This window comes from Quercus robur, chromosome 9 (assembly GCF_932294415.1).
Source record: "Quercus robur chromosome 9, dhQueRobu3.1, whole genome shotgun sequence".
Taxonomy (NCBI): domain Eukaryota; kingdom Viridiplantae; phylum Streptophyta; class Magnoliopsida; order Fagales; family Fagaceae; genus Quercus; species Quercus robur.
Genome location: NC_065542.1, coordinates 44,159,703 through 44,215,768, shown reverse-complemented (window position 1 = coordinate 44,215,768; position 56,066 = coordinate 44,159,703). Strand labels below are relative to the sequence as shown.

The following is a 56,066-nucleotide window of genomic DNA, read 5'->3' as shown; positions in this document are numbered from 1 at the left end:
TTTAGCTAATTTGCTAGTGCATCGTATTCAGATTGTGTTTAAAATAAACTTATATTAAACCGCTTCTTTTACTATTTACTTTACTTTTACTATCATTTATAGATTTTATTACACTTTTTGGTACTATTCATGAGTTTCACTATACTATTTTAACTAACTTTTAGTTTTATTTGGTTATTTGCAATACTTTAAAAAAGAAAAAAACAATTTCAACCAAATAATCTATTTTCAAATAACCCTTAATATTATATTCCTATTTCATTTGACCAGTATATCATATTTAATATTATGTTACTATTTCATTTAATTAATTTTTTTATATTTAAATATTAACTATACTATTTCAGCTCACTTTTAGTTTTATTTGACTATTTGCAATACTTTAGAAAAAAAAATCAATTTCAAATAAATAATCTGTTTCTAAACAACCCTTAATATTATATTTCTATTTCATTTGACCACTACATCATATTTAATATTATGTTACTATTTCATTTAATTATTGTTTTTTTATATATTCAAATATCAATTTTTCTTCCCCCTATCTGTCTTCTGTCCCCGACTCAACATTTTCTCAAACTTTCTAGATCAGACAAACACAACCACATCAAACCTAAATAGATCCTTGTCGACAACGCACCGCCAGATTACTACCCAATGGGGAGAGCTCAAGCTTTGCGAGTCCTTTTTGTGGAGAGAGAATATAAAATGGTAAAATAAATTGGATTGTTGAGCTACAAATAGTTTCTCAATACATGTATTAAGACACTATTCAAAGAATTATTTTAGCTTACAGTTTGTTGAAGCTAATGCAGGAATGTTCTGGGGTGAGTTTAGTTATAATCTTTTTGAAATGTTATTTTGGTGAAGCTAATGTTAGTGCTCGTAATGTAACTAATAGTTATATACTTCTTTCTCAAAAAAAAAAAAAAAAAAAGTTATATACTTTTTTCTAATTTCTCCGTTTTTAGGCAGGGGAGAAGTTATAATCTAAGGTGTCTAATAATTCATAAAATAACTTATGAGATTTATGAGGTTTTTGGTTAAAAATTCTTAATCAATACTAAGAATTTTATAGTTCAATTGGCATTTATTGAAGTTTTTAAAAGAGATATGCAGTGTTTGAATTCAACTCTCCCCAACTATTAAATTATCATCAAAATAAAAATATCAGATCCATTAAAAACATTAAGAAATGTCAGTTATGTTGCAAGACTTTTAACAGATGAATTCTCTTTTTACTAAATTCATGTGTTGGGAAAATGATCAAACCCGTCACCCCATTTTTTTCAATTCAATTAAAAATCAAAATATAAGAAGACCACAAAAACGAAATATAAGTTCACTAGCTTCGTGCCTAGTAGGACCACACCACACCAGGAGGATTATGCCAAATTTTGCTTACGGTAGTTGAGTTAACTAAAATTGAGCCTAATTTGCCGAATATTGCCCAACATAAGAGCATCCACAACAGTGTAGCTAAAAATTTAGCTTTTTAGCTCCACCAAAAGTTACTTTATTTATTTTACCTATACACATGCTACAGCAGTGGATCTATTTTAGCTTTCAACACAATAAAATAATATTTCCTCTACACTAAAATAATATATCTTACAATCAAAAAAAATCCACAGCACCATCCACAACCACCTATATCATCAGCCACAACCACAACCACAACCACCACCACCACCACCACCACCATCATCGGCTACAACCACCACTCTACTTTGGCAACCACAACACAACATAGAAAAAAAAAAACAAAACAAAACCACAATCACGGCGGCTGGGACGGCGTGGGGTGAGGTGATCAACGGCTGGGAAGGCGTAGGGTGAGGCGATCGACGGCTGGGACAACGTGGGCTGAGGCGGCGGTAAACTGAGAGATGAGAGATGAGAGCTTGAGAAATTCATATGGGAGCTTGAGAGTGACTGAGAGAGAGGACGATGAGATAAAAGAAATGAAAAAAAATAACCAAAGCAGTATTATTTTAATCTCGTGGGTGAATAAAAAATTAAAATTTTTTTTTTAGATGTCTGGTATAGTGCACATCTATAGATAAATGTGCACTGTAGCAGTTCAGCTAAAATTTATACCTATGCCTCCACTGCTGCTTGGCCGTTTTTGGTATAATGGTGTGAGAGCTTCGGATGGGAGCTTGAGAGTGACTAAGAGAGAGGACAGTGAGATAAAAGAAATGAAAAAAATAACCAAAGCAGTATTATTTTAATCCCGGGGGTGAATAAAAAATTAAAATTTTTTTTTTAGATGTCTGCTACAGTGCACATCTATCTATAGATGTTCACTGTAGCAGTTTAGTTAAAATTTATACCTATGCCTCCACTGTTGCTTGGCCGTTTTTGGTATAATGGTAGAGCTAAAATAGCATTATAGCTAAAATAGCATTATAGCTATTTAGAGCATTAGCATTGAAGAATGCTAATGCCAAATCTAAGGACAATTTGGCATTTTAAGCCTTAAAACTGGTTACATCAAAGAATGGTAAAGCCCACTATTGCAAATTTTTTTGCAATAGTGCTACAGTACAATTCTAACTTCAGAATTGTATTGTAGCAGTATTCTAAAACATATATACATATTTTATTCACTCTGAGTCCCACTCTCTCAAGCCTCAACTGTCCTCCTCGTCTCTCTCTCTCTCTTTCTCCCTCTCCCTTTCCTCTCTCTGATTGTTGTTTGCTCCGATAGGTTCGATGGGTTTGTTTCGATGTGGGTGTGGTTTTTTCCGATCGGTGTATCATGGGTCAAGTGGTGGATCAGCATGGTGGGCCATGGGTTATGGTTTTTGGGTTTTGGATTTGGGTTAATCTGGGCGTTTTTCTGGGTATTTTCTGGGTTGATCATGTGGCGTCGACGTTTTCTGGGTTGATCGGTGTATCATGGGTCAAATCGACGTTTTTCTGGGTATTTTCGATGTATCATGGGTTTTTCTGGGTGTTTTTCTGGGTTGATCGGTGTATTTTCTGGGTATTTTCGATGGCTTGGGTTTCAAATCGGCGGCATGGGTTTCTGATCGGCGGCGTGGGTAGTGGGTCTGGTGGCCATTGTTGGCTCCAACTAGTTTGTGTGTGGCTCGGTGTGTGTGGCCGTTGCTGATCGGTGTGTGTGGCTCTATTGATGGTTTGGTGGTTTGTGTTTATGTGTGTGGCTTTGTTGATGGTTTGTGTTTGTTTGTGTGTGTGGCTCCGTGTGTGTGGTGATGGGTTTGGATAGGTTGATCGGTGCATCATGGGTCTGTGTGTGTGTGTGGCTTTGTGTGTTGAACCAATGCTAGAGGTTAAGGGAGAAAGAGAGGAAAAAAAATGACTGTTGGGAAAGCCGAGGAAAATGTGATTCAATCACGCCTAGTCTGAAAAAAAACGGTTAGAAATAAATAATAAAGAAAGATTAAAAAATAATATTTTAATAAAAATAGAGTTTTTGGATGCAGGAGATATTATAATATGGTATGGTATATGCAATAAAGTGACTTTTTGAGATAGTAAAATAAAATAAGATAGCATTCTTTGTCCATAGTACAATCTCAAACGTCAGTCTCCAATTATAATATTTTATTTTGCAAAACAAAAATTCTGACATGGAAACAACTTTTGTCCATAGTTTACTCAACCAAGACCGTGGGCTAATCATAGTTTTTTTGTAAAAATCTAATCATCTTGCCTAACTGCAACATCACATTTCAACTACATCAATCATAATAGACAGTTATTTTGATTTTTTTTTTTTTTTTTACTCAACAGTTATTTTGAGTTTTGACAACTTGAATTGATCAACAAATTAGTTTGATATAAATTCTTACATGTGAAAGTAACATTATAACCATTATTTTTTTTCTAAAAGAAAGTAAACAAATATTATAAAGAAATTCTTATAATATTTTTTTTTTCTGAATAATTCTTATAATATTATATATATATATATATATACACACACCCCCACAAGAAATAAGAGCTAAAATTAATTGTAAGTTTTTATTTTTAATTTGTTTGGATGGACAGTCGTAACATGTGACCTAGCCTCTGAAAAACATCAAATCAAATTAAATAGAGCAAAAAATAGTAGTAATAAATTCGAAAATTCAAAAAAGGTCTATCTGAAGTAGGACCCACAAAACGATGTGCTCTCAAGTTTCAACGACAAGCCGACAAGGCAAGGTCCCACGTAGTAGAGTGAGAGAGAGAGAGAGAGAGAGTATAGGACATATGTATATCACACGGCTCGACGACACCACGTAGGAGATAGGACTATTATAGTATAAATTGAAGAGTGGGGTCCCACATAGTAATCACGAAAATGTGTGACACGTGGGGGACCACACAGCATCGGATTCATCAATGTAGACAGCTCAACAAACAAGCTGTGCATATATATCATATGTGAAACCAACAAACAAACGTACGATTTAGCGCACAAACACGTTTTCAAGAAGTCCCGTGAAAATTATCAATTTCCATTTAACATAAAAAGTAAAACGCTTCAAAGTTTGGGAAATTTGATGTGTGTGTGCCACGTGGATTGCCTGAGCTCGACGGCAATACGGTAATGTCATGAACATAGGGGACAGATTTCACCACTGCCTCACACATTTTTGTGCACGTGTGGGCCCACTTGAAGGGGATGTGAAACCTTTTCTTCTTCTTCTTTTTTTTTTTTCTTTTTTATCTTTATTTTATTTATTTTTAATGAGAACCACTTGAGGATGTGAACCTGCATAGCAATAATCACATAGATCCTGTTATCCGTTACTTACACTATCTGTTTTAATTAACCATCATTTCAATAAAGTTTGAAGGGAAGAGTTAAGGGATACTATTGGTTTAGTAAATATTTTTTAAAAAATTTAAGAAAAAAGAGAAAAGTAACTAAAATTTTTAGGGGTAATTATAATAAACTCATCTGTAGTATGGCTTAAAATCACTTTATCTATCCATGATTTGAAAATGTCGTTTTACCTACTTGAAGCAAGTTTCGTTAGTCTTCCATAACCCACCTCCATTAAAAATAAGGAGAAATGTGTATTTTTGCTCCCTTTTCATGTCTCTTTATTCCCAAAAAAAAAAAAAAAAAAAAAAAAACCAAAAAAATACATAAAAATACTTGAGAAACAAGATCAAAAACTGCCCCGAGAGGGGTGGCCTGGTGGTTGGGATCCGTGAATCAGATTTTTAATCCCTAGTTCGAGCCCGGACGAGTATCTGAGGAGGAATTTGGGTATCCCTACTGAGGAGCCCTTGATTACCAGCTTTCTCGAGGTGTTAGGGTGAGGTCTGTGGTCACCCTAGACCATAGTAACTATGGCTCAATCTAACATTTCTTAACAGGGGTGCCCCTATGGTCACATCCAGGAGGGTGAGTTACAATGGTCGCCCTGCCCCCCTTGAAAAGAAAATGAAAAGTCAAAAGAAAGAAATAGGAGTGAAAAAGAAGAAGAAAACATAACCGACGGTGTTGAAGCATAAAGATTAATTGAAGAGGAAAGAGAGATAAGATCGACCACAACCAAGACCCAAATCGCAAAACGGTGTGCTCCTCCTTAAACCCCAAACCCAACTAAATGCAGCCATGCCTCTTCTCAAAACCTAGACCCAACCTAACACAAGCTCCTCCTCAAAAACCAGACCCAACCCAATGTCGTGCTCCTCCTAAAAACCCATACCCAACCCAACACAACCACCTCGTGCTCCTCCATAGTTATCACTAAAGCCATCGTGACCCAAAGCTACCATTGATTTGAGAGAGAGAGAGAGAGAGAGAGAGAGAGAGAGAGAGAGAGAGAGAGAGAGAGAGAGAGAGAGAGAGAGAGAGACTAACGAAACTTACCTCAAGTAAGTAAAGTGACACTTTTCAAACCATGGGTAGACAAAGTGATTTTGGGTCAAGCCACAGGTGAGTTTATTATAATTATCCCAACATTTTTATAGATTTTTATGAAAATTAAAATTTGGGTCTTATAATTGGTGCTCTTGGGAAATCCGTTAACTTTTGTTTCATTTTTATTTAGGAGTATGCATATGGCATAGGCTAGGTTGAAGGATTTTTTTAGACTTGGCAAAATTGGACTTAGCCCAGTAACTTGACCCAAATCCCAAAGAAAATATCCAATTCGAACACGAGAATTTTTTTATATCCAGAATAAAAATGGGTTGACCCATGATTCTACCTGATTTTCCCATATTAAGTCAACCCATATGACTTGTTGAACCTTTTTAAAATAATTTTATTTATTTATTTATTTTTGGGATGATGGGATATGTAGGGCTAAGTGTAAATAGGGTGAGAAAATATATGGCAAATAACAATTCTAAAGTATGAAGATTTCTAGTATTGAATATGCTACTAACATTGAGTAGATTGGGGGGCAATTCATATTAAATATTTACTTATTTTTCTTTATCTAATATGTATTTTTTTTTTGTAAAGATGTTTTTTTTTAATTATCGTTTTAGGAAATATAACTTTTTTATTATTTTACATGCAACAAGAAAAATTGTACATGAGAAGGCTCATAATTTGACATGGTTCGTGACATTTAGTTTTTTTTTTTTTTTTTTTTGGTTCTTTTATGGCAATGAGAATTTTTTTGTTTCTTTTATTTTAATTGAGAATTTTTTATTTTTTAAATCTAGTTTTTTTATTTATTTTTTATGTGATAAAATACAATGGACCTATAACCCAATTGACCTATTCCGCCTGCAATCCAGTTAGGATTACTCTTTTTTTTTGGGGGCTGCCAAATCTAAGTTTTTTCAACCTAACTCAAGATTGTCGAGTTGAGGAATTTTCAATCCACATGGTGGAGTCAAGTCAGATTAGGTTGGTGGGTTGTGCTTACATGTTTCATTTCATGTAACAATTTGGATTTTCATTAATTATTTAATTACCTTTTTTTAATAAATTATTAAAATTCACATAATATGTTAAATTATATTCCAAATTTTCAAAACTAAGTATTTAATGCCAAAATAAATAAAACTAGAAAAAAAATTAAAATAAGGGTAGTAATATTAATAATAAATATGTGTGTGCGTGTATGTGGTGGGTCAGGTTAGGTCAAATGGGTTGAAAAACTATTAGGTTGAACCCAACCTAATCTAAGACTTTTTTTTTTTTTTTTTTTTTTTTTTGAGAAAACCCAACCTGAGACTTGAAATAAAATTCCAACCTAACCCCACATACCAGTCCAAGGAACAAAACTCAAGGTGTTAGATTGGGTTATATTTAGTCAATTTCTTTAGGTCAATGGGTTGGATGCGCACCCTTATTACCTACTAGCAATTTTTTAAAATCTACTAGCACTTTATCTTTTTAGGTTTTGCCATTTGGTTTATATTAAATTCAATATTGAGGTTCCCTTTGTCATAACTTATAGCACAAGAAATATTTTTGCATTTACTATAACTCTGTGATTCACTTAAGATAGTAATGATGTGTGATTTTTTGTTGTTATTTTGTTGGGAGATTTTTTTTTTTTTTTTTTTTTTTTTTTTGAGAATTCAATTGTTGGGAGATTAATTACAAATTGTAAGTGCAACATTTGATTTGATATTCAATTTAGTATTTTTAGAGCTAATCAGTTTGGAGTTATCTACGCTAACTCACTATGTGACAATTTATTAGACTATACCCGTGTATCATTTAAACAAGCCAAATAACTCATTAAAAAGGGTATATAACTAAAATTATACATGAATGGTTTGTTTAATAACCATATAATGGGTTGGAGGAAGATAGCTCCAAACTAGTTTAGAGCTAAACCTTTTTCCAATTAAATTTAAGAATATGTTTATGTTTTTTGCTTCCATCGTTAAGTAAACTTACTAATATTAATTTTAATACTTCCTCAGAAAATGATTTATGATATGATTCTTCACATTTTAAAAATTCATTGCTATCCATTCATGTATCTTGCTATATTTTTCAAAAGTATTTGAATTAGGTAAAACTTTATGCGATGCTTATGTCTTCTCCATTTAGCTATAGTAAATTTGTGAGTCTTTAGAAATTTTTTGATTATGTGCAATAATAGATGATTGTATTATTATTTTCTCTTTAAAAAAAATGATTGTATTATTTTTTTCAAGAATCCATTGCATCTCATGGGTTTATGAAAAGAAAAAATTTAGCAACAAAATTTGTTATAACTTTAGGCTACAAAATTGGTTGTAGCCTTAGGTTACAACCCTACTCAATATCATTAATATTATTACATATTTTGAAAATCTAACTATCAGATTGCATGTTCTTGACGCTCTTAATACATATGTCAAATTTTGTGTCAATCAAATATTATTTACTATATAATCTGTAAGGGTAAAATTCCCAAGTCAAACAATGGGCCTTGGGCCCTATACAGAGTCCCACTACGACCAAAGGGAGAAATGGGCCGCCAAAACAAATGCTAGCCCAACCCTAATAAGTCCAAACTTCTTTAAAGGAGACGTCCAAGGAGGAGTGTCTCATCGGACGCGCCAAATACAAGCCCAACGTGCACCTTATCCATAATAAGGAGTCATTCTAAACAAATATTGGTAATAAGGATAAGTCCCAGAAAGCAGGAAGGAGGAAGAAAAGATTAGACGTCCAGGGGGCAGCCACAACTGCCGCATTAAATGCAGGGAAGCTACTTTTCCAGTCGCATTAATGTGGAGAAGACAGTCGAACAGTATTACATTGGCCAATGCAACTCACAAAAAGATAAGATGGATGTCCGATGGGACAGGCACTCAAGTGAGGGTTCAGATGGTTAACAAGTGTAAGGTTCTTATCAATTTAAGGAGGCTATATAAGAGAAGGAAATCCCCATGAAAAAGGGATCGGAAAATTTAGAGGGAAAAAAGAGAGAGAGAGATTAAAGAATTCTGTAGTCTTTAATCAGAGCAAGAGGTGCACTCATATGTCTCCTCGGACCGGTATCTTGTGGACATAAATGAAATATTCTCACGTTCAGACTGTTGCATGGCATACAACTAATTAACGTTCACTTCGTCCAGCCCTAGTTCTGTAACCCACTTTCTACAAATTCATTGTTTAGGGTCTTTTGGGCCAGAACCACTTACTTGCTAGGCCTAGGCCCCAAAAACCGCCCCTACATAATCTATAAGATTATATGTTATGCATAATTTTAAACTACAAAAATTTTCAATATAAACAATTTATTGATGACATAACTATTGATCTTTAATTTACTAGAAATTTTGCAATCACGAAGGATATAAGAAAAAAATATAATCTAATGGTGGATTTGTCAAAATTTACCCTCAATAAAAAGATATTGAGTAAAGTTGTTGCCTTAAGTTACAACCAATTTTGTAAACAAACTTTGTTTGAATGAATATTTAGCTTATAATATATGATGCACTATAGTGTAAAAGACATGTAGGGGAAAACTATTAATAACATTTTTATATTAATAATTTAGATATTTTTTATTTAACGCTCATTTAGATTATTCAAAAAGATTTTCCTACGGTTAAAACTTAAAATTATGCCAATACCATACAAAGATCCGTCAGAATATAGTGTAAAGGAAAAAAAAATTAGAAAATATTGAAGGTACTACAAATTTACTACATAAATCTTCTAAATTGATGTGACAACAAATGTGATTGTTGGGTTTCAATCATCTAATAGTTGGATTTTAAATTGCCTCTTTTTAATTTGTGACACGTAGTTCATAAGACCAATGTAATAAAAGTTGTAATATATGTAACATTACAATAAATAAATAATGGAACTGCTTAAGAAAAAGTAGATAATGAATAAAACTAACATGAGCCACGTAATGAAAGGATAAAATGGAATTTTAATAATTACCTACGTACATAATGAAAGTTAAAATGTAATCATACTTTAAAAACAAAAAAACACAACAAATACTAAAACAAAACAAACAATTAGTTTGGAGCTTGACCCAATGTAAGCTTTAGGTCATGAATCACCCGTTCAATCAATGAGCCATTGGTCGAAGCGCTCAAACACGTAGGAGGCACTAGACTATAAAAGGGAAAAACTTGTGAAAATTTTGTATGACGAGTGATTCTCTCGTGATATTGAACTTGAGAAGAAACAATTTTTGTATGGCACTATTCTTTTTTTTTTCTCTCTTTTTTTTAGATTGAGTATGGCACTATTCCTAATAGATGGACAAGTGGGAGCAAATTAATTAAGGAGGATTGATTTGGGTTAAAACAAGTTGAGTGGATAGTTGCCAAAATCAATTTTAAGGCTAGAGATTCTTGGTATTGGGAACAATCAGATCAATGATACTTCCCCCTTTTCATTAGGAAATTTCCGTGAGTTGAAGATTCTCATTTTGCACTCCAATGAATTTTGTGGTGCAATAGTGGGATCTAATTTCAATTTTACGTTTTATGAGTTGCGCATCTTTGACATTACTTGCAATAATCTTACTGGTTTCCTTCAAACTTCTTCCAAAATTTGACTGACATGAAACTTTTTTTTTTTTTTTTTTTTTTTTGAGAAATAATTACAACATATTGCTAACCCCACAACTCGAACATTTTCTCCCCTAGACCCCCAAGCATTTTGTACATGAGGAGGTGCCAATTTAGCTACAAGGCCTTTGACAACTGACATGAAACTTGTTGATATAGATTACTTATGTTACATCCAAGTGTAGGTGCGTACTTTCATTAGGGAATTTCTTGATTGTTATGATTATTCGATGACAATGACAAACAAGGGCTTAAGAATAAAATATGATAAAATAATATGATTCCTGACGATCATTGATTTCTTAAGCAATATATTTGAAGGAGTGATTCCAGAATTTTTGGAACTCTCAATAGGTTTAACACGCTTAACTTATCCAACAACATGTTCATTGGTCATATACCATCATCAATGGGAAAACTACCATAACTTGAATTATTGGACCTTTCTCGAAACAAGTTTTCAGGAGAGATCCCTCAACAACTAACACAACTCACTTTCATCGAATCTTTTAATATGTCTTACAACAACCTTATGGGATCTATACCACAAGAAAGCTAATTTGATACATTTCTAAATATTTCATTTGAAGAGAATCTAGAATTGTGTGGTAACGTATTCTTAAGAAAAGGTGAAGGATCACCACCTTTAACCTCCAAAAAAAATCAAGAGTGCCCTAGATCTTCAATTGAAAGTGATTGGAAATTTGTTGTGATTGGGCATGGAAGTGGTTTTGTTATTGGACACGTAATGAACAGTCGAAAACATGATTGGTTTGTGATTTTTTTGGAATAAGGCAGCAGAATGGCGAAGACAAAAGAGGAGGGGACATTGCAAGTCAATTTGTTTAGTCAAAATATCCTCCACATGCATGCAAATTTGTTTATGCATCTCTCATTAATATATTTTAATTTCTTTATTTTATTTTATTTCATTTATAGCGAGTGGGTTGAGGCATAGTCTATCATCAAGAACTATTTTAAAAGACCAAAGAGTTATTCCATATAATTATATATGAACAAGATCCCTTAGAGCTGCTTAACATAATGTGAGGTGGTAATGCCTTGGTTGTTGATCAAACCATTGTGCCTAAGAACCATGATCTCACTTACCACTCGCATACTAAATTGGGGATAAGAGCTACTATTTCCGTTGAAAAGATGTATACTCACAAGATTGAACTGTGATCTTAACAAACAATCGAACACATTGCCTATAAATTCAATCCTACTAGTTGAAATTCAATTATCAATAAAAAAAAAAAAAAAAAAAAAAAAAAAAAAAAAAGTGAAAGGTAAAAAAACTAACGAATGTTTGAAATAAGTGATTTTTTTTTTTTTTTTTTTTTTGCTTAGTTTGTTTTGATGAAAATATTTTCTAGAAAATGATTGATTTTCTAGAAACATAATATGGAAAATTGACTCATTTTTTTTTATGTTTGGTTGCAACCCTAAAAATGAGTTGAAAAACGTCTTTTGATATTTGGTATATGCATAAAATTAGTAATATTTCTTATAATTCAAAACAATTATACGAAAAAAAAACTTTTATGCATTACATATATTTAGTAAATAAACTACCCAATCCATCTAAAATAATTCACAAACATTTAAGGAAAAAAAAAACCAAAAAAAAAAAAAAAAGACCCTACAAAATTTGCATTGAGAAATGCATGGGGAATTCAATCAATTCTTAGAAGCTTAGTGAGTTAGCTCAAAAACTATGGCTAGGGCTGTCCAGCCACTCATTGGACCCAACCCACTCGTTGTTGCAGATTGAACCGACTTCTCTAGCGGTTGATGACAGTTTTCTTCCTCCAAAACTTGACTTTGACGGGTTAAATGTCGGTTCTCATCCTCCAAAGCTCAAGCAACCAAAACCGACTGACCTACACATATTCCTGCGATATTTGGTAGATCTAGTGAGTTTTGGGATGTTTTTGGCTAGATTCGATGAAATCTTGCTGTGTCTAGTCGAGATCTTGCCAAAAATGGCTTAGATCTCACTAAATCTAGCAAGATCTCAAAGGATTTTGGTTGATTTTTCATCGTTTTCTTGTTGGAATCTCACCGTTTTCTAGATCCCGACTCAACCAACCTATCCGCCACCCTTTGAAGTTCCAACCCACCTGACCTGATCATCCTCTCGGTTGGCGGCAAGTTGAGAATTTGTCCACCCGATCTAGTCGGGTTGGATGTAGGTTGAGCTTAAACCTGATTCGACCCAACCTGTGAACAACCCTAACCATGGCTAAAGAGACAGGCCTGAAGTCTCCTAATAAATAATAAATAAAAATGAAATTAAGGAGTCTATACTCTAAATAACAAAATGGGCATCTCCTAAAAAATGTTTATCAACAAAGCACAAAATACCAGACATGCACAATAGTCTAGTAGCCATTGCAGTTCAAGTGCTAAACATTTGGCCAATGAAAAAAAATACAAACTTTACCCAAAAATTAAAAAAAGAACCACATAAGCTTGAAGCCCCAACAGACAAAATCTCATGGAGATTAATTAATTTTGCTGCTGAAATTCATTAGTTGGTCAGCCCTTTTTATTCTATTTTATTTAGTTGGGTAACCAAGCAACAAACAAGCCTGCCTATGAATTAGCATAAATCATTCAGCAATACTGTTTTTGGGTATTTTGATCTAGCTCTTGGTCCTCACAGTTTTGTTGATGTAATTTCAATGGAGGCTGAGGCTTAATCGTATTATGGATTCTCATGTGTTGTTACTTAAAGTTCAATGCTTTCATTTAAAGACAAAAAAAAAACCCTTATAAGCAATAATTTGGATGACTAGGCCATGTTTGGTTGTGTGGTTCAAACACACATTTTCACATTTTAAATAACTTTACAAATATTTCAACACACTTTTTCACCCACGCGTATATCAAAAACACTCAAAAAACATTACTCAAACTCCTCTACCAAACGGGCCCTTAATGTCCGTTCCAAATCAAACGAGTGAGATAAGGTTGATGATGAGAGTGGAGGAAAGAGGGGAGAGAAAGAAGCAAGATAATAAGAGACTTGAGACAGAGAGAGAGGGGGTTTGCTTAATTGCTATTGGCGTTAGAGTTTCTTTTCAGTGGCTTCTTTTCCCCCAAGAGAAAAAGAAAAAAAATAGGAAAACAAGTGTATACAAAATAAGGTTGTTCCTGTTGACTAAATGTTGACCTTGTTTCGCAAAACATAGGAAAATGAAAAAAAAAAAAAAACATTATATACAAAATGTTTTCCGCCCAAACAAACACATTAAAATTACTATGACTTTTTTCTTTAAAAAAAATTACTATAGTTATTAGTGAAATTTGTGGTATTTTTGTGTATAAATCTCATTTCAACTCCTTTATATGTTTAACACATCTTAAAGGATCTCTTTCAATCTTGTGATCTCTTCTTAGAGCATCCACAGCAGATGTTGCAAAAAAAATGCCATTTTGCCACACCAAAGACCTACTTTATTATTTTACCACATTATTTTACAACATCCCATTTATCAGATATTTTATCATTCAATTCTATACATTAAAATAATATTTACTACACATTAAAATAATATATTATCCCCTCCCCCATTATCATCAACAACATCGACAGCCACCACCGGCCATCACCCCTACAGCCCACCACCATTGCCACTGTCACCGCCCATAGCCCACAGTCCACCACCACCTAGATCAACTGAACCACCACCTGCCACCACAGGCCACAACCCAAATTGTAGCAAAAAAAAAAAAAAAAAAACCCACAACCAGAGAGAGGCAGAGTGAAAGGCGGACAAAGAGGAGAGGGAAGAAGGTGAGATTGACGGCGGCCTCGGGGTGAGATCGAGCGTGGCTGAGCGTGGGTGAGATCAAAAGTGGGTGAGATTGAGCGTGGCTGATTGAGTGTGGCGGAGCGTGCTGTTGTCGTTGAAGCTATGTCGTCATCGCTGCCGGTGAACATCCCGAACTGGTCAAAGAGAGAGGGAACCGGTACAGGGAGAAGAGAGAGGGAACCAGTGAGTGAGAGAGAAGAGAAAAGAAAAAATGAAGAGAGAGGAGAGAGAAAAGAGAATATAAAACAATAAAAATTTTTGCAACATCTGTCCGTACCGTCTCATATTTGAGACGGTACTGTAGCGGTGTTGTATAATTTTTGGAATTTGAAACATCTGATAAAGCTTCATTTTTGTGTTTTGTGTGGCAAATGTGCCAAATATTTGACATTTGGCACAACTGATGTGGATGCTCTTATAAGTGAATAAATAAAGCATCAAACGCTCTGTGGATTGTTGCCGAGGTTATAAGAAGATCTCTACTTAAAAATAAAAAAAAAGTTACTTCCTTGATATTATTGCAGAAAGTACATTCGGTGAAGTTGTGGATCTTTTCGATTCTGATAAAGTTTGCACGGTTGAAGCTGCATGCATACTTGAAGACATTAATTTAATTAGTGAAAGTTTTCCTTCTATTTCTTTTCTTAGTGTGCCTTTCAAATGTAATAGAGCTGCTCTAGCTCTTACTAGTTATGCCAAAGAAAAAGAGGAAGTATTTTCTTAGTTTGAAAAATATTATTATTTTCTCCTCCTAATTATAGACCATGATATTTTCTTAGTTTGAAAAATATTATTATTTTCTCCTCCTAATTATAGACCATGATATTTAGGCTTTGTTTGGTATGTAAGTTTAAACATATATTTTTTGTTTTTAAACAATATTACACATATTTTTTATATTTTTTCACCCACACGTATTTTTAAAAAAATTGAAAACTGTTATTTAAATACACGTACTAAACAGCCTTAGTCACTAAAGTTTACCATTCTATTCCCCTACAAAGCATGTTAAAATTAAAAAAATAAGAATTTAAAAAAAAAAAATCAAATAATATAACAAATTCCCAAACCCATAGACCACAAGGTGATGCAGTCAAACTCTCAAGTCTGAAATTTTTGACCCTCTCCACCTGGTGGCTACTCCATCTCCCCCAAAAATTCCCAAACCCACAAAACACAAGAGAGGAGACCCATCACTTCTTAATGGCGATAACACTCAATAGAAGAAGAAATACAATCAGTACTTCTCTTAGTTCTTGCTTGTTCGAAATTCCCTGTATCCTAATTCCCCTTCACCACTTTCGTTTTCATTACATCAGGTACTGTAATTCCATATCTCTCTCTTTCTGCATGTTTAAATGTTTAATGTGTATGTTTTGTCAGATTAGAATTGTAATAATGTTGCAAAACCCTTACTGTATGTATACTAACCGTTTTTAATTAAAACCAAAAACCCATCACCGACCCTACTCACATAGTCGGTGATGGGTTAACATTCTTCTACTAATCCGACTGTTACTAGGAATCCAAAATCCTTATCTATATATATAAAACCGTCTCACTATGTAATAGATACATTGTAATAAGAGTCTGAAAGAGAGTTGCAGTAGTTATTAAGGGGTTGGGTTGTTCTTTGCGAAAGAGAACAATGGTGAGGGAGAGAAAGTGCTCCCAATGTGGCCTTACTGGCCACAACTTTAGGAATTGCACCAGCTCTGTTATTAGCAATACTGCTAATAATAACACTAATGCTAATGCGGCTGCGTGCATCAAAATTTTTGGTGTTTATTTACAGAATAATGTTAATGGCAACGTCGAGAACAACAGGAGTCAAGTTGTTAGAGAGCCAAGCATTGCTATTGATCAGAAACCGAAAGGTATATATTATGTCAAAAAACTGATTTTAGTTTTAGTTTATAGAATGTAAAAAAATCTTGTGTTTTCTTTCTTATGGAAGTAAAAACATTGTGTCAATATGTTGTTTGCTGGAAAGAAGTTAGCATTGGACATACGAATTATTAATTAGCAGTTTGTAATGTAGTTAATTTTCTGTTTGTTTCAGGGAAGCGATGGACTGAGGAAGAGCACAAATTATTTTTAATTGGTCTAAATCAGATTGGGAAACATGATTGGAAAGAAATTTCACAGAAGTTTGTGACCACCAAAACCCCAGCCCAGGTTGCTAGTCATGCACAGAAATATTTCTTGAGACAGGCAGAAACTAATAAGATGAAACGTAGACCGAGTGTGTTTGACTTGACTCTGCAGAATGAAGCGGAAATCTCTCCGTCTGCTCCTAAGGATTGCCAAGTTTCACAAACTAACAAAAGTGATGCTGAAAAGTCATTAGAGGTAAGTCCATCCATGCTCTAGTTTATCCAAATACAATGTAAAAATAGTATATTAAATATAGTTGTTAACTTGTTGTGGCTTGCACTCCTATAGGCTGGCTGCTCTGAATCTTTGGCCTTGGATATTCCACCACTTGCTCAAATTCCAGCCTCTGTATGTGGTGCTCCAAATTATTGTCAGATTCCTTCCATGGTAATTAAAAATTTGATTTTTGCCACTTTTTTTTAATTGTTGAATTCTATTTCATATGGTAGTAAAATAAAAATTATGTAAACTGATTTTAGGTCACAACATAGTATGTATTTTATCTTTACTATTAGATAACTGGATAAGAACTATATCAACTATTAAACTAAAAGCCATTGTTAGTGATCTTTAAAGCAATTTGTCAATGCAATGAACCTTGTGAGTAATTAGACCATCATTTGCACACTGTTTACAAATTTAATATCTTGCATTGCTTTAAAAAAAAAAAAAGTTCTTCATGCAATTTTTGGTGAGGGATTAATAGAAAGGGCTCTCCCAGAAATATGCTTGCTTAAATTGTGGTGAGTGGTAGCTGGCAAGATTATGGGGGAAACTTTTTACTTCATAGTTCTTTAAAACAGTGCTGTAATAGTAGGATCTTCTATGCTGTGCTTCATTAGGACTAATGTCAGTTGATTGGAAATTTGCAACTTTACTTTATGCTCCATAGGCTGGTGGTGTCTGCGTTTTTAATAAATCGCTGCAAAATTGATTAAAATTGGATTACTATTCTCTGAAATTCCACAAATAGCATGTTGAATTATATGTTTTTAATATCCTTGATTCGAATCAAGATTGCAGCCTCAGATTTTTTTAATAGCTAGCCACATATGGCTTGTTACAAAATAGATTTCTTTAAACATGGAATTTTAATTTATTTATTTTCATTCACCACTTCATCTCCTAGGATATACATAGTGTCAATTTCCTTCTATTTCTTTGATCTCTTAAGTTCTCTTTTTTATATGAATCTTTCTTCTAGCCAAAGCATCAAACCAGTTTCTTTTTATAATGATTTTGCTTGTCTTAACAGGTGGGAATGCCTGGCAGTGCACTGTTCATCCCAAACCCAATGGTGAATTTTGCCAGCCAAAGTTGTTCGTGCTGGTTGCCTGGAACCCAGCAGACTTTTTGTACTGGTGCTTCTGGTGTTATAGATCCATCCGACATTCCTTCACCACCATCTTTCTGTCGCAGTCTATCTGATTTAGGCAATAGGCTTTTATCAATTGCTAGAGATGTTGAAGAGCTTACAACAGGACAGCCTCAGACCTCCCGAGGAATAAATGTATCCACTCAAACATCTGGAGCTATTGGAGTGACATGAAAAGTTTTGATGAGTTGAAGCTTGATTTTTGCATTTTGATTTGTCAGCTGAAGGCTATAAATTTTTCCCCCCATGCGTATAAAATATAGTTAGAACAAAGAGGGAATTTATTCTTTAATATTTGAGTACTTAGAGATATTTTACACTATCTGGCTTCTTATCTTTTTCCTTTCAAGTAATTAACCTGTGTCAAAACCACCAATTTTGATCTATTTTTTATTATATCAGATTGCAAGGCCATTGCTAAATGTTCCACAATATTTTCTTTAAGTAGACGTCAATCTTAGTGATTGCATTCTCTATCTAGTCCACCACCCTTGTTCACCTTAGAGGCAGGAAAAAGAATAAAATGTTTGAAATATATTTCATAAACTACATTCATTTTAGATTTTCATGTTGACATCCATGTGAAAACGAAGCCCCTTTTGCAGAAAATGTTCCTCTAATTTTTTGGATGCAAGGTGGGAACTGGGAAGCATAGGGGCTGAATGGCATATGTAAAAGTCAATTTTACGGTTCATAGGGCTAGCTCGATTAATAGGAGGCCTAAAGCAACAATTTTAAGTAGGGCATTCTTTATTTAATTTTTTATATAATAATTTTTTATTTAAAATTCATTATTCTTGATATTTGAAATACAAAATTAATAATTAAGTTTTTATATTTAGGTTTTGCTAACATCTACTTTTCATTTATAATATCACTATTCCACTTAATCTCCTTGTGATACAATCGATTTTTATTAGAATTAAAAAAAATTATAAAATTCTTTTTTAGCAAAAACAATTGTAATAAATATTATCAGTAACATTATATAAGTGACACATACCTTTGAAATATAATTTAATCTCTTTTATGTAGTTAAGAATTGTTATATTACAAGTTTGAACATCATTATGGTTATTTTCATTGTTATTTTTGCGATGTATTATTTCCTTATCTTCTAATTCAAGGACCAAGGTCAATCTTAAAATTGAAAGACATTGTCACAACTTCACTTAATTATATAATCATTTAAGAGTCTCAACTTGTCAAAAGTCAAAACAAAGAGAAATTAAATACATAACTTGATCAATTAATACTAACCAATTCAAAACCATGGATATTATATAAAATTTTACAAAAAATAAAATTTTATTTTATTTTAAATGAGTATCAATTTACCTTGAGTAAAGTGATAAATGGTGAATGATATTTGAAATCTAATTTTCAGATTTGATTTTGGTGTTGAGAGAGAAACAAAGATCGTTTGGTGTGTTATCATATGAGATATTGAATGATTAATGTTGACAATAGGAGACTTACAAAAATTGAAATGTCAAGTTATGAGAAATATCAATGATGGTTCGGTACACTCACATTGTTTTTTGGCTAAAATGCAAATTGCATTATTTAAGTTTGACTAAAATTTATTTTAAACTTTTAACTTTACTTTTGTTCAATTGAAACCACTAAATTTCAAATTAATTCTATTAAGACATTTCTTCTAATTCTGTTAAAAATTTGCAGTTAAGTATGCAATTGACTAATAAATTTTTTTTTTTTTTTTTAAAACAATTCTCACAAAGCTGGGTAGGAATGTAAAATTACATTATGGACTCATATGGGATAGTAAAATTAATTAATGAAAGTAAAATTACATTTCGGTAGGAAAGTTACAGATCTTTGATCCTATGTGCAATCTAATTGTAATTTTTTTGGGTCAAAATTCTACTGAAATCTTGTTTTTTCATTTTCAACTTAAAAATCTTATTAAATTTCAAAAACGTTTTCAAATGCAGAAATTTTGAAAAAATTATGCTAAAATTCTTGTCATTTGATTTTCGACTAAAAAACATTTTCAAAAGATTGGCTTTCTAGTTTCCCTCATCTAACTGTCTTAAATATCAAAACATTTTCAAATGCTGAAACCATGGTTTTAAAAACCAAATGGTCAAAGAACCGAAAATGTGTCCAATTCACCTCCTTTTTTTTTTTTTTCGGGGGTTGAACAAGGGTTTTCATGGTTGAACTGTTGGTTTTACTGGTTTTTACCAGACCAGTTCCATGTTCGGTTCCTGGTTGACATGTGACATGTATATAGTCAGAAATAGCGCCTTTATTTGTAAAGATAAGATGAAAATTAAGGGTTAAAAGGCCTAATCCAGTAATCTTACTTGTATGCTGACTTGGACCTTATTCAGCAAAAAAAAAGACTTGGACCTAAAAGCCTATTGTGCAATAGACCTGGGCTTTTGCGCCAACTTGGACTCACTTTGTGTCCCCAAGAGCGGCACCCACTGTCAATCTCGAAGAAGCATCAGTTCAAGCAAGTCAGGTATCTTTGGGTGTTGGTCAGAATGTTGATTGGTGTCAGTTATTGCAGGGGATAGCCGATCTTGCAACATCTGGCTAAAATCTCATTGGATTTAGTCGAAATCCTGCCAAATCTAACGAGATCTTGCCAGATTTGTTGAGATCTCGACAATATCTTGCTTGATCTTGATGAGATTTTATCAAATTTGGACCAAATTTGACTAGAGAAAGGCTTATTTACACTGGCAAAAAATGGAGACAAACAATCAAAATTTATTTTCAAAGTAAATAATAAAATTTTATCAAATGTATAACGAACTACTATGTTGTTGACGTGTCTATTGAAAAAGAAAAGATTTGTGACCCTTCTTCAATGAATCATGTTTAATAAACCAAATCTGATAATCACATCAGCAAAAGACTTCTAATTGAAATTTGCTTCTATTTGATGGGCATCCACAACATTTAAGATCCTGTGTATAAGAAATTAAGCATGACAACCATGTTTTTAGCCGGACTTTCATTTTGATGGAATTGTTTCGACCAAAAGGATACTAAGATGAAACAACTAATGAATGAAACTGTGTCCATAAGCAAGCCTTTTCTTAAGGGGGCCAAATCCTATAAGAACCCTTCCGCTTTAAGTTCTCAAATTCTTTCTAACTTTATCTAGATATAAGGTACATGTTACATAAATTTTTTTTAATGATTACGGATTTTTTTTAAATAGATGCTTATATTTGACTAAGAATGAGAGGAAATTAGATATTATTAAATAGCAGGAATATTTTCTAGCCAAATCAATTCCTTAATACTATCAAGCTCATTGTTAAAGGTTCCGTGACATGCTTTTTTTTTTTTTTTAAGGTTACATGACATCATGTTTCTATTTGTTTTTTTATTAACAACCACCCAAAAAAAAAAAAAAAATTGTCTTAAGTCTTGACTTGACTTGCAAGGTATGAAAGCAATTATAGCATAATAAAAACAGTTCTTTTATGACTTCACAATTTGATGACATATGCAACTATGAGTGATAAATCAATAATCACATAACCTACGATTTTTTATTTATTTTTTATTTTTTCACCACTCACAATTGCACATTCATAGAGAGAGAGAGATCAGAGGATAGAAGCACAATATTTTCTATATTGTTTTTTCCGCTAAGATTGCCAACAAAGCCAACTTTACTTTGCAACCCTGCCTGTTTTAGACCAAAAAGAAAAGGTGAAGCGGGCCAATCCAAACAACCTATATCTTGAGGTGGTGAGACTCAACTAGAAAAAAACCATTTAAAAAAGCAAACACCACTCAACGGTAGACCTTCCCAGAACTTGGCACAGGCTAGTCAAGAAGCACACTGACCGAGGTCCAAGAAATAAAAGTGTAAAGGTAACACCATTATGGTGCATCCATCATTTCGTGTCAACCATGTAAAAGCCGTTGTCATCCTAAAACCTTTTTGTGTATTTGCCACTAACTTTTCAAATATATATATTTTTAATTTAAAAAAACAAAAAAAAAAAAACTAATAAAATTATATTTTCATCAATTTTTACTAATTTTAAAAATAAATGTTCAACAAAAAGATCTATTCAAACAAACACACACTTAGGCTTTGAGCCTTAAAATAGTGTGTTTGAAAGCTTGGAAAGAATGAGATTTGAGCCTTAAAATAGTGTGTTTGAAAGCTTGGAAAGAATGAGAGTAAAGGGGAAGGAGAGGAGAGAGAGAGAAGATGAGGGGAGGGGTAGTATGGTTGCCTATTTATCTTATTTTGATGTTTTAAAAGTTAAATAGTATAAAGGGAGATAAATTAAATATCGCTTCTTCTTATTTGGATGTTATAAAAATTAAGTAGAGGAGAAGAGGTATTTAGTCATACAAATTGATAGTTATGACCCTCTTTTACAAGTTTTAAAAATGTAGATATAAAAATTGACATCATGAGGGGAAATTTGATAATTTATTTTTTATAATATAAGTGGAACTCTTCCCCTCACAAATTTGGGAAATTAAAAATACCCCTCCATATTTACTCAATCCTTCTTCCTCGAGCTTAAAAAAAAATTATTCAAACAAGATTCATTAAACTCTCAACATTCCCTCCCCTCTACTCTCTGTCCAAAATATATGGTCTTGATTCAGGTGGGAAATAACATGAAAAAATTTCTAAAGTAAATTACATTTTAGGAAGATTGCTTGAGTGGGTTCCACGGATGACCATCTGTTTGGCTTAGTTTTGGATCATTGTTTTCATGACTCAAATACTCAAAATTTTGGATGTGGCTAATGGAAAATGAAAACAGGATTTTGGTGCTTTCAGTTTTTGAGAATTGAGTTTCAGTGGTCTTTTTGTAAAATTAAACAAAGAATGGGACCCACCCGTATGACTTGTCCCATCACATAACGTCTCTCTCCAAAAATCAGTTTGGCATTCTCACTCCAACCCGTTCTTCTCTCTCTCTCTTTTCCTTCTTCTTTTTATTTTATTTTATTTTATTTTATAATTTTTTACCTAAAGCTCTCTCTTCTCACTAACCCTTCATTGCTCCTCCACAAGCCACCACCACCACACTAGTTGTCACCATCACAAGTAATCACTATGAGCAACTACTAGATCGGGCCTTCGTTTTTTCTCTCTCTTATCCCTTTTGCTAGATCGTCACCATCATAAGCAACCACCATGAGCCACCGTGAGATCAGTTCAAGCTCAGCCCAGATTGGGCCTTCGTTTTTTTTCTCTCTCCTCCCTTTGCAAATCAGTTTCTCTCTCTCATCCCTTTTGCCAGATCGGTTCATCTCTGTGTCTAATTTCATGATTTGGGTCTCCGATCTAAGGATTCTAAGTTTGGGTTTGCTATGTTTGTGGTTTGGGTTTGCTATGCATTTGTGTGTTAGTGGATTTGGATTTTTGGTTGTGGTTGGTGAGGTTTGAGCAGTGGTGGAGGTAGTTTGTATATTTGTTTGGATTTTTTGTGGAAGGTTGTGATTGTGGTTGAGGGCTGTTGGTGGGTTTGGATTTTTGGTTGTGGTTGTGGGTTTCTTGTGCATTGTTTTGGATTTTTTGTGTGACTGTTGGTGGTGTTGATGGTAGTGGAATCTAGGTTTGTCGTTGGTGGTGGTGATGAAATTGGGTTTGGGTGTGGATTTCATGTTCTTCGTGTAGAGTCATGCGGGTAAGGGAAGAAGTCAGTTGAAAAAGAGTGATTGGTGGGCTCCACAATTTTGGCAAAAGGTGGACTCAAAAGTTGAGATATATGACTAGGTTTTGTTAACTAACAAACAAAAATCTGGAAGTTTTTGAGTGATAATGGGTTTTGAGTTTGAGTTATGAATATTGAATTATGAAAATTGAGTTATGTCTAAACCAAATAGGCCCTACATTTCCATATTTTGAAAAACTAAAATCCAAATTTTCAACTTCGGGAGACCAAAATCAAACAAATCTTATATTTTAGAGATAAAAATGCAATTTACCCAAAAGTATCATATATCTTCGGTTACATAAAATGCCAAATGAGTTTTTTTTTTTTTTTATTATTAAGTGGAGCACATATTAGACTACGCCAAAATATGTGCATACTATAGGCTATATTGTAAAAGAGCATCCACCCAATAAAAAAAAAAAAAAAAACAAGAATCAAGAAAGAAGGTACAAAAGGGTGAAAAACAAAATATAAAGCTAACTTATAAAATTCAAGAATTCAATAAACCCAATAAACTTAGGAAAAGAGAAGGACCAGATCAATGATCAATCTAATCATTTTTTTTTTTTTTTAAAGAATACAAAATTTTTATGACTTATTTTGTGGGCGTGTCATAGATGATGGGGCTCCATTCTGGTTTAATTTACAAATCTCGGATGGCAAGAACTTGTAAAAGCAGAGAATTCAAATCAGGAAACATCTTTCCAACTAAACTAGTAAATATGAATTTCATTTCTTCTCTGGATTCTCTGGTTCTTGAGGCTTGCAGTCAGAGGTAGTGCATGCCTCACAAGCTGGAGAAGAAAGAAAGTCGGAGAGACTGATGCGCAATGTTTGATGTTTTTCATCATTTGCGGGAACATGGAGGAGAGCTTCCATAATTAGAATCTCCCAATCACGAGGACGGAGAAATGAAAACCAGGAGTCATCTGTTTAAGGACAATCTGGCTTTGTTAATAAAGGAAAAGTTTGATTTAAATTCATGCGATATATGTTGCTGAACTAACAAAAATGATCAAACTATAAAATGTTTTTTCCCCCCAACATAGACATTGATGGTGTTCAATCACAAGAATTCCCCAAAAAGCTTTTACGATACCAATTTTCCGTACAAACCAAAATGGAAAATGTAACAAGGGAAATAGTAACATATTGACAACAGTTGCTTATGAAGGTTACGAATTGGTTGTAAAATCATCAGACACACATGAAAGAGCTTGAAGAATATCAAACACCAAAACTGTAACTGTAACAGTAAATATCGAACAATACAAACCTCCATTGCGAACTGCCTTCAGCTGGAAGACTCCGGAGCCTTGTGGTCCAGACACAGGAAATGTGCAAGACACGGACTTTCTCTTATGAGCTACTGCAAGTGATGCGTTGTACCATGGACCCTTCAAAATTGGTTCCCCAATAGCATCTAAAAGTGCCTTGTTCTTACTAGCTTTCTCCAAGGCTTTGCTGCAAAATTTGTAGGGAAATTATTAACTCCAAGGTGAGTAAAAGTGAGCATAAATGTGATACATGATACATTGCTTTAATCATACAAACAATGAAGACAGATAAAAGAGGTTTTCCTTAACAACCACCCCTCCTCTCCCTCTCTCTCTCTCTCCCCCAACCTGCACTCCGCCTTTCCCCTTTATCTACTAAAAAAGAATCAAGGGCGATAAGATAACCTTGTATCTGTAAAAACAGCATCCACATTCCAACATCTAAGAATATATTGAGTAGAGAAGAAGAATTAGTGCTCTATTTTGTTTAAATGGAAAAATGTTCTCCATATTTTCTAGTGTTTAGTACAACAAAAATAAAAAATCAACGGAAAAATATTTTATGTTGTCAACAGAAACAAGCCAAAAGAGGCATTCCCTACACTCAATTGCCTTGTGCTGCCAACAACAATACTGCCACTGCCTCCCTCGCCAAACTACCACCGCTGCCACATCACCACCTTGGCAGCTACCCCTCCCCGCCATTGGCAACACTATAACACTATCTCCAACACCACCACTATTGCTGATAAAAAGGTTGTATCTAGTTCACAAAGCTCCCACATTTGGTAGGTAACCTTACTCTTTTTTTTTTTTTTTTGGACATGCCAATACATGTGGCTGCTCCCATTTGGTCTGTTGAGGATCCACAACTAATCAGAAAATTTCAGGAACAAGGTTTTGTTGTTGTTGGTTTTGGAGAGGTTCATTCCTAGACTTGAACCTAATACTTTGCTTTTGGGAGAAAACACTAGCCATTGCACCAAAGCTTCATCTTTACCATTGCTTATACATATAACAGATCATATCTAGTGCACAAAACTTTCATTTTTTGCGGGATTCGGGAGAGGTTGCAGGCAGCCTTAACCCCCCCCCCCCCCCCCCCCTGTTTTTTTTTTTCGAGACGTTGATTTCCTGATTGGAACCCACAAGCCACAACTTGTCACTTTTGGAGGAAGACACTTGCAATTGCACCAAAAGGTCCAATCTCTTACATTTTCATACAAGTAAAATATATATATATATATATATTTTGGATAGAAGTAAAATAAATTTATTCAACAAAGAAAATGAGAATTAATAGTCTAAATTTTACATTTACAATCTTAAGCTCTTTATAAAATCTAACAAAGAGCTTGAGGGAAAACTTCCTAAATCGATCATCCAATCATACATCACCACTGTCATTGCTACCGGCCTACCGCCATCACCACCACCACCATTTCACCCACTGCAACCACCATCATCACCACTAGTGTTTCCCCAATTACTATCACCAATATCACCACATCACCTTTGCTACCACCACCACCACCACCATGACTTTTGCTATCACCATGCTTGCATGAAATATTAAAGATTTTCCATGTAAGCCAAATGACATAATTTTTTCCTAATTATTTTCAGAGCCATAATCAAATTCTACAAAACAAGCCATTTTCCAAAAATTGTTTTCCACATAGAAAAATGTTTTTTATTGAAAAAAACAAGTGTGTAAAATGCACAGGAAGTGTATTGAGCTATTCCTAAAAAAAATATCTAATAGTGAAAAGATCTTAAATTTCTAAAGAAGACGTGAAAGGAAACTATCTAAGACAGACATCCAATCATATAAAGATCTCAAAAATAGTTCTCTATGACATGTTGGACATTTAACACCTTCAAAAGTCCTATGAATCATCTCTCCATGTTGTCCAGGTAACAAACATCAGAACAACATATATTCTCATGTATCGACTAAATTTTCCTTACCAACATACAAGCATTTGAATCACATTCTTCAGCATCACCCAAGATATATCAACTAACAAAAACACAAGTGACCAAATATCTCATAATTGAGTAATGAAGTAGAAGATGATCAATTGATTTCCCACTACATTTGCAGATACAAAACAAATCAACATTGACTAAATTCCACTTTCAAAAACTTTCCCAAAGTTGTTCCCCAATGTCCATCTAAAAAAAAAAAATTTACCTTACAAGGCACCTAAGCACTCTAAATACTCTTCCATGGGAACATTACTCTTGAAGATCCTCTCAAAGCATCACAGAATGATCAAATATGATCAAATACTACTTATAAAAAAAAATAAAAAAAATCAAAGAATTATCAAACATGGACTTCTAACCACCAAGACACTTGGTCTACACCTCCATTAGTAGGAAAAATGAAAATATAACAAATCAAAAAGCTAAACCACAGACCCAATTGTCAATCCTAGAAAGCACAATTAAATCAAGAATTCCAAGAAGCCACTCCTGTTTCTATTGAGTTGCCTATAGCTGAAGCATTCTTGTCTACAGCCAAGTAAAAAGATCAAGAAACAGGCCGATCGGTTATAGCTGAACTAGTACTTCCTTCTCCCATGATAATTAGTTGGAGGATGAAGTCATGTGTCTAAGACACATCAGGTGATTGTGTAACTTACAAACCAAATAATAATAATAATAATAAAAATAAATCAAGAAACAGGTCTTTCATAAAAGAATTATTACACCATATATCACGCCAAAAAGAACTGTTTTACCATCTCTAACTAGAAATTTGATATGCTAGAAAAAAGACCTAAACTCCTCTAATACTCTTCCATATATCAACCCCATGAAATCCCCCTTAATTGTCTTTGTCGCCCCCTCCCCACACAGGCCCCCCAACCCTTTAAAGAAATGCCTCTCCATGTTCTACACTTATGACACGCCTCCAGAGTTGAGAGAGACCTCCACAATCATTGTCCTAGGAGGAATTGATTAAAAGTACTTAATTTATGCACCCCACTCCTCCTCCACTAAATAAAATTTGTTGGTGCCACCCAACCCACAAAAGAATTGTTTTGCAGTTTTCCCCATCCATTAGAAATATGAATAGGCTCAATGAAAAGCAAAATAAAATATGTTTGTAGGCTAGATAGCATACTTTTGATAATGGCGATCCTTCCTTCTTTTTAATGAATACAACTTATTCTAACCTACTAATATCTTTTCCACCTTTAAATGATATTAGGGTTTTTGTCTTTCTCATACCTTTTCAGTGATGACATTCCTAATTGTTTGTGCCTTAGAGGACAAACTCAGAGATAATCCCAAATATACCATAGGTTGGGTACCCACCTTTATTTTATTTATCATTATTATTTATTACAACAATCAAGTTAGTTAGATAAACAAAAAGCATTTAACCACTCAAGCAGAGTATTGAATAATAAAAGCTTAAAATCGTTAAGCATTCCTCTCCAGCCAAATACCCACCTTACAATCCAAGACTCAGGCTAGCTCTATTATGCCCTTCACTTCATCTATTGATACAAGCTCACTTTGGTTAACCTTTAACCTTGACACTAACTCAAAATAGAGAAAAACATATCGAATATAACCAAGCTGACCAGAATTTGATTCACATGATAACATTGTAGCATCAACAAAAATAGATGAGAGATTTTCATAACCCCTTTACTTTCTCCCATAAGCTGAAAACTAGCTTACCCACCCTCCACAACTTTGTATAACGTCCTACTGAGTATTTCCATCATCAAGATGAAAAATGAAAAAAAAAAGAAAAAAAAAGAAGGATAATGGGTCTTCTTACTTCAATCCTCTTGAACTATTGAAAAAAACAGTTTGGCTTCCATTAACCATAATTGAGAATCAAATTGTCAAAACACAAACATAAAACTAAACCCACTTCCTCCACTTTTCTACAAAATCAAAATTTTCTAATAGATACGTCAAAATAGCCCCAAATAACACGATCATTTGGTTTTTCAATATCCAGCTTACATATTGCCCTAGGACTATTGCTTCATATTCAGCTATCAATGCACTCATTCTCAATAAGAACTGAATCAAGGATTTGCCAGCCTTCTATGAAAGCAGTTTGTGTATCTCAAACAAGACTACCTATAACACATTTTAAAGCTACTGACCTACATCTTTTGATGTGGACAAGAAAGAGTTCAAGGAAGAACAAGATTAATTATATAAAGATTCAAGATTTGTGATCTAGTTTGACGTGGGACTTCCTTGACACCACGGATGAATGGCCATTTGACCAACATTAGGAAAAAAGTAAGTAATTTAAAGGAGCTTATATAAGGAGACACCACCCTTCAGGATGTTACATAACAAGCCCCAGTTAAGGGTCTTCCCATAGATTGTAAAGACTCCTTTGTAAATATATTTTAATCTTCTTTTCTGGATTTTTTTTTTTTTTTTTTTGGGGGTGGGGCGGAGGGGTGGTTGGGGGAGTTGATAAGAGGTAAAGTAATCTAAATATGGATTTGATGTCTTACAATATGTTGCCATCTGCCAAAGTGATTGAGCATTTTGAACCGCTCATAATAAGGATAACTAAATCATAGTATGATATATTCTCTAAATATCACAGAGAAGTTTTTATCATCACAGTGAGTTAAATATTAGGGTGCACCATATACTGGACAATGAGTCAATGACTGGTAATTCTTCATGACTTTATTCAGTTTCTGAGTCCTTCTTTACCTTTTATCTAAGTCTTAGATCTCTCTCTTTCTCTTCATGAAAGACAACAGACATATCCACCATGGTCAAGATTCCATGGCTCTCAATATATGGACTTTTTTTTTGATAACTGAGAGACCTTCCCAACACATGCCCTTCGGACTCGTGGTGGCCAGGGAAAATTCGGGATGTGGGTGGGTCCCCCCTTTAAGCTTGCACATCAAGTAATTGCAACTGAGATGCAACAGCTAGGGATATGGACATCCATATGCTATTTCCATTTTCCACAAAGTTTCTCTTACTATTAACCTATTTAAGAAGGATGATCTCAGTTCTTTCTATTATGTCATACTCGTTTGATCTATACCTGCTATTCAAAGTCAATAGATTTAACACTCTACCAAATCTGAAGGACAATTTTGGTATAATGTAAAAGATATGCAAGCACATGAAGCTTAAATAACGAGCCATGGGATATTTAGACCTGTGGAATCTTGACCACAGTGGGTATGTCCATTGTCTCTCTCTCTCTCTCTCTCTCCACACACACATACACACTAGATTTACCATGACATGATGACAAACATAGACATTACACGATGTGCTTCCTATAAAAGGACCATGATGTTGGCAGAAGGCACTCTGCATATAACCAAATTTTCAGACTTGTAATTTCCAGTAAGAAGCTGGACATGAAGATGAGACAACATTAATCCCCTCCAACCAGCTCCGTCTTGAAACAATAACCATATGGATATGGTCACGAATGCATAAATATGCCATTATCCAAAATAACTTGCCAGAAGTCTATCATACAGATGCTTTAAGTTCTACAAGGCATCTCAGTCTCACATTGCAAAACTTTAATTGGTTCAGTTATATCAGAAATATAAAATTTCAATATACAAGTTCAATCAACATCATAATGTCTTATAAAAGTTCCTTTTATACTAGTTATAAAACTTCTTAGACAATAAAAACCATCCCATATAAAATGCAACATACCTGCTACAGCTATTATAAATAACGAGGTCATCAAGAGCACTCAAAGCTACTCCGCCTGTTATGGTAATCAAAACAAAAGACACTGCTTTCCGACTAAATGATTTACTCTTCCCTTCGTCCACGGGCTTTGCAGAACTGCAGGAAGCAATCTAATCAGTCAAAATCAAGCTCAACTTCCCCAATTAAATATGGGTATGAAAGCTTTTAGCTTTAAGCTCGAATTCATTGATCTTAACAATTCATCTTTTTTGGTCTCAAAAAAGAAAAACACAACACAAATGGGTCTGATCTGAACTCACAAAATTCAACTTCTCAAGTCATTTACATGTATTATTTTCTTCCACATTTCCCATTTCTCAAAATTTTAAATTAGACCCATTGCCCCTTTCTTTTCCATTAAATTTTCCTGCTGTAAAGCATATGAATTTTAATACAGTCCAACCAATCTATCCTAATACAGACCCTGAAACTCAGTTCTCATATTTCCTCAACCAAAACAAAAACACATCGTTTTCTCGGATAACAAACAAACAGAGTGACAATAAAAACCTTGCCTCAGACAAAGATATACTAATAAAGATTGGAAATCAAAGTATGAGTAATTAACAAAGAAAAAAAAAGAGAAAAAGATGGGTGGGAAATATCGCATACCTGGAAAGCTGTGACGTTGGGGTTGGGGAATTCTTGAACAAGGAAATTAATCTTCTCCCCAACATTTCTCTGCTTTGCTTAGCTCGCTCCGAGCCTATGCCTTGTGTTAAGTTTAAACCCTTCTTCTAAGCAAGATGGGTTTTGTGGGGTTTTACAACTTCTCTTGTTCTAGTGTGTATGTTTTTCTGTGTTGCTTTGCTTGAAAGTTCCTAAGGTACCACCAAAAGTTTTTTTTTTTTTTTTTTTTTTTTTTAATTTATTTTATTTTTTTGAAAATTGTTGTTGCAAGCACAAAGTGTATAAATAAGAAGGGAAATCTTATTTTGAAAATATAATTTTAGTTAATATTTTGATTTCACAATTTAAGTAAAATTGTGTTTTGAACACACAAGGCCATAATAAGTTCAACAAAATATGGTCCACATATTTCTTGTCACAAGTTTTCAATTGAAATCTATAATATGGTTGTGAGTTTCAGTTAGCTCAATTGGTAAAGTCTCTGATGGTTGAATAAGAGATCTCGAGTTCAATTCCTGCTTACATAAAAAACTGATTGATGTCTTGGTCTATCATCAAGAGCGGACGGCATAGGTTGAAACTCTAAAAAAAAAAAAAAAAAAAATCTATAATATGGTCCAACATAGTCTTCTTTATCTTTTTTTTTTTTTTTTAATACCAGAATTTTAACATTTTTTAAAACCCATGAATCAAATGAAAAAAAAAATTATGAATTTCATATTTTATATATTCCATTCCTTACATTTTTATAATTAAAAACTTTAGATTTCATTAAAAAAAAATTAAAAAATTTAGAGACTTACTACAACTAGCTGCTAAATTGTGTATTACACAGAAAAAGGTAAGTAATAATAAATTAAAATGTAAATTAGCAATTTTTTTTAAAAAAAAAAAAAACTCCAAATGTAAATAGAATATATTTAGAGAATATCAAACCTAAGTTAATCATAACTTGTTTTTTTTTTTTTGAAAATTTTGACTTACTTTACCAAAAAAATGGTGAGTTTTAATTAGTTTACCCTAACATAGTTTAACACTAACATAGGAATTTTTTTTTTTTTTGGTTGAGAATCTGGTGGCTTTTAGCATCTGGTATTAAATATAATTTTATTTTATTTTTGGGTTTAAAGGTGATATAATTAACAACTAAGAAAGAACAATAGGTTTAGGACATATCCTGTTAAAATACATCCCATTGAGGTCATCCTCAAAGACATCAATCATGTCCATAGGCAGACTATCAAAAGAAGAAAAGGCAACATCCTGACTAAAACTCATCCTGGTAAGGCTATTAGCACATCTATTTGCTTGGCGGAAGCAGTGCTTGATCTGATCTGAATCTGTTGAAAACGGGAAGCCAACAGCTTGCAATAATCCAATATAGGGGAGATGATATTATTTACATATGATGAATTACCTAGAACATCTACAATAACTTTAGCATCTAATTCAATTTCAAGACAAGATATATTGAGCCCCCACAATTTTGCCTCAAAGCTATTAGTAAAGCCCCCACAATTTTGCCTCAAAGCTATTAGTAAAGCCAATTCGTTTGCTGAAGCCAGTTATCCAGTGACCCCAATCATCTCTAATGACGCCTCCGTAACCAGCTAGCCCAGTATCACCATTGGACGAGCCATTCGTATTGAACTTCATCCAACCTTGTGGTGGTCTCTCCTAATATATTCTCTTGATCACTTTACAAGTCTACAACCTTGGGGAGGATACAAAATGAATAAATTCAGTAGCTTGATTCACTATCTCCACTGCTAGATTTGGGTTCCTATTTTTCCTGTTAAACACAAACTTGTTCTTGCTTTTCCAAATGTTCCATACAGCAAAAGGGAAAACAATTTTCCAAGGGGGGTTTGCAGCAACTAAATTGCAATTTTCTCTACTATGAGATGATAGCCAATCCTGTAAGTTGTTCCTCCAAAAAGCTTGATTAGAAGACATAATTCCTAGCTGATTCCACACTTGCTTAATTTGAGGGTAGTCCTGAAGGGTTGCAAAATAGTCTTCGACCTTCCTTAGTAGATGGGACATATAATCTCACGAAGAACACCTTTTTTCTCAAGGCACACCTTGACCCCAATGCTATTATGAGCACACATCCAAAGAAAAGTTTTGATTCTAGGGAGTGTGTTAGCTTTCCAAATCCACTTAGCGGAAAAGATGGGGCTATCTTCAATACTCATAGCAATCCTATAAGCACTTCTTAAGTCAAAAGTACCTTGGGGGGAGCTGGCCCAAGCCAATTTGTCCACTCCTCTAGATGTTATTGTAGTGGAAATAGCTTGAATCATCCACTTGATATCAAGGGGGAGTTCAAAAGGAATTTTTTCCCAATCCTAACCCGTGTCCAACAATATGTCCTTTACTTCCAAAAGGCTTGCTTCCTGGGTAATGGGTCATTGAATAAGCTATCTAAGTGGACCTCCATTTGTCCAATTGTTATGCCAAATATTTAATCTATTATCCCTTCCAACCATCCACCTACTACCCTTAATGAATGTATCCATGTCTCTCTTCATTGCTACCTATGTTGGTGAGCAGGGAAGTCTGTTTGGATTTGCAGCAACCCTCCTTCTTTGGCTGTGGTATTTCATCTTCAAGACCTAAACCCAAGGAATCTCTCCTTCATTGTGGAACCTCCAATTCAGCTTGGCAAGAAGGGCAATGTTCCTCCCTTTTGCTGAATGCAACCTAAAGCCCCCTTCCTTTTTCGCTTTAGTCACCTTATCCCATCCAACCCAATGAATTTTCTTGGTTGTGTTCGAAGACCCCCACAAAAAGTTCCAATTCACTCTATCTAAACCCTCCAAAATTCTGAAAAGGAGGTGAGAGCATTGCATAATATAAGATGGTATAGTAGCCGATGAGGCTTGAATGAGCACTGAATGACCAGCCAAGGATAACATATTTGCTTTCCATCTTGAGAGCTTTTGTTTTACTCTATCAAGAATAATATTATAGTCTTTGGGATGAAGAACCAGGATGCTTCAGAGGGAATCCAAGATACTTCCCAAGAGTAGGGGTGGAAGCAAATCCAAGGATGTCACACAACGACTCCCTAGAGTCCCTATCCACATTTAGAGAGACATAAACTCTCGATTTGGACTGACTTACTATTTGTCCAAATAAACTGCAAAAATAGTCTAACACATCTCTTATGGCTAAACAATTCACTCTATTAGCTTTAGCAAAGAGCATAATATCATCTACAAACATCAAATGGGAGAAAGCCAGACCACTTTGGGAAGCCTTAACTGAATGCCAAAGTTTCGTGCACTTCTCTTCAATAAGCTGACCAAGGAAGTCCATGTAAAGAATGAAGAGATAAGGGGATAAAGGGTCTCCTTACCTTATCCCCTTAGAAGGAAAAATTGGGTCAAGAGCTTCACCATTTAACAAAATAGACGTAGATACCGTTGAAATGCAACTCATGATGATATCTCTAATATCAAGAGGAAATTTGGCCCTAATAAGCATTTTTCTAATGAAACTCCACTCTAGCTTGTCATAAGCCTTCTCCAAGTCTATTTTTAAACTTTAGGTAGGTGGCTTTGATTCTTATTTTTGCCATTGATATTTTTAAGTGGGGCACCCATATTGGGTTTTCTGAGAAAAATAGGCCCAACAATTGGAGCCCAACAGGCATCACATGCGCCCACTAACAAATATTCTGCTCCTGGGATTTAAATTTGGACTCTTGTAATCATCAAGCATTGCTATTGTGTTACAACTCACAACGGACTTCCTGTCCTATTTATCATAAGTTTTTTTTAATATCTATTTCTTTCCAAATGGCTGAAAACTTATTTGATTGGTAGCCACAACCTACCAATAGCCCAAATGAATTGAATAATTATTTTAGCCTTGAATTTGCTACTCAAAAAAAGAAAAAAAGAAAAAAAAAAAAAGAAAGAAGAAAGGATAGAGTATTATTTTAAGATTTTACTAACTTCAAATCTCATATTATTTTTCTTATTTTTTGTAAAAACCACATATAAATATAAGTAATACATTTGATATTGTAGTTATAAACTAAAAAATAATTTGAAAAGAAAAAATAATTTTATAGGTTTTCAAAGAATAAACCAAACATTGATATTGTCTGGCACCGAGGTACCCAGATCCAATTGGGCCTTGGATTCAGGCCCAGCAGCATGGCCCACATCTCCAATCTCTTTCTACTCAACCCTCACAAACTACAAGCCTAAGTTTCATCACCTGATAGTTGCTCGGCAAAACGTTCCCGAATAATAAAGACTGACGCCCAAACACACTAGAGAATGCTCGGTAGTTCTCAGGAAACATCATTACCGAGCATTCCTATTTGAGTTGGAACCAAGTTCCAAGGCCACATTCGCCATATCCCACCCCTACCTAACCACCCACTTACAACTGATGATATTGGAACCCCAATTGCACTAACTATGGTTGTAATCATGGTCTCTCCACTAATCCAGAGCTATAAATATGAGAAGATGGAAAGGGGAAAGGTTGTTAAAAGGTTCACAAAAAATGGAAAGTAGAGAGAAATAGTGATTCAGAAAAAGAGAGGAGCATATACGTTGAATCTTTGTGTCGAGAATAACCCAAAGTAGGAAATCCTAAGCCCACCTTACAAGTAAGTTGTGAGCCCAAGTGATGTCAGGCCTAACAGTCTCACCTCCGACACGCACAATTGGTGCCCACTATGGGGCCATCCAACGAAGCTGTGGTTCGACTGAGACTCACACACGGGAAATGTCCAAAGGGCATTCGGGAGGCCAAGCCGAGAGCGGATCTGTAGGATCTTCTCTGAACTCCACATGGCAGGAGAGAAGACAGAAAAGGCGTGAGGATAGGGAGTATAAGCGTAGAGAGGAAGAATCTGGCCTTGGGGAGGGGTTAGACCAAACTCACCAAACAATGTTGGGTGCCTCGGGGCACGGGCAACGTGATGAGAGAGACCAAGAGCTGGAGTGGTTGCACAGACTGGTAAGGGATTTGGAGTTGGAGGTAAAGGGTTGGCGCCAAAGAAAGGATCGAGACAATCAAGAAAGGAGGGATGGTAATGTGGGAAATTGGGGCAAGGAGGAGTCTAGTCAGTCCGATTCCCGTCAACGTCGGGATTGTTCCCTTTCCCGAGAATCACGCCGATGCAAGAACCGCTCACACTTCTGAGAGCCTCATTAACGCCGGGACCATTCACGCTCGTGCGGATATGCCAACCGTGGTTCAGATTCCCCGGAGGAACGACAGCCCTACAATGCTACCATGGACGCAATGAGATGGGCTTTATGAAGAGCTGCTTGGTCATCGTTCTCAAGCAAAATTGAACGAGCCCCTATGTCGAGCCGATTTACACGGCCATCGTTTAACTCCTACAATGGGAAAATGGACCTAGTGGAGCACGTCAGTCATTATATCCATATGATGTCTTTGTACATGCACAATGATGCGCTGATGTGCAAGGTGTTTCCCTCAAGTCTTGGCTCCACGGCTTTGAGATGGTTTAATGGGCTACGAAAAGGTTCCACAACCGATTTGTGACGTGTAGCTGGGTGCCACAACCGGTGGATGCATTGCTATCCATAAAGATGAGGGTCGGTGAAACCCTTCGGAGTTATGCCAATCGGTATTGGGAGTTATACAATGAAATCGGTGGGGGTAATAAAAAGATTACGGTGAGCACTTTCAGGATAGGGCTGCCCGAGGACTCTGAACTACGGAAGTCGTTAACAAAAAGACCTCCCGAGGATATGAGGCAACTTATGAGGCGTATTGAGGAGTATAAACGTCTCAAGGATGATTGGCTGCAGAATAAGGGTAAGGCCCCGTTGCTGAATCGTTCCCGACAGGGCGTTTTTCCCATAAGACCGAGGAGGGATTTCAGGATGTAGGAATTGGAAGTGCAAATGAAAGGGGTGAATGTAGCATTCAAAGAGCCGGTACACAAGATTTTAGACTGGATTAAGAATGAACCGTTCTTCAGATGGCCGAACAAGATGGGGGGCGACCCATCTCGAAGGAATCAAAACTTGTATTGCACATGCCACAAGGATAAAGGGCACACCACCGAGCAATGCCAGGTGTTAAAAGATCATCTGGGGCAACTACTGAAGGCAGGATATTTGAAAGAGTTCATAGTGGATTCCGGAAACCGAGATGCCGGTCATGGTGCTCAGCAAAAAGGAAACCCTCTCCCGCCGCCATTGGGGGTGATCGAGGTCATCCATGCTGCTTCGAGGGGTGCGACTATAACCAGAAGAGGAGTATTGATAGTGGCACCCAAGGAAACTTGCATGGAAAAACAACCACCCGAAAAAAGGATGAAAGTTGGCCGGTTGGCAATCTCTTTCAACGAGGAAGATCTGGAGGGAACGATTCAACTACACGATGATGTGTTGGTAGTAACAACGCGGATAAGCGGTTTCTTAGTGAAAAGGGTGATGTTAGACCAAGGAAGCGGAGCCAACGTAATGTACCCAGATCTGTTCGAGGGGCTTGGATTAAAAAATCAGGACTTGACAAAGTATGATATGCTGTTGGTCTCATTTGATGGAAGAGTTGTGATTCTCGAGGGTCAAATTTCCCTTCCGGTAAATATGGAGGGCAAGGAAGTGATGGTGACCTTTATAGTGGTCAGATCCCTATACATGGCAATCCTGGGAAGGCCGTGGATTCATATGATGAGGGCCGTTTCGTCCACCTTGCATGTGAAGGTCAAATTTCCTACCGAGCATGGAGTTGTCGTAGTACGAGGGAACCAGCAAGTGGCTAGGCAATGCCTAGTTGCCGCGTTTAGATGGAAGGGCAAGCAGGTTGAACAAAAGGAAACCACCGAGAAAGCATCTCCATAGCAATTACAGAAGCCCCGAGAAGAAGTGGGGGCAAGTGGTGTTGAGAAGTTGATGAAGGTTAAAATCATTCCAAACACTGACAGGTATTTTCAAATAGGGACGAGGATGAAGAACCAGGATAGGGTCGAAATGTTGTTATTCCTTTTGCAGAATATGGATGTCTTTGCATGGAGTCCATACGAAGTGCCCGGGGTAGACCTCTAGTTCATTGTCCATAAGCTCAATGTGGACCCGTCATTCCCCCTGAAGAAGTAGAAGCCGAGAATAGCGGCCAAAAAGCATGTTGACGCTGTAAAGTTGGAAGTCTAGAGGCTGAAGGAAGCTGAGGTGATAGGGGAGATCTTCTTCCTGGAATGGCTAGCAAATACCATGGTAGTGAAGAAAAAGAAAGGCAAGTGGAGGGTTTGTGTGAACTTCATAGACTTAAACCGGGCATGCCCGAAAGACTCGTTCCTTATGCCAAAGATTGACCAATTGGTAGACGCCACATATGGACACCTCGGGATGAGCTTCTTGGACACTTTTCAGGGGTATCATCAGATTGCCCTGGCACTCGAGGATCGAGAAAAGATAGCATTCATCTCCCCGGATGCAAACTATCACTATAACATGATGCCATTCAGATTGAATAACGTCGGAGCCACGTACCAACAGATGATGACAAGGATGTTCCGAGATAAAATTAGGTGCACGGTAGAAGTATACATCGACGATATGGTAGTGAAGAGTAAACAGGAAGCACGACATGTAGAAGATCTTTGAGAAGCGTTTGAGGTGCTCCGATAACATAAGTTGCGCCTAAATGCTGAGAAGTGCACTTTCGGTGTGGGGGCTGGTAAGTTTTTGGGGTATCTAATCACGAATTGGGGAATAGAGGCCAATCTCGATAAAATCGAAACCATAAATCACCTCAAGCCACCGAGCAATCCAAAAGAAGTGCAAGTATTGACCGGGATGTTAGCCACACTTAATCGGTTCATTTCCAAATTTGCTGATTGCTGTAGACCGTTCTATCAACTTCTGAGGAAGTGGAAGGGATTTCAGTGGGATGAGGAGTGTGACAAAGCCTTTCGAGATTTGAAGGAGTGTCTGACGCAAGCGCCCATGTTAACGGCCTCGAACTCTGGGGAAGATTTATTCATGTACCTCTCGGTGTCCAATCATGCCGTAAGTGTCGTGCTACTGAGAGAAAGAGGAATACATCAACCAGTGTATTACATAAGCAAGACCTTGGTTGATGCCGAGACAAGATACCTTCCTTTGGAGAAGTTTGTGTTAGCCCTGGTGCACGCCACGAGGAAGCTGCTGCATTATTTTCAGGTTCATATTGTGTTCGTTCTGACCGAATATCCTTTACAGTCATTGTTAAAAAGGTCAGACTTCACGGGCCGAATAGCTAAGTGGGGGACTCGGCTTGGTTCCTTTGACATACAGTACAAGCCGCGAAACTCAATAAAGGGGCAGGTCCTTGCTGATTTTGTCGCAGAGTTCTCTCCTAAGGATGGCGGGAAGATGATCTTTATTGTAGAGAATCACTCGTGAAAAGTGTTTGTGGACGGTGCTTCAAGTGCTATGAGGGCCAGAGTAGGAATTGTAGTAATTACTCTGGAGGGGATACGATTGGAACATTCCTTCAAATTGAGATTTAAAGCCTCTAATAATGAGGTTGAGTATGAAGCCTTTTTTGCCGGATTATGGACCGTTTTATGCCTGGGCACATAGGATGTGGAGATTTATTCTGATTCTCGACTGGTTGTGTATCAGATCCAGGGCAGCTTTGAAGCGCAGGACTCTCAGATGAAAGCCTATTTGAGTGCATCAAAGAAAATCATTAACAAGTTCGGAATGATGAAGGTGGCCTAAGTCGACCGGGCACAAAACAGACCCGCTGACTCACTAGCCACGTTAGCCTTGTCAATGACCGAAGAGGTTCCTCGGCTGATCAAAGTAGAGCTTAAAAGGGAGCCAAGTATTGGTATGACGGATAACTGCATCACGACCGTGGCTGACGTCACCGTAATCTCAAAAATCAAGCTGTACTGGATGGACCCGATCATTGACTTCTTAGCCGAGGATCGAGTTCCGAATGATCGAAAAGAGGCCAAAAAGATTCATCAGGTGGCTTCTCGGTATTGGCTGTCAGCAGATCACAAGTTATACCGGAGGTCTTTTGGAGGACTGTACCTTTCATGCTTACATCTCAAGAAAGTAAATGAGCTTCTGTCTGAGTTGCATGACGGAATTTGTGGTAGCCATGTAGGGGGGCGCTCGTTAGCACATTGAGCGATGACTCAAGGATTTTGGTGGCCGCAGATGTAGAAAGATGCGGTGGAATATGTACAGAAATGTGAACAATGCCAGAAACACGCTCCCCTGATTTACCAGCCAGCAGGTCATTTAAATCCCTTCAGTAGTCCATGGCCGTTTGCACAATGGGGGCTAGATATTCTCGGCCCATTCCCCCGAGCAACAGGTAATCGTCAGTTCATGTCGGTGGCGATCGATTACTTCACGAAGTGGGCGGAAGCTGATGCCCTGGCAAATATCCGGAATGAAGACGTCAAGAAATTTGTGTGGAAGAACATAGTCACAAGATTCGAGGTGCTGGACTCACTGATATCAGACAATGGGCTACAGTTTGACAGCAAAGCTTTTCGAACCTTTTGTAGTGATCTCGGCATCAAGAACAGGTATTCCACTCTGGAGTATCCCTAAAGCAACGGCTAAGCTAAGGCGACTAGCAAGACAATTTTGAACGGGTTGAAGAGAAGGTTGGATGGGGCGAAGGGAAGGTGGGCCAAGGAACTACCTAACATTTTATGGGCTTACCATACAACCCCCAGAAGGTCCACAGGGAAGACTCCGTTCTCCTTAATGTATGGAGCAGAAGCCGTGATACCGGTCGAGGTGAACTTGTGCAGTGCACGGGTTGCAGGATTTGACCCCATCCAGAACAATGGTTTAATGTTGGAACACTTGGATTGGTTGGAAGAGTGCTAAGAATCAATAACAATCCGGCTAGCGGAATACCAGCAGAGACTTGCCCAACGATACAACCGAGATGTAAAAGCTAGGGAATTCAATGCTAGAGACTTGGTGCTGAGAAAAGTTGTGGGGAACATGCGGGACGCAAGCGTTGGGAAGTTAGCTTAAACTTGGGAGGGACCCTATAGAGTTACTACCATTGCAGGTGCGGGAGCGTACTATTTAGAAGACCTTAACGAGAGGCCACTTCCCCGGCCATGGAATGTCTACAACCTTAAGAAGTTTTACCACTGACCGTTCATGCGCGGAAATGTAAGTCCGAACTCTGTACACCACTTTAGTCAATATGATGATGAGATTCCTGGTTGCAGTTATATTCAATTTCATTATTGCCAATTTAATGTTAATGGATAATGTTGAGGACAGAAACTTCATTCTCGGTTTGATCAATATTACTGAGCAGGTGGAAACCTTATGCTAAAAAAAAAATCCTAAGGACAGAAACCTCATTCTCGGTTCGATCAATATCACTAAGCAGGTGAAAATCTTATGCTAAAAAAAATCCTAAGGACAGAAACCTCATTCTCGGTTCAATCAATATCACCGAGCAGGTGGAAACCTTATGCTGAAAAAAATCCTAAGGACAGAAACCTCATTCTCGGTTTGGTCAATACAACTGACCAAGTGGAAACCTTATGCTTAAATATGTGGAAGCTTGCCGTTCATCTTCTCAAGAAGGCGAATATGTGTTGTGTGAAACACCCAATATTTGGGGGCTTGATTTATCCTACTGTACAAATCATCCCTAGCCATACATGCAAGAAGATAAGTGGTAACAAAAAAAAAGGGGGAAGGTAACAACACAGAACAAAGCAATAGCCAAGCATTCATGAATATGATCAAAGCAAATATATGACGAATAAATCATCATCCAAATAAAGTTAATAGAGAAATAAAACCAATGTTTCATCGCCAAACCTGGCAACTGCATACGGGTTATCCCTAGGAAATAAAGTAATTGTTTACTCACCACAACCCGGTGACATAGGCAAATTTACTAGAAAGGAGATAACATTAGAAGAAAATAAAAATAAATAAGAGCAATAAAGAGTCGGTTTGGCAATTAGGTTGATGGAACGGTGGGTTCGGTCTGGTCGACTACGACATTCTGCTGCTGGTCGGCCGCGGGAGAAAGCAGATCCCCATTGGGTTGACCATAAGCACAGGGGAAGCTGGTGGCTTCTGTTTCATCTAACTCTGCATGAGCATTAATTTGCTCCACCAGTTCCCTCATGCTTGCTATTTCCTCCTCGTCAATAGGCACCGGGGGGTTCTGCGTGGTAGGGGTTGAGCTCGGGAAGGGTATTTGGCCGGGATCTCTCAAAGGAGAATCCTTAGGGACCCTTAAAATTTGCAAAGCGGCAAACCATCCGGCCTCAAAACCCAACTTGGGAGCCTGATTCACAACTGGTTCCGCAGAATTCTCGGCATCTGCGAACCCTTCATTATACCATTTTTCCTCACAAGCCTCCAAAGCCGCTCTCAGATCGGCAAGTTCCTCGGCTTGAGCAGTGTTCAAACTTATTGCCTTGGCTTGCTTAAGGTCCGTCTCGTTCTACTTTGCCAAGAGTTCCGCAGACCTTTTCTCCGCCATTGCCCTGGCCTTCTCCACAGCAGCAGCTTTTTTCTTGGCAGTATCAGCAACTTTTGTTTTCTCCTTAGCTGTTTTAACAGCTGTCTCCCTTGCAGCCCTCTCTCGGTCAGCATCCTCGGCAAGTTCTTTTGCACGACCATCTAGGATGTGGGCCAGTTGAGCAGCCTAATAAAACAATGAGAATTAGTATGGCAATGAATTGAAAGGTAAATGAAAGACAATGAATATGAAAGGGTTAGTAAAGAATTGGTAGGTGAAGGGTTATCGCGATAGTATGCCACTACAGCCTCCGCCCCAGAGACTCCTCTGACCCTTCTTCGAAGGCATGCATGTCCTCAGGTAGAAGGAGGCCTTGCGCCAGACTCTGAGCAATACAGTCCCCTTCACCTTTCTCCTAGACCCGTAGGAAGTGGTTTGTCGTCCAGCAGAAACTTGGACTTCCACGACTACGCAGGAGGAGGATGCTATGCTCGGCCTAGTTTGGATTTGCGGCTCTTGAATAACAATGCCACCGGATGGTCAGGGAGGCGTCCGGGCTGAAATATCCCTCGGGTCAGTAGAAGTTTGCTCGGCAACTCTTTGCCTCTTTTGGACCCGTCCGGTTCAAGGAGGCGGTGGGGGGGGGGGGGGCGGGAGGCGCTTGACTTTGGCTCTAAGGGGGTGGTTGCTGCACGGCTTGTCTCGTGCCGGGCACGAAACGGTCTATTGTCATAGCCCTCCGGGTCACCATATCTTCACTGAGGTAGGGTTCTGTATCTGAAAGGTCGGTTATATCAACAACAAATTACTCGGCTTCCTCTACGGGAGCCTCGGGCTCGGCGGGTTCCTCGGGCTGTGTGGGTTCTTCTTGGATGGGAGCTTTTTCTTGAACAAGTGAGTGGGCAAGCTCTTAGAGACGCCGGGACACACGCTCCACCGACTCGTCCCACAACGGTGCAAGTTTGTCTAAGCAAGTGTATCGCCTACCCAGTTCCCGAGCTTCTCCAACTATAAATTTCGGCGGAAGGAAGTTCACATGTCGAAAGTCAATGTATGACAAAAGGGGGCTATCAACAAAGAGCGCTTGTTTGAAGGACTGCCATGTGGAATAGACAGGTTCAACTCCGAGAATTAGATGTAATGCTCGGAGCTTTCCGTCCCAATGAACGTAAATCTCGGACCGAAGTACAAAATTCAGGTCCCTGGCGTGAACTGTCTTGAAATCCGGGACAAACACTTTACCCTCTACAAAAGGAATATATATATATATATATATATATATATATATATACATTCATACAAGAAAATGAGATACAATGTTAGTGACCAAATAGATAAAACTACCACAAGTAGAAGGACAGTTAAGTTAGAGATCGGTACGAACCCATTTCACGTTGTGAGAGGGGGGGGGGATTTCTTTGGGAAACCAATTGTCGCGCACTCGGACGAACTCCCCGGCTGAATTCCTATTTAAATTAGGTAGGCATGATATCATCCGTACCCATGTATCTCTAACTTTTAAGTAACAATTGGTATTTTTATTTCCACAAAGACTGTACATGTGGTTTATGTCATGGTGGTCCAATTGTAAATAAAATGTATGATTGAATCTACTAACACAACTAACTACCTGGTAAAAATTGGGGGGGAGTTGGTCGAGGCACAGCCCATAATACCTAAGTGTGCTGACTAAGAGAGGATCCACGGGAAACCTAACCCCGCCCTCTAGAATCACCATTAAGGGGAAGAAAGCAGTACCATGCCCTTTGTGGAGAGCAATTTCGCTCTCGTGGCAGTACACCACTTCCACATCATCGAGGATATCAAACTTTTTCCTAAAGGTGGCTAAAGACGCCGCAGTGTCCAGAAGAAAGGCAAAGCCCATTTTAAAGTCTAATGCTGAAGGAAGAAATTCGAAGAAAGAAGCTGAAGTAAGAGGAGGGGGTAGAAAACTTACTTTGGGCTCTAGGAAATAAAGGGTCTTTTGGACTGGTGAGTAAGCGCACAGATGAATGCTCGGCAGAGAGTAAACTCAGGAAATGGGGAGTGAAAAAGTGAAAGAACATTTTGTAATAAACTATTTATAGAGGCCAAAGAGGATGGAGAGACGTTTAATCAGCAATAAAGAGGGACGTTTAATCAGCAATAAAGAGGCACGATTAACGAAAGACTCTACGGATGCCAATAATAACCGGCACGTGCACCGCCTCGGTTCACGAACTGTCAGGTAATAATGACAACTGAACCTAGCACCCCGGAACAGCACTTCTTTTGAGAGTGCATTAATGGGTCTCCGTAACTGCCCAATTCTCTACCTGTTAATCTCCTCAAACGAGAATGCCTTTTAGGTTCCTTGATTCTTCTCGGTAGCCGGGCATGAATCAAAGGGGGGCTATTGTATGACACCAAGGTACCCAGATCCAATTAGGCCTTGGATTCAGGCCCAGCATCATGGCCGACATCTTCAATCTCTTTCTACTCAAACCTCACAAACTACAAGCCTAAGTTTCATCACCTGACAGTTGCTCGGCAAAGCGTTCCCAAATAATAAAGAAAGACTGACGCTTGAACACACCAGAGAATGCTCGGCAGTTCCTAGGAAACATCATTACCGAGCATTCCTATTTGAGTTGAAACCAAGTTCCAAGGTCACATTCGCCACATCCCACCCCCACCTAACCACCCACTTACAACTGATAATATTGGACCCCCAATTGCACTAACTATGGTTGTAATCATGGTCTCTCCACTAATCCAAAGTTATAAATATGAGAAGATGGAAAGAGGAAAGGTTGTTGAAAGGTTCACAAAAAATAGAGAGTAGAGAGAAACAGTGATTCAGAAAGAGAGAGGAGCATATACGTTGAGTCTCTGTGCCGAGAACGACCCAAAGTAGGAAATCCTAAGCCCATCTTACAAGTAAGTTGTGAGCCCAAGTAAGGTCAGGCCCAACAGTCTCACCTCCGGCGCATACAGATATCAATCTTAAGGTTAAGGGAATCTTATCAAATTCCTAATTAAACTAAATGTGTGTAGAGAGTTTTATTTATGGGCATTCAGTTTCTCAAGTATAACATTGTTGATAATGTAGATGTCGAAGTCATTTTATATTCCTTGAAAGTTAATACCTCCTCTTGTCAATGGGAGATATCATCTATTTATAATATATAAAGCCTCCTCTTGTCAATGGGAGATATCATCTATTTATAATATATAAAATATAAGTTTGACTTTTTTTTAAACTTTTTGTTATGTTGCCACGTAAATTTTTAAAAGCTCACGTTGTTCCACGTTAACATTACTATAACATAAATTCTTAATTTGGTTTCTAGAGTCATTAATAGTCATTAATTTGGTTTCTTCTTCTCAAAAACCTAGATTAGTTTAAATTAATTAAAAATCTTTTTTTTCTTCTTTAAAGCAACCTAACATTAAGCGAATTATGAATAAATTTGATTTGATATTCTCTAACATATTTTATTTAAACCCGTAAGGGTGCAATCTAGTGGTTGGAAGCTTGAGATGAGTTATAGACTCAGACATCCTAAGTTTAATCCCTGCTAAAAGTTCTCATTTACCAAAATAAAAATTCCTTACTAGGAGTTCCCCTCAATTACATGATACACTGAATCGTGTATCTCAAATATGTATAACATATTTGATTTTAATTAGAAACTATTTTGTGAAAATTCTCTAAATCAACTAATACCAAATATTATAATTATAAATTCTATTTGTGAGATATACATAATAAATAATGAAAATAAAGAAATAAGAAATATCTAACTATAACCATAAGCATGAAAAGATTCTTTGCTTAAGAAGATCTTGATTATGAATCGCTAATTCAAATTCTAAAACATTTTGTTGAATGCCATATACCAAAATTTTGTTGTAAATCCTTGACAAAAAGAAACACCTTTACTCAAAACTTAGTTTCTTGCGTATATAATTTTATGAATATATTAGTAAAAATCATTATGACAAAAATGATGCTGAAAAGACTAATTTTCTTATTATTTATTACATTTTGAGATAAGCTTGATATGATGTTTTATTTTTTTGATCACAGCTTGATATGATGTTGATTGGTATGATAATGAATATTTGTATGATTGCCTGATTAGGTGGCATGATGGAATAGCTTGTAGAACTTAAGTAAGACTTATTGTGGGTTATAGTTAGCATCTTTGATGGTTGAATAGAGATTTGGGGTTCAATCCCCGCCTACACCAAGAATTGATTATTGTCTTGGTATGATGATAAAGAGCGCTCATTAGGAGCAGATGTCATAAGTTGAAATTCTCTAAAAAAAAAAGAAAAAAGAAAAAAAGAAAAAAAGAGAAAGACTTATTGTTCATCATGCCTTTCAATATTTTTTCATATTATTTTCCTTCTTAAAAAAAAAACACACACACACACAGTAGTTCTATTTACATAAGCATATTTAGTAATCAAATACCTTTTGTAGATTATTTAAAATGCAAAAAAGTGTTAGCTTATCTTATAAGTATCATGATTTTTGAGAGAAAATGTTGTTGACCCACAAAATAGAGGGAGTTCAAATGCTATTTTAGTACTTAGTTGCATAGTAAGAATACTTTTCAGATTTTTTTTTTTTTTTTTTTTTTACTAATTTCAAGAGAAACACTAACATTACATACTATATTTTTTATGTTAGACATATTATGGCCCATATCAATTGTGGGCCCATATACTGAATAAGTCTATGATTAGTCATATATTCTCTAGTATATAAATTCTACATTGGCTTTATTATAATACAAGTGCTTAATATAATATATAGTTGTCAAGGGTTTTGTCATTGTGGACATAGGCCGTAACGTTGAACCATGTGCGTTCTCTCACCATTTGTGCTTTCCTTTTCACACTTTCGCTCATTATTCAAGCATCACACACAATCACACAACTTTCACATTTAATATTTGTACATCAATCAAAGTGTAATATTAAATATTCTAATAATGTTAGGCTAAGATTTACTAATAATATAATAAATTGTACCAACAACAATAATAACGACTTGGAAACTACTCACATTGTAATATTAATATAATATTCTAAGACGAGATATTCTTATCAATAACTTATTGATGGTAAACAATAAAAATCAAATGTGTTAGGAGAGGATTTTTTGCAACCTTGTATGCAGTAATTGCTATCTACAAGGTAAGATGACACCCAAAAAGAAGTGACAAGTGTCCAAGAGTCGTGTAATGCACTAAAAACCAACCCAACCCAAAGGCAGGTTGGATTGAATTGGATTCGTTTTAGCAAATCGATAAGTAGGTTGCACATTAATAACTTCATTGAGATTATTAGTAGCTCAACAAATCCACTTCCCACAACCTTTCATAAAAATTTGGACAACTTACATGAAAAGGCCTTACAATTCACTCCAAGACATTTACCAAAGTTGGAAAATTTTCAAAAATCAATTAATTTTTAGAGAAATTAGTAACTCATTAATTTTGTAACCAGTAATTAATTTTGCTCCAAGACCTTTTTACTTTCATTAATTTTGTAACCAGCAACTAATAATTTTTAGATAGTTTATATGAGTATATTTTGTAACAATTTGTATTTAGAGTTCGAATTGGGTAAGGATGAGGTGTAAAACTCATGTTTTACACCATCTAATTAGAGATTGCCCCATTAGTATTTTACTTAAAATTCAATACATTCTATCACACCTAATAATATCTCAATAAACTCCTAATTTTGTTGGATTTATATATAGGTATTAGAATTAATTGGGTGTAGTTGTGCTTATTCTTAAATATGTGATAAGATGATGTGGTATATTGGGATTAGAGGGGATAAAACATGAGTTTTACACCACATCCTTACTGAATTTAATCTATTGTATTTGTAGTTTATGTATAATAATACTTATTAGGTAGAATATTAAATTTGAGGATCAGTTGTATCACATGTATCATTAAAAAGATAGGAAATCTAAATGACTAGAAATGATATAATATAGCATACAAACATATTATTTAATTATAAACTCACAAATATAATTAATTATATTGTTAACTTAACCGCATAATTATTTGCTATATATTTTTATTGTGTCTACTATTAAATTTGCTTTTGTGTTCTATTGCCTTTTGTTTCACTTATTGCTACAACAACAAACTTGAGTAGGAATGTCGTATTTTAAATAAAATTTTTTTAACATAAATCTTAAAAGAATAACCTTATAAATTACCATGACCCTTGCATCTTAGTATGACCCTTGCATCTTAGTTACATTTCTTGGGAGAAGAGCTATATTGATGTCCCATTAATGCTAATTATTAGTGTTCCACCTAAAGCTAATAATACTTAAAAAATGAATGCATCTACCTCATCAAACACATGACAATAAATTAATATTTTCTTAGAGAAGAAACACTATTATTTTTTCTTAATTGAAAAGAATAATATAAAAATTAGCACTTAGAAATGAATGCATGTACTAGTTGAAAACGAAATGCTTGTTTAATTTTGAAGCAACATCTATGACATATGTTGTAAGGTTGAATTTTATCAACCATCTTGTTGGCTTTATTCCGTATCAAATTTACTTGTATTTTAGCAATTAGTAACCCTGTATTTAGGTGGGAATCATGTAAGGGTAGTGTGTGAGAGAGTGTGAAGAAATGTTCAAGATTGTGCAAAGAAGCAGAGACTCGTGACTGGATCTCGCCGGTGGCTTGCAGCTTGCAAGTCGCCAGAAAGTTGCACACGTGCCAAGCATGCCAGAAGCTGAAGAGTCGCGCCAACTGTTGCACTACAAGACAAAAGTCCCAGGTTGACCAGGCCGTTAGCTTGCGGCTTGAACTCGCGACTCAACCCAGTCGCGAGGTCAAGTCGCCAGAACACCCTGTTTAGGAAAAACTGACTTTTCACATTCCTTCTCACCCTACTATATATATACCCTTATACCCACGATATTTAGAGAGGTTCCAGAGAGAATTTTGAGAGAGAAACCCTAGAGAAAAACAAGATTGATTCATCCACAATCTTCACATAGAGACTCTTCAAATTCCTCTACTATCTTCCTCTCCATTGTCAAATCTTTAAAAGGTACATTACCAAAACCTTTTCTCACCATACTCAAACTTGTGAGGAGGCCATTTGGTGTTTGGGAAGCAGTTAAGAAGGGACCAATTTCATATAGGTAGATGCTATGGTTAAGTAGCGGAATTTGGCAAGCTAAAGAAGAAATAGGTTCAGCGTAATCTCATTGGAGTAGGAGTTTGGAGGGCTTAGGTACATTGGATAGATTAAGCTTGGAGGGTCTTCTGCTGTTCATGTATCCCAACTACATTCTTTAATGGATTGTTTACCGCTTGGAGGGCGGCGGAGAGGTTTTATGCCAAGGGCTTTGGTTTCCTCTTCGATAACATATCGAGTGTTGTCCTTATGTTTGCATCTCTTTTCCCTTAATCTTTTTCATTTAATTTCTACTGTGGATATGATTTTATTTAGTTTAGATTGTTTATCAATTTTGTATTAAGCTTATGTTCATTTTCCACACATTAATTGTTTGATATTAAGCTTGAATTGGTAATTCGTAAATTGGGGATCTAAACGTTCAAAGTGTTTTATACACTTATTGAACTTTTATATGTACAATGTATGGAGATCATTGTTGAAGGGCGGGCACTAAAATTAATGGCTTATGCAACTTGATGGTCCAAAGTTCTAAAATTTCTAAACTTGGTCCAACTTTGTCATTGCCGTCAAAAGAGGATGTGAATAGTTTTAAATTTAATTAATAAGAGAGAGAGAGAGAGAGAGGATGCTATTAATTAAGTAAATATTTCTTGCATATTAAATGTGTATTAATTACATCACTAATGGTTTGTTAATTGAATAATGGGAAATGCTAACGAGTACCCTTAGGAATCCAAATCTTCTGTCCCACTTTTCCTGCTTCACTCTATACTCCACCAATAAAAACTTGCCACGTGTTAACATAATTAATTAAATACTATCATTATTGACTTATTAATATTACCATTATTAATTGATGGTAGTATTTAATTAATTAGGTGAATACGTAACAAGCGTCTGTCCCACTTTTCCTGCTCCACTTTATACTCCACTAATAAAAGCTTGCCATGTATTCACCTAATTAATTAAATACTACCATCAATTAATAATGGTAATATTAATAAGTCAATAATGATAGTATTTAATTAATTATATTAACACGTGGCAAGCTTTTATTGGTGTATAGACTAGAGCAGGAAAAGTAGGACAGAAGATTTGGACTCATGCCCTTAGGGCACTGGTTAACAATCCAGTTAAAGAAATTTTTATGGGAAAAGAAAAAAAAAAACAATTAATGTTTTGACAGCTTTTTTCCTTTCCCATAAAAGTGATGTCAAAACTTTCCTAAAATGGATTCTTAACCAGTGCATTAAGGGTACTCGTTAGCATGACCCTTGAATAATTATGATACACAATTAATCAAGCCACATAAAAAATATTGTTTAAGATGTGAAAAACCAGTGGAATTATCCAGTAGAAAATTTAAGCCTGAATTGAATTCATTCTCATAATTGGTTATTAAATCAAGGCGAAACTACATTATTAGTTCTTAAAATTTACCCTATGTACGCAATTGGTCTCTCAAGTTTCAAGTGAGTGTAATCAGTCCCTTAAGTTTTCAAAATAAGCAATATAGGTCCTTCAGTTAACTTCTGTTAGTAATGTTGCTTACATGGCTAACAAAATAATGACTTGACATTATTTTTAAATGATATGACATTTTTTTATTAAAAAATTACAAAATTAAATTTACACATAAGAAAGAAACTAGACCATTCCAATTCAAATATTTATCCTTACCTAGTAAAAAAAATCTCCATTTGCTCAATACAAGAGTGCTTTACCAACTCCACTAAGGCATTCTCGCAAACATGTGGGGAGCCCATTCACTATGCCCCGTTTTACTAGTGAAGTAGTAGATCATGTTTTATTTTTACTTTTATTTTTTAGTGTAATTTCGGTGTGGAGCTGTGGATTTGAATTCACAAACATCCCAAGATAATTTTCTTCGGGGATATTGCCGACGTTACGTTACTATAGCTCTAGTCATTGAAAGCTTGGGGTTGGGTAGTAGATCTATGGGGTTCTTGAAATCTTATGGATTTTTTTTTTCTTTTTCTGTTTGGTTGCTAGGAAAGTGAGAGGAAATAAAGAATTAAGAATTTGGGTTTTGTGTATATGGCTGCTGGGAAATAAGTTTATAGATATTTGTTGTTTTAAGCTTTGTTTGATGAATAATCTTTTTCTTATTTTTTTTTGTAATTATCTAATGCAGCTCAAGATGTTAAGAATCATGTGAATTGAGTTGTTTTATTAAATTGACATTGCCACTTCTTGTGTGCAAATTCAAACCCAACATCAACCCACCATGGCACCATGGGTGAAGTGCTGGAAGGCCTTGAACAAATTGCAAATGGAGAATTTTTTTTTTTTTTTTTGGTACCGGGTTAGGATAATTTGAATTGGAATGGGTTTAGTTTATTTCTTATGAGTATATTTAATTTTGTAATTTTTTAATTAAAAGAAATTCACATTATTTAAAAAAAAATGCTAGGTCATTATTCCGTTAGTCACGTAAGCAAGACCACTAATAGAAGTTAACCGAATGACTTATATCGCTCATTTTGAAAACATATGGGACCAATTGTGCTCAATTGAAACTTGAGGGACCAATTGTGCATATAGAGTAAATTTGAAGGACTAATAATATAGTTTCGCCTTAAATCAACTTGGTTTAATTTTAAAAAAGAAAAAAGAAAAAAAAATCAGTTTAGCTTAATTTTCCTAAAATTGTTAACAAGTCTAAATAGTAAATATATATAAACATAACACTATTGTATTGCAGTAGGACTCAAGTGAAGTGAATGCTTGCGAGTTGTGAGATAGATGTGAAGAATTTTAGTGGGTTTTTAGGTACCAGTATCACTAATAAAAAAATATTGAAAGAGGGAGAGAAGCTAAACTTAACAAAGTAAAATATACTACTAAATGTACATTAATATAATAAATTTAAATTCCTTAAACAATATTGGTCTCACTCAAAAGCTGTCATCCACCCATTTGATCCTACTATTGGAGTGGATTTTCTAATGAAAATTTTAATATTAAAATATTATACTAATCTTTCCAATTTTTCTTTCTGTCCCAAGAGTGATGTCTCATTTTATATTAAAGTATATTTGTATAAATTTTTTGTTATTGGCTTATTTTGTAAAATAAGTTGAATAAAATAATTTTTAAAAGTGAAGTTTCAAAAATGTAAACATAAACTAATGCAAAAATTATTTGGGATTTTAATTAAGTTTAAAAAATCAAGACCTGAATAAGATCTAAGTGCCTGTTGAACACTTGGATACCAAGACAAGAAGCAAATGAAAGTTGTTGAAAGGAAGCATTAAAGTCCAAAAGAGAAAAAGGAAAAGCAAAACCTTTGTAAACTTTGTAAATTTTGTCAAATTAATTGTACTTATTTGTAGAAGAAAAATTAATTGTACTTAAAAGTCTTAATTTTAGCAAATCCAGAGAGTAAATAAAAAAATAAAAAATTACGCCTCATTCTAAATAAACCTATTTTGAACCCTAAAAGCCCTAGAAACATAGGTGTAAATACTGAAATTTTAAAAATAATATGTCTAAAGTATTAAAAAAAAAGTTATGAAGTTCTTATGTTGGTGGGTGAGGAGGCTGGTCATTCACTATAATTTTGGTAAGAAAGTAAAAATCAAATTTAGCTAGGTATATGCATTAGAGGACCATACTCTACTTGCCTTAAGTTACATATTGAAACCCTTATATCATATGTGCCTCACTTATTCCTATTTCATGTGACTATGTTGGTCTCACTACATTGAATTGAAATCTCACTTGGACTTGGAGAAGCTGAGTGTTTTCCATGCGTTACAAATAAAAAGGACAATCCAGTAATTTCAAATCATGCATTTATATGAATTGGAATCAACTGGTTTCATTTCTCTCATACTTTAAAATCTAATTAAGAAAGATAAAAGTGATCCAAATAAAACCTTTGCTTAGGCTCCGTTTGAGAGGAGGGAATGGAATGGAATAAAAGGAATATTTTTAGAATATTCTTCCCTCCTTTTGTTTGGGAGTTTTAACGGAGGGAATGGAATGTCCATTCTCTCGTTTGGAAGTTTAAGTGGGAGGGAATGGAATGGTTAGGAGGGAATGCTCATTCCTCCCTTTTCCCTCAAAACCTCAAATTTTTGTTCCCCTCAAAATTGGGAGGAATGGGAGGGAATGAATTTAGGTTTAATGAAATTTTTGTTAAAATCCCTAAAATACCCCTTTAATATCAACCTTTTTTTTCTCATTCAGCCGTAAGAAAAATAAAGCTATAATACTTGCACAATATTGTCCGTCCTCTACAAAGTGAAGCTGCTACCGCTGGTCTTTTTTTTTTTTTTTTTTTTTTTTTTGTCTGTTGCAATTTTCAAATATTGCTCAAACCAAGTATGTCTATCTTTTTCTTTTTCTTTTCGGTTGTTTGCTAGTTTTTTTTTTTTTTTTTTTTTTTTTTTTTTAATTTTTATGAACTATTTGCTAGTGATTCATGAGAGTGATATATAGTGTTTTTGTACACCTAAAAACCAAAACAAACTACATTCTGTACAACTAAAAACCTTGAAAGTGAAAAGAAACGAAAAAACCTTGAAAGTGAAAAGAAATGAAAACTGCTGTTACCTGTACAGCTAAAAAAAAATTGTATATAGAAATTTGAAAGTGAGAATTGCTGGAAAACTGCTGTAGAACTGCTGTGAATTTGAAACTGAGAACCGCTAGAGAACTCAAATTTGCTTTTTACTCTGTTTCCTCTTTGATTCTTCTGTTATTTACGAAGCAAGTGGTGTGTTACGTACACTTGCAGTTTTAAGTCAACCATCCAATTAGTTAATAGCTCCAAGGCTTCACCTCGTGTATGGTTAAGAGGAAATGTCTACAAAAGCTAGTGTACAAGTTTAGACAAAAGACAGGTGTGTGGTTAAGAAAAAAACAAGAGTAAAAAAAAAATTTAAATGAGAAGAAACTAGAAAGTAATGCATTGTTGCAGAAAATCATACACTGAGTTAGCATAGAAATTTATTTTTTTACTATTAATGCTGAACTTGAAAATGATTCAGCCTAGGACCGAGTAACATGACTCTGCCCAAATTCAAATCAAGGCATTTCATTGAATATATTCTTAGCCAAAAATAATTCAAACAAATTTATTGCCCACTACTTATTCATGAAATCACAACAGAATTCTTGCAATGCAAATAACAAAACCAATATCAGACCAAGATAGGCATTTCATTGAATATATTCTTAGCCAAAAATAATTCAAACAAATTTATTGCCCACTACTTATTCATGAAATCACAACAGAATTCTTGCAATGCAAATAACAAAACCAATATCAGACCAAGATAGTTCCCTTTTCTATCCATCAATCTATGTTATAATTTATCAAAGTCAATTCCCTTTCTGTCTAAACAAAATATATACATAATATATTTTATGCATTTGTTTACAACTTATTAAGATGTTAAAGCTAGTGTACAAGGACAGGTGTGTGGTTAAGAAAAAAACAAGAGTAAAAAAAATTTAAAATGAGAAGAAATTAAAATGAAAAGTATTTTAATTAAAATAATAGTAGTTTAGAACTTTAATAAGTTGGAGTAGATTATTTTTAATATAAATTTTTTTATGCCTGAGGCCTACATATTTTTTATGGAAAATCCAACATATAAAGAGATGTTCTTTGGTTGCCCAGATCATGAGCGCAAATGTGTTTTATTGACACTGATGTCTAGGCCTAAAAATTAAAAAAGTGTGGGATTTTTTGGCCAATCTTAGTTTTGGAATTGATTATGTTATTTTGTTTTGTTTTGGCATGACTCATTACCGAAGTTTTTTTTTTTTAAAGATATTTGTTTGCATTGTTAGACAATATTTATTTTGTTGAGAATAAATATGTGATGCGTGAATTGCTTTACAACATAGAAATATACATAACTTGTTTTTTAGATACAATAATTTTTTTTTCCTTAATGAAATTGGGAGATGGAGATGTATTAAATTATCAAATCCATTGTAAAGCATACCAGCCAAAAAAGATCCAAACTAAAACTAGCAGCCCCTAAAAAAAATTTGCAAATTGAAATAAAGAAATTGTACTATTGTTAATTTTTCATGCCATTATCTTCATCTGTTAAATTATTAATTAGCGTGATATAATCTATTCACCTTGACAAAACAATATTGTAATTCAATAATCTAACACAGACCCAATTGTGGCTAACTAGTTTCACATCATCCACTAAATACAAACATTTCAAAGCAATTATAAGTTCTCATTGATTAT

General features: G+C 35.5%; 2 protein-coding genes across 3 annotated transcripts; one reads left to right on the top strand and one right to left on the bottom strand.

Annotated features, from left to right (window-relative positions):
* The first annotated feature begins 15,390 nt into the window (after positions 1-15,390).
* LOC126698585 (uncharacterized) lies at positions 15,391-18,157 on the top strand. 2 transcript variants are annotated; one of them, XM_050395923.1, is made up of 5 exons: positions 15,391-15,622; positions 16,099-16,180; positions 16,366-16,655; positions 16,749-16,847; positions 17,716-18,157. In XM_050395923.1, the coding sequence occupies exons 3-5, from the start codon at positions 16,533-16,535 to the stop codon at positions 18,007-18,009; spliced, it is 516 nt and encodes a 171-aa protein (XP_050251880.1). In that variant the 5' UTR covers positions 15,391-15,622; positions 16,099-16,180; positions 16,366-16,532; the 3' UTR covers positions 18,010-18,157. The 2 variants fall into 2 exon arrangements, with proteins under 2 accessions (XP_050251880.1, XP_050251881.1); XM_050395924.1 differs by lacking the exon at positions 16,099-16,180.
* Positions 18,158-23,973: 5,816 nt separating this feature from the next.
* LOC126698584 (uncharacterized) lies at positions 23,974-31,355 on the bottom strand. The gene is made up of 4 exons (XM_050395922.1): positions 31,145-31,355; positions 30,494-30,628; positions 24,793-24,980; positions 23,974-24,445 (listed from the first exon to the last, which is right to left on the bottom strand). Exons 1-4 carry the CDS (start codon positions 31,207-31,209, stop codon positions 24,246-24,248), a joined length of 588 nt encoding a protein of 195 aa, XP_050251879.1. The 5' UTR covers positions 31,210-31,355; the 3' UTR covers positions 23,974-24,245.
* Between the last annotated feature and the right edge of the window lie 24,711 nt (positions 31,356-56,066).

Excerpts from the sequence above, each read along its gene's own strand:
- LOC126698585 (XM_050395924.1), top strand. The coding sequence starts at position 16,533 with ATGAAACGTAGACCGAGTGTGTTTGACTTGACTCTGCAGAATGAAGCG. Across the intron at positions 16,656-16,748 it reads ATGCTGAAAAGTCATTAGAG|GCTGGCTGCTCTGAATCTTT; the intron begins GTAAGTCCATCC and ends GCACTCCTATAG. Across the intron at positions 16,848-17,715 it reads ATTGTCAGATTCCTTCCATG|GTGGGAATGCCTGGCAGTGC; the intron begins GTAATTAAAAAT and ends TTGTCTTAACAG.
- LOC126698584 (XM_050395922.1), bottom strand. The coding sequence starts at position 31,209 with ATGTTGGGGAGAAGATTAATTTCCTTGTTCAAGAATTCCCCAACCCCA. Across the intron at positions 30,629-31,144 it reads CCAACGTCACAGCTTTCCAG|TTCTGCAAAGCCCGTGGACG; the intron begins GTATGCGATATT and ends TGCTTCCTGCAG. Across the intron at positions 24,446-24,792 it reads GAAGGCAGTTCGCAATGGAG|ATGACTCCTGGTTTTCATTT; the intron begins GTTTGTATTGTT and ends GTCCTTAAACAG.